The sequence below is a fragment of the Chenopodium album genome, chromosome 8 (assembly GCF_948465745.1).
Source record: "Chenopodium album chromosome 8, dcCheAlbu1.1, whole genome shotgun sequence".
In the NCBI taxonomy this organism is placed as follows: Eukaryota; Viridiplantae; Streptophyta; class Magnoliopsida; order Caryophyllales; family Amaranthaceae; genus Chenopodium; species Chenopodium album.
This window is the reverse complement of record NC_137841.1, coordinates 50,685,055-50,757,143: the sequence shown is the minus strand read 5'-3', so window position 1 is coordinate 50,757,143 and position 72,089 is coordinate 50,685,055. Positions and strand designations below refer to the sequence as shown.

The window sequence follows — 72,089 nt, the reverse complement described above, 5'->3', positions numbered from 1 at the left end:
TTTTGCATATTCTTGCTGACTTATTGGCCTTGGATTGATGCCCTAGATGTAATGGGTCGTGTAATATTACGGGCCCAACAATTGCCCCTAATTTTTATTTTCAAGTATTTGGAAGTGAAAATTACTTCAAAAGCCGTTGGAAGGATTTTGAATTTTTCAGAAATTACTTCAACGGTTAGCAAAATAGGAAACGTGATGGCAGTTTTAAGGCAACTTCCTCGATAACCGTTCGTGGCAGTTTATTTCTTTTTTGGTATTTATTGAGTGTGCAGGCTCTTGTCTAATCACTTCATTGCTTTGCCCCAATTTCGGTTTTCACCGGGTATTTTCTCTTCTTTCTCTGTTTCCCCTGTTTCTTTACTTCGTTGTTTTTCCTTTTGTTTTGCGATGGGTGGTCATGTGAAAGTGGTGTTTGCTGGGGTGGATGAGGGTGTAAAAAAGCCGTCTTTGGTGGAGCAGAACGTATTCCCTGCTAAGGATGTTTATCCTTCCACCATAACGAAAGAAGAAATTCATAACATCGCTGCTGTTGCGGGATTTCCTGATGGGGTTGTGGTGAAAATTCCATCTTCTAGGGAGAGGGCTGACTGGACTACTCCTGGTTGGGTGTGTTTCTTTGAGTATCCCTTTGTAATTGGGCATGTCTTCCCTTTTTCTCCTCTTGTTCGTCAATTTCTCTCTAGGGTTAGGGTTTCACCTTGTCAGTCATTGCCCCAAACTTGGAGGGTTTTTAGAATTTTGGATTTGCTGAGTGCGAAATTGGGTTTAGAACTTGATGTGAGGGATTTGTGTTATCCTTATACTATTAGGACCAGTGGTAAGGGTCGGGTTGGTCTTCGTTTGAAGGATGGTGTTGGTCCTTTGGTGACTTATTTGGAGAAGGCGTTTGACTAAAAGTGGTTTCACAAGTTCTTCTTTGTGAGGATTGACTCGTTGGGTGGTGATTGTGACTTTTTGATTGACACTGTTGAGGCTAAAGGTATTTTGTTTTCTCATTTTCTTGTGTTTTTCTCTCATTCTTTGTTGATTTGGGCTTATTTCCTTGATGGTTGCAGTGAGTAAATTGAAGCAGCGTTCTCACTCTCCATCCCTGATAGACAAGTTGTACGAGTTTAGTGTAGACGAGAGATCTTTCATCACGTTGACGCAATCAGAGGCGGTTATCCAGATCAAGTCTTTGGACGATTCTGATTCTAAGCAGAAAGTTGCCCCAACTATGTCTCAAGGTATGTTCTTCTTTTTTCCTAATGTGTTTGTGGTTTTTGTTGAGTTGTTCCCTGTGGATGTGTCCTGTTGCAAATTTGTTTTGCCTTTGTTAAAGATTTACTTAGCTCTTAATTTGTTTGTCCTTTCTGAGGTGGTTATATATTTTGCTGAGTATGTTTGTTGTGTTCCTTGTTGTATGTGTTTGTCATGTTCTCTGTTACATCCCCTTTTAAATTCTGCCATGTTCCTTGTAGATACTTCGAGGTCACTAAGGTCTCATGACCTTCTTAGCTCATCTTCCCTTCTGGGCCGCCTTAAACATCGTTCTTCTCCTCAAACTACTGAGGCTGTTCCTCTCAACACGGTGGCACCAAAGAGCGGTGCTCCTCCGCCTCCACCTCGTATTGGCCTTAAGAGGAAGCTGGGGGTGCCTATTGATGTTGATGCTGCTGATTTCTCTTTTGATTCCTTGGCTCCGCATGTGGACACCTTACTGTTTCCGTCCTTCAAGGATCGCCAATCCTCGTAGACTTTTGCTGATCTTTCTCAAGAGGCTGTTGTGCAGTCTTTCCAGGTATGGTATACTCCAAAAAAAAAAACAGAAATTTAATAAACATGGTTAAAATCGGATTGCGCATTCCTTACTTGATTCCGTGTTCTGTAGAGCCTGCAGTCTTGCTTGGGCGTACTGGGAAAAGTGTCTGAGTTTACTTGAGCGTATGAGGCTATGAAGAAGGAGCGTGATGCTCTTTCTGATAAGTACAAGGCTGCTACTAAGGCTCTGAAGGCTTAACGTGCTAGGCACAGGGACTGCATTGCTGAACGTGATGGGCTGAAGAGGACCTTGAAGGAGGCTGGGAACGAGGTTGTTGATGCTGCAGCGTATTACTTTGGGAAAGCTCGTCTTGAAATGATGGAGGAATTTCAGCAAGTAAAACATGAAGCCTGGGATTATGAGGCTGACAAGGCTGCTTTTGAGGTTGCATTTCCTGCAGGAACTGCTGCTCCTGGCACATTGTTGCTGAGCTATGCTGATGAGGAAGTGAATTCTCCTCACAACACCGAGATCAGGAATGTCCCAGAGAGTACGAAGCCTGTTGCTCAGGAAGTGGTCCCTGCTGACAACATGAATGAGAATTAGCTTCAATGGTGCTGTGTCACCTTTAAAAATTTGTTAACTTTGAAGGGTGTTTGTTTTTACTTCCTTGGTGCAGTTGGATAATCTTTAACTTGTTTTTGTGCTACACTTTTGTAGCTGGATAATTTGTCTATTTTGTTGCTTTGCAACTAAGTAACTCTGCCTTTTTTTGCTATGTTGATCTGTATTTATGTTTCTTATTGTATCATTGTTGTTTTATAATCGTATTGCAGTCGTATTGCAGTTGTATTACAGTTGTATTACAGTTGTATTATGAATGTAGTGTTGCTTACATGTGTTTGCTTGCTCTGCGAGGATAGTTGGTTTGTTCCTTGCAAGGATGATTAACCTTTGCTCTGTGATGGTCTGTTGTGCTCTTGCCTAGTAGTGCAGGTAATGTTCCTTGCAAAACAGAATAAGGTGAGGGGTGGCAGTGGGTTTCCCGAACGGCCCTCCGATGCCAAAGTCAGTACTCGTAAAGATCATAAATTGAATTGACAAAGTGTGAGTAAAGAGGAGTACCTTTCGTGCTGATTTTGGTTGTTCGAGATTTTTGTGTTTTTGTGTTTTTCTTCTTTTTTTTTTTTTTTTTTTGTTTTTGGTAAAAAAAGACAAAATTGAAATAATAACTACATACCTTCGCTTCTTCAGAAATGATATAGCTTTAAGTGTGTTGCATTCCAGCTTCGTTGTACTTCTTTTCCTTCTGCATTTCTGAGTCTGTAAGCTCCATTACCTACTACCTTAGTGATCTCGTAGGGTCCTTCCCAGTTGGGTGTTAGCTTCCCTGCGCTTACTTCCCTGGTGTTTTCGTATACCTTTCTGAGAACCCAATCTCCTAGTTTGAAGATTTTTGTTCTGACATTCTTATTAAAAGACCTTGCTACTTCTTGCTGGTATGCTGCCATCCTCATTTGTGCATCTTCTCTAAGTTCTTCCACTGTATCTAGGTTGTGAAATAATTCTGCTTGGTTCCTTTCTTCTGTCATTAACCCATACCTTGCTGTGGGGACTTCTACCTCTGTTGGGATCACTGCTTCACATCTGTACACCAATGAGAATGGAGTGTGGCCTGTAGCGCCTTTTGGAGTTAAACTATCTGCCCAAAGTATGTTGGGTAGTTCGTCTGCCCATTTCCCTTTGGCTCCTTCTAGTCTTTTCTTCATGTTGCCTATAAGGACTTTGTTGCTTGATTCTGCCTGTCCATTTGCCTGTGGGTACCTAGGTGTAGATGTGATGAGGGAGATGTTCCATTCCTTATAGAATTTGGTTGTCTTATTGCTGATGAACTGGGATTCATTGTCTGTAATGATCTCTGCTGGTACTCCGAATCTACTTAGAATGTTTCTTTTTATAAACGAGATGACATTCTTATCCTTGATTTCCTTGTATGCTTCTGCTTCGATCCATTTCGAAAAGTAGTCTGTCATTGCTAAGAAGTATACTCTCTGTCCTGATGATGGAGGTAGCTTTACTATATCCATTCCCCACTTCATGAATGGCCAAGGTGTCAATGTTGGATGTAGCTCTTCTGATGGTCTGTGTGTCAAGGGTACGTGCTTTTGGCATGCTAGGCATTTCTTGGCGAACTCTGCTGCATCCTTTCTCATGTTGGGCCAGTAGTATCCCATTCTGAGTGCTCTGTTGGCTAGGTTCATTCCTCCGGAATGATTTCCACATTCTCCGCTGTGTAAGGATTGTAAGACCTGCAAAGCTTCTTTTTCTTCTAGGCATCGTAAGAAAGGTCCTGCTGCAGATTTCTTGAAGAGTACATTGCTGATCAGACAGTACTTGGAGGCTTTCTGAACAAACGCTTGAGCTGCTACCTTCCCTGTTGGTTTTGTCTTGCCCAAGAGGTATTCTTTCAATGGTGTTGTCCAGCTGTTGTCTTCCTCTTCTGTAAGGTTTGTTTGAACTTCGTAGACACTCATTATTGATTCTTTCTCTATGGCTGGAGAGAGTACGTGCACTAGAGGGATAGTTCCGAATTCCTCTGGGTTGATGTTTGATCCAAAGTTTGCCAGGGCGTCTGCTTCAGTGTTCAAGTTTCTGGGTACTTGTTCTATTTTGAATTCCTTGAACTCTTTAATGAGCTTCTTTGCGACTTCCAGGTAGGCTATCATTCTGGCGTCCTTTGCTGCATACTCTCCGTTGATTTGGTTTACCATGAGCAAGGAGTCTGAAATTACCTGTAGATGTTGTATCTTCATGTCCTTTACAACGGTTAATCCTGTGATTAGTGCTTCATATTCAGCTTCATTATTGGTAGCCTTGAAATTGCACCTTATTGCCTGTGATATCTTGTCTCCTTGGGGTGATGTCAGTACTACTCCCAAGCCTACTCCACGTATGTTTGCTGCGCCATCTGTATGGAGTATCCATTTCTGTGTAGCTTTTGGTTCATGTAGCGCTAGTACTTCCTTCTGTGCTTCTTCTTCAAGGGTAGGGCTGAAGTCTGCTACGAAGTCTGCCAAGGCTTGTGATTTGACTGCCGTCCTGGGTTCGTACTGTATATCGTATCTGCTCAAATGTAAGGCCCATTTCTCCATCCTTCCTGACATCTCTGGCTTTCTCATGATAGCTCTGATGGGATAGTTGGTACGTACTCGTATGGAGTGGCTTTCAAAGTATGGGCCTAACTTTACTTAAGCAATGAATAAGGCTAAAATGATTTTCTCTAATGATGCATACCTCGTTTCTGCACTGAGTAGGGTTTTGCTTACGTAGTAGATTGGGAACTGCTCTTTGTCCTCCTCTCTTGTGAGAACTGCGCTGACTGTCCCTTCAGACACTGCGAGGTACAACTGGAGTGGCTCCCCTTCTTTGGGTTTGGGGAGAATCAACGGGTTGGCTAAATATTCTTTCAGCTTCTGGAATGCTTCGTCGTGCTCTTGTTCCCACTTGAATTCCTTATTCTTCTTCAGTACTTCGTAAAAGGCTCTGTTCTTGTCTGAAGATTTTGAGATGAACCTGTTCAATGCTGCAATTTTCCCTGTTAAGCTTTGTACATCCTTCTTGGATTTTGGTCGCTCTAGGTCTAGGATGGCTTTGACTTGGTCTTGGCTGGCTTCTATTCCTCTTTGTGTGACCATGTATCCTAGGAACTTTCCTGATTGTACTCCAAATGTGCATTTTGTGGGGTTTAACTTCATGTCGTACTGCTTTAAGATGGCAAATGCTTCTCTAAGGTCTTTGACGTGATCTTCTGCCTTTTTGGACTTAACTACCATGTCATCTATGTAGACTTTCATTGTGTGCCCAATCTGTTCTTCAAACATCTTGTTCACCAACCTCTGGTATGTTGCTCCTGCGTTCTTCAATCCAAAAGGCATTACCTTATAGCAGTATGTTCCTTGACTGGTAATGAAAGCGGTTTTCTCCTGGTCGTCCTTGTGCATGTGGATCTAGTTGTAACCACTGTAGGCGTCCATGAAGGATAGCAGCTCGTGCCCTGCTGTGGCGTCTACCATGGCATCAATATGAGGTAAAGGGAACGGATCTTTTGGGCACGCCTTGTTGATGTCTGTAAAGTCTATGCAGATTCGCCATTTTCCGTTCTTCTTCCTAACTACCACTACATTGGCGAGCCATTCTGGGTACTTTACCTCTCTGATCTTCCCAGTCTTCAGTAGGTTTTGAATTTTCTCATTAATAATCTTGTTCCTTTCTGGCGCAAATTTCCTTCTCTTCTGTTTTACTGGCGTATTCATTGGATCCACGTTCAACTTGTGAGTAATTACGTCTGGAGAGATGTCTTTCATGTCTTCATTGGTCCAAGCGAATACATCTTTCTCTTCGTCTAGAAAGTCGTAAACTTGTTGTCTGAGTTCTGCCTTCAACTCTGATCCTATTCTGACTTTTTGATCTGGATGTTTGGGGTTCAACTGGACTTCTGTAGCTTCTTGTTATTCTGCTGTGCTCAACTTTTCTTTGCCCAGCTGACCCTCTGATTGCTATGGTGAACTCTTTTCTGCCGACGTTGCTTTCAGTGCTATCTTGTAACACTCTTTAGCTTCCCTAGGATCTCCTTTGATTTCTTGAATACCCCACCTAGTAGGCAACTTAATGACTTGATGGTATGTAGAAGGGATGGCTTTCATCTCATGTATCCAAGGTCTGCCTCGAATCATATTGTACGAAGATAGAGTATCAATCACTAGGAACTTGACCTGTAGGTTGATCCCTTTTGCGTATGTTGCCAATGTAATCTCTCCACTTGTCTTTTTGGTTTCCCCACTGAATCCCACTAACATTGTTGACTTGTTGACGATGTTCTTCTCATCTATGTTCATATGTTTCAGGGTGTCAAGCATGATGATGTTTGCAGAGCTTCCATTGTCAACTAGGATTCGTTTGATCATACAGTTTCCCACTGGGAGTGAAATCACTAGACCGTCATGATGGCCTTCTACTGCATCGCTTTCTTCAAACATGACGGGGATGTCTATCTTGGATTTCTCCCTCTTGTCTGGTTGATCCTTGTTACTTTCCTTTGCATGTCGATTTGCTGCTGAATATGTTAAACCGCATACTTCTGACCCTCCTGATATGAAACAGATGGTTTTTACAATTGGAGGCGGAGGAGGAGGACCTCCTTGCTTAGACTCTCTCTCCTTCCCTGAAGCTTTAGATCTATCTGACAGGAGCTCTTTGAGGTAGCCTTTCTTCAGCAAGTATGCGACTTCCTTTCTGAGCGCGACACATTCATCAGTAGTGTGACCGATATCTGAATGAAAATCACACCATCTGGATGGATCTTTCTTCTCTCCAGGCCTATCACTCCTTCTGGGCCATTGCACAGTATCTCCCATCTTATTCAGGGTCCTTATTACTCCTGCAGGATTAACATTGAAGCAGTACTCATGTAGCTTAGGTGGGAGTTCATGATCTTCCCTCCAATCAGAAAATTCTCCTTCGACAGCATTGACTTATCCCTCATCAAAGCGTGAACGCTGATACGGCTTGAATCGATGATCACTTCTAGGAAAATTGTTGCTCCTTCTTGGTTGACGGTCTTCATCCTTTCTGAGCACTGGAGTCTTTCTTGCATACGCGTCTTCCTCAAATCTGACTTGAGCCATAGCCTTAGCTTGCACATCTTCAAAGGTTGTACATGGATACTTGGTCAATTCCTTGTAGAGCTCACTATGGTCTAGCAACCCTCTTCTGAATGCTTCAATTGTTGTGGGAGCATCACACTTGTGTATCCCAATCTTTTCCCTGTTGAACCTGTTGAGATAATCCCTCAAGGATTCACCGTGTCTCTGCACAACACCGTATAGATTTGAAGACTGCTTCTCTATTTTCCTGCTGCTGGCGAACTGGATCTTGAATAGGTTCACCATTCCTGCAAAAGATCGGATTGTCCCATTATCTAAATTAATGAACCAAGTTAGAGTTGGACCTGATAATGTGGCTCTAAAGCCTTTGCACATTATAGCCTCTCTGATGTCTCTAGGGATTGATCTTGTAATCATCTTCTGCTTGTAGAGGGACACGTGCTCATCTGGGTCTGTTGTTCCATCATACATAGCCATGTTGGGTGTGCTGAACCTCTTTGGCACTTCCCCCATGGCGATCTCTTCTGAGAAAGGAGACTCTATATAGCCATCCGACGCCTCTTCCTCCATGGGCTTTGGCATTCCAGGAATCTTGGCGATCTTGGCCTCAATTGCTTTGAGGTACTCTTTGACCACCTTCTCTATCTTTCCTTCCTCGGTTCCTTCCTGGTTGCTCTTCCTGTGAATTCCTGCATCCAAAGAGTCTTAGATCCAGGGCTGTTTCCCTAGTGTTAGATCCTTTTTCCCCGTTAGGGGTATGAAAAGTTCCTGACATATCAAGCTGCATGGCTATACTTTCAGTGTTCTTTCTAGTGTTAACGGTTTTAGAAGCAACCGATTGTATTTGGCTACGGGGGGCTTCGTTTTGTTTGGTGAGACTGGTGAGTTTGGCTTCGGTTTGAATCTTTTGGGCCAACAGTGTTTCAATCTGGCTTTTTTGCTGGTCTAGGGTTTGACGGAATGCATTCATTCCCTCATTGATTTCGGCCATGGTAAAGGGTACTTGGTGTCCAGTCATGGTGTTTGTCTTGGTTTTTGGCGGATTGGTAGGTTAATAGATTATCAGCCCCACGGTGGGCGCCAAATTGTTTAGGCAAATCTCAATAAGGACATTTAAGAATTTGCTAGGTTTGAGGGGTAATAACAATCATTCTACCAATAGCATATGAAATAACTAAGAACGATAATAAATCAACAAGTAATCAATAAGTAAGCAGTAAATATTCGATTATATAAAGAAGATGAGTTTAGAGATACAATACTGAGTAAGGATAGGCCTCCTTGTTCAGTAGAGACGCAGTTCTGTGGATAAAAGTAGAGTAATTTTATTATATTTAAGTGCATGTGTGTGTACATGAATGCTAAAATGTCTAATTATGGTTATTTATACCTAGGGATCTCTAGGGTTTACAAATATCTTCAGAATATATTTGAAATGGGGAAGATCTTCTTGAGTTATCTTCTTCCCTGTTCTGTAGGTGTATCTTGGGCAAGTATCTCCTTGATTGATATATGATGCTGCTTTCCTTGTTTACTTCAATCAAGCCGCTTTGCATATCCTTGCCGAATTATTGGACTTGGATTGATGCCCTAGATGTAACGGGTCGTGTGATAATACGGGCCCAACAGACAGTGGTGATTGTAGGTGGTTAATTGCAGCAACTAGGTGTATTGTCGGGTTAATTGGTGAAGGGTAAAGCAGGGGGTGTGAAATGGTGGTGTTGTGAGGTGAAGGGTGCTGCTAGCCGTGGTGTATTGGTGTTGTGGGGGTTGAGTTGACTTGGAAAATTGGCTTGGACCTCAAACGCGAACTTACACACAAACACCAAACAAAACCGAGGGTTAAACCGAGACAAATAAAATAAAATAAAAATTAAATTAGAAATAAATTAAATAAAGTATAAAATAATATATAAATAGAACTAAAACTAGCGAAATTAAATAAAACACAAACAAATAAAACTATGAAATAGACTCAAAACTAATTAAAATAAATAAAAGTAAATTAGAATACTTTTAAGGAAAATAAAGAATAAAATAAAACAAAACCAAACCAAATAAGATACAAGAATAAAAATAAAATAATGAAATTAAACAAAGACACTCCAAAATACAATAATAAAAAGAACGTTTGTTAAATAGAAAATAAGAGAATAAATGGGAAAAATAAGATAAAATAACCACAAAAAAAGAACTAAAACAAGTATAAATTAAAGTAAAATAAAATATTAAAACTAAATGAAATAATAAAATCAAATGAAATTAAATAAAATAAAGAAAACAAACATGAAAATAAAAGGAAATAAAAGGAGGAAAACGGGAAGAAAAATATTAACAAGAACCTAGACTAAGAACATTATAAATTAAGAACTATAAAATAAATTACGAAAATAAACTAAAAACTATTAAAAACTACAAAAATAGTCAAAATAAAGATTAAAGACGAGAATAAGCAAATAATAGAAATAAAGGATAAAATGGGCTAAATTATTGGAAAATAAGCCGGAAAACCACTCAATAAACGCCCCTAAAAGTGACATAAAAGTCACTTATCAGATACTAATCATCCAAAACCGATTTAAAACATCGGCCTAATGTACCAAATTCATAATTTTAGCAAAAGAAACACAAGTATCCATTAATTACAAACTAAAATAAATTGTTCCTAAAAGCAAATAAAATTAGAGTTCATCAAAATAAAGGCAGCATGGTAAGATAAGTTCATGAAGTAATGCTCTGGTCATCATCAACAGCAAGATCCTCCAGCTTCTTGCTAATTTGAGACATAATGTCCTTGACAGTGGAATGTCTCCCCTTTTCAGTGCTTGTGACCAGCTTCTTCACATCAAAATCAAGAGTGCTCAAACTCTTCTTCAAATCCTTCATCTCTACCGGAGACTTCTCTTGTTCCTTGAGCACTTTCTGGAGAAGTTCCTTTACCTCCTTCAAGCTCTCCTCAGCTGTAAAACCTGCAGATGCATGCCTAATAGAAGTAGGAGTACTAGGGAGCTTCTGCAAATCCTCCTGGGCGCCAGAAAGATCAATGCACACTAGAGATGGATTCCCCTTCTTCTTCAACAACCTCAAGCTTTTCTCTTTTTCCTTCCCCTTGTTTCCAGCACCTCCCCTACATCTTTATTTTCCTCTTCCTCCTGCTACCCCTCATCCTGAATATCTTGGACAACCTTCTCAATGACCCTAGCCTTCTTATCATTTTCTTCCTCCTCAACTACGTCACTCACCTCCTTTCGTCTCTTATCTTTTTCTTCTAGCACCACTTCAAAACATCCATTCACAACTTTCAATTTATGGTTTCCATGAAATATGGGCTGTATGAATTCAGTGGTTTTGAGAGGTAGGGGATCTTTCTTGGCAAAAGAAATGCCAAAGGTTTCAAAGACAAAGGTGAGTAAGTTTCCATATCCAACCTTCTATCCTTTTGGAACACAGTGGGTAAGGTGTTGGATCATGATTGAGGGAAAATTGATAGGTATTTTTCGGGCTAGGCAGTAAATTAGGATAGAGTAAAGCTTGTTGGCACTGTCTCTCTTTTGAGAACGAGGGATTATGTTGTTAAACAAAAATTTCAGCGGGATTTTGTCAAGAGGGGTTTGGTCATTGTGGTTTATTTAGGGTTCCTCAGGGACACCTCCAAGATGCTCAACAATTTCATCAATATTAGCATCTGGAAGGGGGTTTCTGATGACATTTTTTTGAAATACAAATCATATCTAGCATTCGGCACTTCAAACAACTCGGCCAAATATGCAGCATCAAATTAATTTTCCTTCCCGTACACCATGCTACGAACAGTACCCTTAGTGTACTTAAAGTTTTTTGCAAAAATCTTTCATATCATCAACATACATACTCCGATTATAACATTTGTTTTAAGGGGTTTTTGTCCCTCGGGAGAGTTACGTCACAAAGTCTGGTCCGGCTGAGTTGCACCTGCAAAACAACGGAGACTCCGGGTGGTTGGAGCTCCGCCTCCAAGATCAAGTTAGTAAATTGAAGGGAAATAAAGAGTACGGAAATTTAGGTGGGGATCTGCTTGGATTCCAAGCTCAGGTGTTTCTCTGATGAGAGAGAATGTAGGTGTAATAAATGATTGAATGTGTCCCCAGAATGGGGAAATATCTCCCTATTTATAGGGTCCTTGGAGAACGTGCCCCTATCTAGGTCACTTGACCTACTTTCAATGGGCTGCGCCGTAAAACGGTGCTTCTAGGGATTTAGGCCCTTGAAGGCCGCAATTTCAGAGGTATATCTGAGGGCGCTAAGTGTCAAGAGGATATTAGGCCACGTGGGCCATCCTGAGCTAGACACGTGCCTTCCTCTCATTGGTCCACGTGTCGAGGGTATTTTTACGCTAAACATTTGCCCCTTACAGGTTACACGTGCATATCACGTGGGGCCTGTAACACATGTCCACCTTTCATGGGTGAACAGTAACGGGTAAAATTTTTGAATTTCAAATCAAAAATTTCCCCCCACTTTCACTTTCTATAAATAGAAAGTTACCCCCCCCCCCTTTTTCACACCTTACGTTCACATTTGACTTTTTAGTGAGAGAAAGAGAGAGATTCTAGAGAGAAGTGCTCTGCTTCCGTCTGCGTCACAGTACGTTCAAGCTTCCAAGTGCTAGCAGTTCAACACCCGATTTACCTGCTGTAGCGGTTTTCATATTTATCCAGAGAAAAAGCGAGGTAACCGCCTGTACCATTTTAGCTTTCCTCCCTTTCAATTTGTATACCATTTTTTCTCCGCCTGTATACCTAGCTTTTTAGAGAATATAAATGAGTACCCAATCCACTCACTCGGCAATGCCTAGGACACTCGGCCGATCCCCCGGAACGGCTGAGTCTTGAAACAGGGGGTGCCTCTTCTGGACTGTCGGAACCAATATGCTCATCTCCGAATTCCTCCCTCTCTGTGTCTGTGCAGGACACAATGGCCAGAACGAAACAGACGGCCAAACGGTCTAAGAGCCGGCGCACTATGAGAGTGCCAGCCGATGAGGTTTTCTCGGACGGGGAACCGAGGGATTGGGAGGAGAGCGGATCTGACGAAGAGGCTCCCTCTACTTCCAGGAGCTCTAGGGTACGAGAGGTAGACGGCGAGGGAGCCGCCTCCTCTAATGAAGACGGCGATGCTGAGGCCGCCTCCTCCAGCTCTGACTAAGACAATTTTACGGCTGACTATCAGCAGCCGCCTGACAAGGAAATAAACGCGTCGTCAATTGTCTATCCCTAGATCAAATACAATTTATACAACCTAAACAAACCTAATACGAGTATAAGGCAAGCATAGGGGTCGAACCACAGAGAACGGATAAACACCACCAAATGTTATCGACAATTAAGCTAGTCCGGAATAGGGGATAAATAAACTAAAGTCTAAAGATGCTAAAACAAGAAATAAAACATTAAGGAAAATGGTTTAGGTATAGCATTCACTTGAACATAAACAAAGGCATAGAAATTGAATTAATTATGAACTAAACATGCTCGAATATCGAAGTAAAGGATCCAATCTAGCCGCCTTCCGGGGTCAATTGGCTTCTCCTAACATAGCCTCTATGTTTCCACATTAGAACCATATACTAAGAGGTACTATTAAATAACAATCGATAGTAATGAACCTTAACTAAGTCAACTTCCATTTCTTGTTAGCAAAGATTCACCTTTAATCAACCAACAATGTGCACTTGCAAGAAGATTAAAGAATATCAAGCATATAAAGACTTTAACCACAAATAAATCAATTCTAAACCCTAGAACATGATCAAGGTCCAACTACACCACAACCATTCCCTTAATGGGGAAATTACTCACTAATCATGCTAATAACAAGATTAATTAACAAACAATCAAGAATAAACATGATTAACAAGCAATACCAACAACTAAAATAATAATCAAAATAAAACAAATAAAAATATAGGAGAGAGAGTAAGAGATTGCTCATTAATTGAAGATGAAGGTCTATAGAGGATTGAACAAGCTCCTTCTTCAAAATCCAAGTTCATTAATGAAGAAAACCCCACTTTCTCTCTCTACCAATGAAGACTAATCCTAACCTAAAACTAAAACTAATTAGAGAGTAGAATAGATAGTTATTCAATATATGTCCTAATTACCCCCAAAATTGGGTATTTATACTAACTTAATAAAACTAGGAGAAATAGAAAAAGAGAAGGAAAGAAAATAAATTAAATTAAGAAGGAAAAGTAAAAATAAGAAACTAAAATAAAAATAAAAATAAAAGAAAGAAAATAAGAAAAGAGAAAAGAAAACAAAGAAATAAAAATAAAAGAAAAAGAAAATGAAATAATAAACCCACAAATCCTAATTCTCACCAAAACCAACAGACCCCCCAGCTTCTTCTTCGACCTTAATGGATGCTCTGATTTTTTTTATCATCATACCACCATCATGAACCATTATCATTAAATCACCACCGTCAATCATCATCTCTTATCATTGAGCATCAATCAAGGTCATTCGATCTTCATTAAACATCATATGCGAGTCTCGTGAAATGGTTCGATCGAACCAATGGTTCGTTCGACCGAACTACGGGGTTGGTTCGGTCGAACCATGGGTATGTTCGACCACTCCTCTTCGAATAACAAAACCCCCAAAGTCTCTGACTCGACGTTCGGCCGAACTCTTATTGGTTTGCTCGAACTTGATTAATCTGTGATTTGCTCTGATTTTTGGGTCGATTGGGAGGCCGAATTGCTTAATTGTTGCTGGTTGTTGATGGTGGTGTTGCTGTTACGGGGAGTTGGTGAGGGGCTGTTGTGGTCAGGTGCTGTGAGTGGAAGGAGGAGGTTAATTGGTGGCTGAAATTGAGTGGCTGCTGTGGTTGATTGTGGTGGCGGAGCAGGGGAAATGGAGGTGAGTGGTGGTTGCGGTTGCTTGTTTGTGTGGTGAAGGTTGCGCGGAGTTGAGTGAGGGAGCAGCGGATTGGTGACTGGTGGCTGCTCTGGTTGTAGGTGGTGCTGGTGGTTGATGGTGATTTAGGTGCGTGGCTGGGTGCGTAAGGTTGTTGTGGTTGTGTATTGGGTTGCAGCGTTGGTGTGAGAACAAGGGGTAGTGGTGGCTGTGATGCGTGGTAGAGCTGTGGGTTTTCGTGGCTGCGCGGATTGGTGGTGGAAAGTACTGTGGTTGCTGTTGTTGGTGGTTGTGAGGTTGTGCGTTAGTGTTGCAATTGCGGGGTGTTGAAGGTGGCATAGCTGGTGAGTGGATGTTGAGTGGCTGATGAGGCTGCTGGTTTGTGTTGTGAAGGGGGCAGCAGTGGTGGTCATTGGTGGACGGTGGTGCAGGGAGCAAGGGAACTGGTGTGGTGGTGGTTAAGAAGGTGGGGTGATGGATAAGAGGTGGGCAGCAGCCATCAAAGTAAAGAATTGCACACTTTCACTCGTCCCCGAACTCCGAACTCACTTGACATGAAACCCGGGACCCTAAACACAAAACCGAGGAGAAATCAACACAAATAAAAATGAAATAAATAAATTAGGAATAAAATAAAGTAAAATAGAAAAAGAGAAATAACACTAAACTAATAAAAATTAAATAAAAAATATACAAGTAAATAAAATCAAATAAATAACAAATCAAAAGCAAATAAAATACGAAAATAAACTAATTCTAATAAAAACTACGAAAAGAACTAAAACACGACAAAATTACCAAATAAACAAGAAATGTTATTAAGAGAAAACAAGAGAAAGAAAGGGAAAATAAGATAAAATAAACGTGAAAATAACTCTAAAAATACTTCCTAAGAGACACATAAATGTCACTCATCAAATTCCCCCAAGCTAAACCTTTTCTCGTCCTCGAGCAAAGCTAAGGCAAAAGAGAACAAGATGGAATTATTGAAAGCAAAAGAAACAAAATAGAAACAAAGAGAAAGAATGTACACTAACTCACTGTCGTAGGAATCACGGATGCATTTAGCGTATGCATCAAGCCCTTTAAACCCCTATGTCGCCAAAGAGGACGAGTAAGCTCTCGTGAGGGTTTCCTAAGAGGTTTAACCCACAACTCTTGGCAACACATAACATTCAAGGCAAAGGTGAAATCAAGAAAACTCGAGTTTTGATATTTCAAACCAAACACAAACAATGGGCTAAATGCACAAGAATACAATCCTTTCTAGACATTAAAGGTAGCCAAGCAAAAGAATAGCTAAGGTTGGTACACACATAAAGCATGCAAAGGGTAGATAACTTAGAGGGACTTACACTCCTCCTTATCTCCAACCAAACTTCCGCATCCTCACTAGTTTTGCATCCACTTTTAAGGTGATATCTCGAGATTCCTCGAAGGAATCGGAAGAAATAATCAATGAAAAATATTTAGGCTAGCCGACATCTTGGCATTGATAGGTCGCTCAATAGGCTTGGCTTGATTACCCTCCATCGGTAGTAACTAAACCTACTAAGGTCAAAAGGTCTTAAAAGGGTTGAAACGTTTAGGCTAGGGTAAAGGGTGTGGAAATAAATTTGGAAATTGGTGGTAAACTTAGAAGTGAAGCAAGGTTGATCATTCCTCAATTCAAACTCAATAAACTACCAACTTTCAAATCAAAAATTCTAGCAACTCCTCCCCCAAGCTTATTCTTTTTCAACCAAACAACAAATATATTTGTATTTTCTCAATATTTTCTTCTTTCTCTTTTTTTCATTTCTTTTTATTCTTTGCTCTCGCCTCTTTTAACTTTGAGCGGCTTTTTTTCTTTCATTTCCTTTATTTTCTTCTCATTTACTCAAACTATTCAACATAACAAATATAATAACAAGTACAAAAATTTGAGTTTTTCACTTCTTTTTCATTCTTTTTCTCACATTCATTAACCAAAAATACAAATCAAGTCCCGAGAATGCTTTACAAAAACTAATAAAGGTGAAAATAAAGCAAAGGTCCATTGGTTTGTAATGTGGTTATGCCAAAGAAGGGAAAATGGCTCAAATTGGGTTACTAAATGAGCAAATGCAAAAGAAAAATAAAAGAATAGAAAAAAATAAAACAAAACAAAAATCCTAATTGCCTTCGTCTTCCCCTAGGTTGGTTCGGTCTCGATCTTGGGTAGATTAAGCCAAATTCTCGATATAAGCTAGCAATGCCAAGGATCCAAATGCTACACGTGCAAGAAATGTAGAAGGATAGAAAAAAATAGACACATCCTCACAAAAATGACGGTATTGGAGTAGCAAAAACCACCTTTAAAGCTTCAACTAGCTAGAGAGCGACAACCATCTTACCACAAACCAAGTGAACTAAGGTCTCAAAGCCCGTAAGTTCTACTACCTTGGCAATGTTATATGTGTGAACCAACCTTGACATTCAAGTGCATGAAAACCTCTAACAACTAGCAAAGAGGGTATTCTAGGTGCTAAAGCCCAATTATGTCCAAGTTTAAAACAAAACATTTTGAAACTTGCCTTGAATGCCATGGAAAGACACTATACACACAAATATTCATAAAACAAACAATAATCAAGAATGCATATACAATTGTGCAAGATGAAAGCATGATCAATCAAAGCTACAAATACCAAAATTCAACTCAATAAGGCACTCATGGCCATCCAAACATAGAAAACCAATCTCAATAATAGACTTTGGAAAGTATGAGAGAAATAAATCAAGCAATCATGAGACTATGGATTAAGAAACCACCAAGAGATATAGATAACCCCCCAAGCTAGCGAATAGCTACTCCCCCAAGCTAGAATGGAGCATTGTCCTCAATGCTCGAAATAAAGGCACAAAGGGTGGGTGGGAGGGGAAGAAAGAAAACACATTCACACAACAATTCATAATTCATTCAATCCAAATTCAAATAAGAAAGCAAATCCAAGATGAGGGAAGAAGGAAAGAGTAAACCAAATGTGAGGTGGGTGTTGAAACCCGCAATTGAGCACATTGTCCACAATTTCATCTAATTCCTCGTCTTTGTTGCTTTTCCAAATGCAAGCAATCATTGGTGTGCTTCTTCTCAGGGAGCTCAATCCAAAATCCTTGCACATGAGTATATGCATCGAGTACCTATACACATAGACAAGAGAGTAAACAAAAATTAGAAACACAAAAGAAAGAAAAAGAAAGCAATAAAACACGGGTTACTTCCCGCAAAGGCTTGCTTAACGTCCAAGCATGACCAATCTAGTAAACAACCCGACAAAGAACGCAAAAGCTTGTCATATGCACCGGCAAACATATCAAGAAATAGAGCATACGCGATGCTCATTTGACAAGCAAACATAAAGTACAAGGAGACTTTATGCTTGAGAGAAGGGAGAAAATAAAAAGTAAAAGAATCAAAAGAAAAATCAAGAAAATAAGAAGAAAAAGAAAAATCCTCACAAAAATCTTTTTGGTTGGCATTATAACTCTTTTCCTCATCAACAATGAAAGAGTTGGGGGCTTCGGAAGCATGAATAGGAAGAGGATCCCTAAGAGGTTCTTTGAGAAAAGAAGGGAGGAACATAGGATAGTAGGAGATATGGTTAAACCTTTGGGAAAAAGGTGTATGAGAAAGGGAAAAAGGGGTAGTTAATCCCTCATCACAAGATCTCACATCACTAATGAGGGAATGAAAATCAATCAAGGAATCCTCAAATGAAGAACCCTCATGTTCTACATCTCCCTCAAGCTCAAAAACTCCAAGGTATTCAACCTTATCCTCCTTTTCACCACAATAAACAACCTTTCCTTCTACTATCTCAAAATCAAGAGTGAATGGGGGCAAGTTTCTCTCAAACTCATCTCTTTCTAATGAAGCCTTATCAATGAACTCACTCATAAGGTTATGGGCTACCGTTTGAAACTCAAGAAATATTTGGGGCATAATCTCAAATGAGTCCAAATCATCATGGATAGACGAGTCAAAAGCTTGCTCATTGGAATAATCTAGGGGACTATGGGGCACACCTTTAGAATTCATGCAAAAATCGGACGCAATATGAGAAAGAATATGCACTTCATCATCATTAGAATGTACCTCATTACATTGAGCTATAGAGGGAGGGGAGTTGAAATCATGCATTACATGGTCACTATGGGGAGCATCAAGCACATCATGGGAATTCATATTAGACAAATCATGAAAATTAGCATCAATATTAAAAGCATGAGAATCCCGAACATAAGTCTCATGATTGGCCCTCTCCCAATCATAATTATCCCTAGCTAACCATGAATAGAAATCCCAAGCTTCATCCGAAGACATGTCTTGAAATTTACCATTTAACATATTATCAACTACTCCTCTAAAATTCTCATTTAATCCCAAATTGATGATTTCACAATAATCACCCTTGGTTAAACCTTTAACACCCTCTAGGAAATCCTCAAGTCTATTGAAATACACCCAAAACGGTTCATTATCAAATTGAGGAATGGAAATATAAGCCATTATTTTTCAAAAAAAGCAACACAAATAAAAACCAACAAATCAAAAGAAAATTATAAACAATGGACTAGTCTCAATAAGATAACACAATGGTAATGGAAGCCATTCCCCGGCAACGGCGCCAATTTGACAAGGGAATAAACGCGTCGTCAATTGTCTATCCCTAGATCAAATACAATTTATACAACCTAAACAAACCAAATACGAGTATAAGGCAAGCATAGGGGTCGAACCACAGAGAACGGATAAACACCACCAAATGTTATCGACAATTAAGCTAGTCCGGAATAGGGGATAAATAAACTAAAGTCTAAAGATGCTAAAACAAGAAATAAAACATTAAGGAAAATGGTTTAGGTATAGCATTCACTTGAACATAAACAAAGGCATAGAAATTGAATTAATTATGAACTAAACATGCTCGAATATTGAAATAAAGGATCCAATCTAGGCGCCTTCCGGGGTCAATTGGCTTCTCCTAACATAGCCTCTATGTTTCCACATTAGAACCATATACTAGGAGGTACTGTTAAATAACAATCGATAGTAATGAACCTTAACTAAGTCAACTTCCGTTTCTTGTTAGCAAAGATTCACCTTTAATCAACCAACAATGTGCACTTGCAAGAAGATTAAAGAATATCAAGCATATAAAGACTTTAATCACAAATAAATCAATTCTAAACCCTAGAACATGCTCAAGGTCCAACTACACCACAACCATTCCCTTAATGGGGAAATTACTCACTAATCATGCTAATAACAAGATTAATTAACAAACAATCAAGAATAAACATGATTAACAAGCAATACCAACAACTTAAGATGACTCCTGCTGATCTTAGTGTCCTCCAACAAACCCTTATCTTAAGATGACTCCTGCTGATCTTGGTGAGAATTTGATGCCTAAGTCGTTTGACTTGGATGTCGAGGCGTGTTTGGTGAGTTTGATTCAGGCTCTTGAGAAGGCGAAGGAGGATGAGAAGCTGAAAGAAGAGCGAGAAGAAAAGGAGAAGGCTAAACTAAAAGAAGCAGAGGAAGAAAAATAGTTGACAGAAAAATCTGAAGTACTAGAGAAAGTGGAAAAAGATGAAAATTCAGAGAAAAAACTGTCATCTGATGAGAAGAGTACTGTTTTTTATTAATTGGGAGTTTAGACCCATTAGACATTAATTAGTGACTCTTTGAACAAGTTAATCTTGATCTTGCCATACCTTTTCGAAAGTATGTACTGCTAGGAGATTTCTATGTTAATTTTCTGAAAACTGTATTTTCGAATCTAGGAATAAAGTCCATCTTCTTGTTCAAGCTATATTTTTATCTAATTAGGCGAATGGTATAGTTACCATTTTGTACTGTAAAACAATCAGTCAGAGTAAGGGTTGAGCGCGAACACTATACTGGTTCTACACTTCTATCTATTGTTATTAGGCGAATTGTGTAGTACCATTTTGTACTGTAAAAAATAATCAGATCAGTTGGAATAAGGGTTGAGCATAGACTAAATGAAGGAGTTGGTGAGGGGTTGATGTGGTCAGGTGGTGTGAGTGGAAGGAGAAGGTTAATTTGTGGCTGCTGTGGTTGATTGTGGTGGCGGAGCAGGGGAAATGGAGGTGAGTGGTGGTTGCGGTTGCTTGTTTGTGTGGTGAAGGTTGCGCGGAGTTGAGTGAGGGAGCAGCGGATTGGCGACTGGTGGTTGCTCTGGTTGTAGGTGGTGCTGGTGGTTGATGGTGGTTTAGGTGCGTGGCTGGGTGCGTAAGGTTGTTGTGGTTGTGTATTGGGTTGCAGCGTTGGTGTGAGAACAAGGGGTAGTGGTGGCTGTGATGCGTGGTAGAGCTGTGGGTTTTCGTGGCTGCAAGGATTGGTGGTGGAAAGTACTGTGGTTGTTGTTGTTGTTGGTTGTGGGGTTGTGCGTTAGTGTTGCAATTGCGGGGTGTTGAAGGTGGCATGGCTGGTGAGTGGATGTTGAGTGGCTGATGAGGCTGCTGGTTTGTGTTGTGAAGGGGGCAGCAGTGGTGGTCATTGGTGGACGGTGGTGCAGGGAGCAAGGGAACTGGTGTGGTGGTGGTTAAGAAGGTGGGGTGATGGATAAAAGGTGGGCAGCAGCCATCAAAGTAAAGAATTGCACACTTTCACTCGTCCCCGAACTCCGAACTCACTTGACATGAAACCCGGGACCCTAAACACAAAACCGAGGAGAAATCAAGACAAATAAAAATGAAATAAATAAATTAGGAATAAAATAAAGTAAAATAGAAAAAGAGAAATAACACTAAACTAATAAAAATTAAATAAAACTATACAAGTAAATAAAATCAAATAAATAACAAAATAAACTTAAAACTAATAAAAACTATACAAGCAAAGAAAGTGAAATAAAATAGACTCAAAACTAATTAAAATAAATAAAAGTAAATTAGAATACTTCAAGGAAAAATAAAGAACGAAATATAACAAATCAAAAGCAAATAAAATACGAAAATAAACTAATTCTAATAAAAACTACGAAAAGAACTAAAACACGACAAAATTACCAAATAAACAAGAAATGTTATTAAGAGAAAACAAGAGAAAGAAAGGGAAAATAAGATAAAATAAACGCGAAAATGACTCTAAAAATACTTCCTAAGAGTGACATAAATGTCACTCATCACCGCCTAAGGTCGCCGACAACCCCAACCCTAAAAGGACCCGGATGCTGCCGGGTAACATCGCCCTCCTTAATAGCGGATTCAGGGCCTTCAAGGAAAAGCACCCCCTTGGAAGGGGTTGGGAGATTATCGTCCCTCCGGCTGACGCTGTAATGGCTTGAAGCGATGATATTGAGCACGCACATGACTACTTCATCTGCTACGAGGCGGTTATCGAAGCCGGCCTCCGGTTCCCCCTCCACCCCGGGATTAGGAAAATCCTTAAGGGGTACAATCTAGGGGTTTGGCAGCTCACCCCCAATTCGTGGGTGAATATTCTAAGTTATATCGCCGCCTGCGAGTTTCAAAACTTGAACCCCAGCTTCTCTGCCTTCGCTCATATGCACTACTTGAGCAAGGCTCCAGGCGGCCATGGGGCATGGTATACTCTGACCACCTTGCCCCAATACTTGATGACTTTGGACAAAGTGTCTAAATGGTCCGAGTGGAAGGACAAGTTTTATTTGGTTTCCTCCCCCACCCTAAGACACAACCGGACACTGCGCCGGTATAATACTGAGCCGGCTCTTCTTGGACGTAAATGCCCTCTCCCGGCACTATCTACTAAGGCCCAGGAGCAAATAATGGAGCCGGGATTCTTTAAAACAACAACTGAGCCCATGGGGGATGGGACTCACATTATTGTACCCAAAAACTGGATTCCCCATCCGGACTTCTTCAAGGACGAGTGCTTCTTGTCCGCCTGCGGGCTAAGTACCACGTTTCCCAGGGGTAGAATACTTCTCATCCGGAATGATTGTTATTTTACTTTGGTTGCAAACTTGCCATAATTTCTTCTAACCATAAATTCTTGCTCTTTCAGACGAAGCCTTGACTAGTCTCAATAAGATAACACAATGGTAATGGAAGCCATTCCCCGGCAACGGCGCCAATTTGACAAGGGAATAAACGCGTCGTCAATTGTCTATCCCTAGATCAAATACAATTTATACAACCTAAACAAACCAAATACGAGTATAAGGCAAGCATAGGGGTCGAACCACAGAGAACGGATAAACACCACCAAATGTTATCGACAATTAAGCTAGTCCGGAATAGGGGATAAATAAACTAAAGTCTAAAGATGCTAAAACAAGAAATAAAACATTAAGGAAAATGGTTTAGGTATAGCATTCACTTGAACATAAACAAAGGCATAGAAATTGAATTAATTATGAACTAAACATGCTCGAATATTGAAATAAAGGATCCAATCTAGGCGCCTTCCGGGGTCAATTGGCTTCTCCTAACATAGCCTCTATGTTTCCACATTAGAACCATATACTAGGAGGTACTGTTAAATAACAATCGATAGTAATGAACCTTAACTAAGTCAACTTCCGTTTCTTGTTAGCAAAGATTCACCTTTAATCAACCAACAATGTGCACTTGCAAGAAGATTAAAGAATATCAAGCATATAAAGACTTTAATCACAAATAAATCAATTCTAAACCCTAGAACATGCTCAAGGTCCAACTACACCACAACCATTCCCTTAATGGGGAAATTACTCACTAATCATGCTAATAACAAGATTAATTAACAAACAATCAAGAATAAACATGATTAACAAGCAATACCAACAACTTAAGATGACTCCTGCTGATCTTAGTGTCCTCCAACAAACCCTTATCTTAAGATGACTCCTGCTGATCTTGGTGAGAATTTGATGCCTAAGTCGTTTGACTTGGATGTCGAGGCGTGTTTGGTGAGTTTGATTCAGGCTCTTGAGAAGGCGAAGGAGGATGAGAAGCTGAAAGAAGAGCGAGAAGAAAAGGAGAAGGCTAAACTAAAAGAAGCAGAGGAAGAAAAGTAGTTGACAGAAAAATCTGAAGTACTAGAGAAAGTGGAAAAAGATGAAAATTCAGAGAAAAAACTGTCATCTGATGAGAAGAGTACTGTTTTTTATTAATTGGGAGTTTAGACCCATTAGACATTAATTAGTGACTCTTTGAACAAGTTAATCTTGATCTTGCCATACCTTTTCGAAAGTATGTACTGCTAGGAGATTTCTATGTTAATTTTCTGAAAACTGTATTTTCGAATCTAGGAATAAAGTCCATCTTCTTGTTCAAGCTATATTTTTATCTAATTAGGCGAATGGTATAGTTACCATTTTGTACTGTAAAACAATCAGTCAGAGTAAGGGTTGAGCGCGAACACTATACTGGTTCTACACTTCTATCTATTGTTATTAGGCGAATTGTGTAGTACCATTTTGTACTGTAAAAAATAATCAGATCAGTTGGAATAAGGGTTGAGCATAGACTAAATGAAGGAGTTGGTGAGGGGTTGATGTGGTCAGGTGGTGTGAGTGGAAGGAGAAGGTTAATTTGTGGCTGCTGTGGTTGATTGTGGTGGCGGAGCAGGGGAAATGGAGGTGAGTGGTGGTTGCGGTTGCTTGTTTGTGTGGTGAAGGTTGCGCGGAGTTGAGTGAGGGAGCAGCGGATTGGCGACTGGTGGTTGCTCTGGTTGTAGGTGGTGCTGGTGGTTGATGGTGGTTTAGGTGCGTGGCTGGGTGCGTAAGGTTGTTGTGGTTGTGTATTGGGTTGCAGCGTTGGTGTGAGAACAAGGGGTAGTGGTGGCTGTGATGCGTGGTAGAGCTGTGGGTTTTCGTGGCTGCAAGGATTGGTGGTGGAAAGTACTGTGGTTGTTGTTGTTGTTGGTTGTGGGGTTGTGCGTTAGTGTTGCAATTGCGGGGTGTTGAAGGTGGCATGGCTGGTGAGTGGATGTTGAGTGGCTGATGAGGCTGCTGGTTTGTGTTGTGAAGGGGGCAGCAGTGGTGGTCATTGGTGGACGGTGGTGCAGGGAGCAAGGGAACTGGTGTGGTGGTGGTTAAGAAGGTGGGGTGATGGATAAAAGGTGGGCAGCAGCCATCAAAGTAAAGAATTGCACACTTTCACTCGTCCCCGAACTCCGAACTCACTTGACATGAAACCCGGGACCCTAAACACAAAACCGAGGAGAAATCAAGACAAATAAAAATGAAATAAATAAATTAGGAATAAAATAAAGTAAAATAGAAAAAGAGAAATAACACTAAACTAATAAAAATTAAATAAAACTATACAAGTAAATAAAATCAAATAAATAACAAAATAAACTTAAAACTAATAAAAACTATACAAGCAAAGAAAGTGAAATAAAATAGACTCAAAACTAATTAAAATAAATAAAAGTAAATTAGAATACTTCAAGGAAAAATAAAGAACGAAATATAACAAATCAAAAGCAAATAAAATACGAAAATAAACTAATTCTAATAAAAACTACGAAAAGAACTAAAACACGACAAAATTACCAAATAAACAAGAAATGTTATTAAGAGAAAACAAGAGAAAGAAAGGGAAAATAAGATAAAATAAACGCGAAAATGACTCTAAAAATACTTCCTAAGAGTGACATAAATGTCACTCATCACCGCCTAAGGTCGCCGACAACCCCAACCCTAAAAGGACCCGGATGCTGCCGGGTAACATCGCCCTCCTTAATAGCGGATTCAGGGCCTTCAAGGAAAAGCACCCCCTTGGAAGGGGTTGGGAGATTATCGTCCCTCCGGCTGACGCTGTAATGGCTTGAAGCGATGATATTGAGCACGCACATGACTACTTCATCTGCTACGAGGCGGTTATCGAAGCCGGCCTCCGGTTCCCCCTCCACCCCGGGATTAGGAAAATCCTTAAGGGGTACAATCTAGGGGTTTGGCAGCTCACCCCCAATTCGTGGGTGAATATTCTAAGTTATATCGCCGCCTGCGAGTTTCAAAACTTGAACCCCAGCTTCTCTGCCTTCGCTCATATGCACTACTTGAGCAAGGCTCCAGGCGGCCATGGGGCATGGTATACTCTGACCACCTTGCCCCAATACTTGATGACTTTGGACAAAGTGTCTAAATGGTCCGAGTGGAAGGACAAGTTTTATTTGGTTTCCTCCCCCACCCTAAGACACAACCGGACACTGCGCCGGTATAATACTGAGCCGGCTCTTCTTGGACGTAAATGCCCTCTCCCGGCACTATCTACTAAGGCCCAGGAGCAAATAATGGAGCCGGGATTCTTTAAAACAACAACTGAGCCCATGGGGGATGGGACTCACATTATTGTACCCAAAAACTGGATTCCCCATCCGGACTTCTTCAAGGACGAGTGCTTCTTGTCCGCCTGCGGGCTAAGTACCACGTTTCCCAGGGGTAGAATACTTCTCATCCGGAATGATTGTTATTTTACTTTGGTTGCAAACTTGCCATAATTTCTTCTAACCATAAATTCTTGCTCTTTCAGACGAAGCCTTGAAAATGGTAGACTAGGCGAAGACACCGGCTAAGTCCGCGGCGCTGCTGCGCAAAGAGGTGGCACTTGCGAAGAAGGCAGCCGTCGAGGCTAAAGATTCCGAGAAAGGCGGGGTAAGACTGCCTGACTTTATGTGTTTGCATTTTTTTTTACCGGTTGGGTATACTTATCCTTTGTTTATTTCTCAGGAGTCCGTCAAGAAGATTCCACAATCCTTCTCCAAGCTGCTCAAAAGGCAAGGAGATGATCTGGAGAAGACTCCGGCTGCGAAAGCCGCCAAGAAGGACCCTCCTCCACCCCAGAAACAAACATCTGCCCAATCCGGTCGTCCAACGACTAGGGGCAAATCCCCTGCTGTGTTGAGAAAACTGAGCGAAAGCTCAGAACGCTCGCAGTAGAAAGCGCCGGATGCCTCTACGGCATCGAAGGGTGGTGATCCACCCAATGTTGCAAGCGGTGCGGCAACGCCTGGGGAGGAGCAGAAGCCGGACACCCATCCAGAATCCCAAGGTAAGGGACGGATTGAAATACCTTGGCCACTTGATTTTATGAGAATCAAGACCAAGGTCGATCCCTCTAAGGGGTCGGTCAGCAGCCGGCAAAAGATGAATGCCGACTACGCTGCCTCTATCTCACAGAGTACTACTTTTGATACAGATCTGACTTCTGACGAGCCGGATCTTGCGAGCTTTGCAAAACGGATGGTGAGGACCCTCACCCGGTCAGAGAAGAATTCCATACCTGATCTGCAGGTTGTGGACTTTGACCGGATAATGGGCCAACTGGCTGAGGTAATGAATCCCACAACCCTGATATTTTTATCTTTAATTCTACTAAGTAACTCATAAGCCGGTTGTTATTGTCTCAGGTGATGCTGAGAGTGGACGGCCTCCGGGGCCCCTTCAGGCAAAAACAGGAAGAGGTAAATGACGCCAAACGGAGGGCCCTTGAAAACCTCAACTCTGTTGAATATTCTGATTATATGTGTAATTTAAAGATTAAAGCAGTAGAGTTGAAACAGGAGGAGCTGATCCGGAGTTTGACGGCTGCAAACGACGAAGCTAACAGCCGGACTGATGACCTTGACAAGCAACTGAAGGATGCCAAATCAGATCTCAAGGCATTAGAGGATGCTGACAAGGAAAATGCCCAACTCCGAGCAGACGTTAACCGCCTGGGTGTTGAGCTTGTCAATCTGCGAAACAAGCAGTCGGACGAGCTTGCCCATGAACAAAAACGGCTGACAGTGGAGAAAGAGCAGGACAACTTAGCCCGGCTGAAGATCACCTGGAGCCTCCTTTACCCAGAAATAGACTTTGAGGTCTATAAGCTGAGGTATGATTACGCCTCTGAGGTGTATGATGCCCAGTTACTAGGTGATGCTCCCCCGCCTCGCTTCAAGGATTGGGCTGCTGAGCAGGGATATGAAGTCTCTCATACTGAGGAGCCGGCGGATGAGCATAACGAGGGCCAGACCAGCCAAACTCAGCCAGAGCAGCCACCTCAGCCTTAGGCGGGCCTCCCCCCAAACTTCTGCGGCAATATGCCATTCTTGTTTCTTCACCGGCTTGTATGCCGTGTTATGTTGTATTTTTACCAACCATGGGGTCGGATTAACATTTTATTTCTTTTCTTTCTTCACCGGAAGTGTCCGGTTAACACTTGATCTGGCCTTTGTGCCATTTTGAATATTAATGAAGTATTCCGACCCAGTCGGTATTTATATATGTTTGCGTTATGAGTTTTTTTAATTTGAAATTTTTTGCGTATGCTTGCACTTCTCTAATTTTTTGCCTAACTTAAAAAAGCATGCGGCAATTTGCAATCTGGGTGCTCTTGCCCCTGGGCGGCTGTGTGGTTGGTTTTATTTCACATCGATTGATTGGCTTGAAAACACTTGATACTAGAAGAAGTATGGAGTGATTTTAGGCCAATCAATCATAATGGTGATTGCCCCAAACCAAGTGCACAGCCGGCCATTAAAACGGGTTCTTTGAGCTTCTTGTCCAGGCGGTTGTATTCCGTCTGGGGTTACGTATAGCCGTTACACATAATCTTTTTCCCCAATAGGGGGAGTGAGTGAAACTTTGGAATAAATAACTTGAGTAAGAACTTCAGCCGATGACCGACTGATGCCTCAGAGCATCCAGTTTTCGGTAACTTAATCGTTCTTTAGATTATTCTGGTCAAATGGCTATGAGCTGACCAATTTGGTTGTTCGATTTTTACCATCTACGTTGGTACATAGAACCAACGAATAGTCTATTCTCTACGACGATTGCACCCGGAGGGGTGTCGCCGGACGCCTTTGTCCATATTGGGACAGGCGGTTTTTGTAAAGTAAGCAACCATCCGGCCATATTGGCCTTTGGTCTTGTTTGAGACAGGTTGTATAGCCACTAAGCGTTTTTGTGCCTAGTTTTTACGCGAACTTAGTTGGTTGAACAAATAATCCGTCTGAGTTTTACCCAGACGGACAAGCATTTGATAATTTACACAAGTATCGAACGTAATTAAATAATCAAAGGGTCCGTCTGAGCCTTACCCAGGCGGACTAGCAATTATTAGATTACACTAAGTATCAAACTTAGTTATTCAAACGGAGAGTCCGTCTGAGCTTTACCCAGGCGGACAAGCAGTTATAATATTCAACTAAACTAAGTATCAAAATTAGTAAGTTTAACACAAGGTCCGCCTGGGTATTGCCCAGGCGGACGAACAATTAAAATGGCAAGATAAATCTGCAAACAAAGTCTGGATTTTCATTGATTGACTTACTATTTACAAAAATTATACATTCTCAGAAGTAGTACTTTTTTAGATTGTCTACATTCCAAGTTCTAGGCAGGCGGCGACCGTCTGGAGTTTCCAGACGATAAGTGTCGTTCCTGACTTCTTCATAGATCCGGTAGGGGCCTTCCCAATTAGGGGTTAGCTTCCCAGCCTCATTGGCCCTGCCGGTTGCCTCCATTTTTCGTAACACAAAGTCATCCACCTTCAGAGGACGTTTGTGCACTTTTTTGTTATAAGCTCTGGTCATTCTCAGACGGTATATCTCATGTCGCAGGGCAGCGTTGCCCCTGCGTTCCGGGAGGGAGTCCAATGCCAGCCGCATGGCCTCCCAATTTGCCTCTTCATCATAGAGCATAACTTTGAGAGTCGGCTCATAGTGCTCAATGGGCAAGACGGCTTCAGCACCGTATACCATAAGAAATGGGGTTTCTCCGGTTGCCCCTTTAGTAGTGGTCCGGATGGCCCACGGGACATGAATTAATTCTTCTGCCCATAAACCACCGGCCCTTTCAATTTTCTTTTTTATGCCGTCTGAGATGAGTTTGTTGAAGGCTTTAACTTGGTCGTTTGCTTGGGGTCGGCCGACTGATGCAAAACAATGTGAGATACCCTGATCTCCCAACCAAGTCTTGAGCTGGGGGGTCTCAAACTAAGGGCCATTATCAAACACCATAGACATAGGTACCCTAAACCGGGTGATGATGTTCTTCCAGATGAAAGAGATGACATCCTTTGTCTTGATGTTCTTAACCGGCTCAGCTTCTACCCATTTAGTGAAATAATCCACACCCACCAAAATGTAGCGCTTTTCGCCTGGAGCAGGCGTATAAGGACACAAGATATCCATGCCCCATTGAGCGAATGGGACTGGGCTATGGATTGCCGTCAGATCAGTAATTGGGCGGCGAATCAGTGGGCCAAACCTTTGGCACATATCGCATCTTTTAACTAACTCTTTGGCGTCTACTTCAAGAGTAGGCCAGAAGTAATGCCGCCTGGCTCTAACGGCTAGGGACTTGCCGCCTATATGAGAGGCGCAGTACCCAGCATGCAATTCTTCGAGAATTTCTTTCCCCTTCTCTGGGGTAACACACTTCAATAAAGGTTTGAGGAAACCCGCCTTGAAGAGATCTCCGTTTCTCAACTCGAAGTTTGTTGCTCGCTTTTTCATGACGGCTGCCTCCTGTGGTGAATCAGGAAGCTTGTCGTCTACTAAATATGCCCGGATGCCATCCATCCAGGTAGAGCTTCGGTCCAAGATTCCAATGGGTTCTTCATGTATGCTTCTTTTTTCAAGAACTTCCCAAAAGACCGACCGAGGAGTATCGCAGTAGGCGGATGAAGCCAATTTGGACAACGCATCCGCCTGGTTGTTATCTGACCTAGGCACTTGATTCAGACGGAATTCCTCAAGTGCCTCAGCCTCTTCTTTGACTGCCTGAAGATATTTGATCATAGCCGGATGAGTTGCCTCATATGTTCCCTCATACTGGCTGACAACCAACTGAGAATCAGAATAGGCGTCAATTTTAGTTGCCCCTGCTGCCTTACACATGCGGATTCCGGCTAGCAGGACTTCATACTCCGCCTCGTTGTTTGAGGTTTGAAACTTAAACCGCAGTGCATATTCAAATTTGTCCCCCTCATGGGACTCGTATATAATTCCTGCACCGCAGCCGTTCTTCGTTGAGCTTCCGTCTACATACACTTTCCTAAACTGGTTAATGTTATCCGGTTGCACCGGTTGAGTCATTTCAACAGTGAAGTCAGCAAACGCCTGACCTTTCACTGCCTTTCTAGGTTAAAAAGTGATTTCAAGACTTTGCATTTCAATAGCCCATTTCAACATTCTGCCGGATGACTCCAAAGTAGACATTGGCCGCTTGAGGGGCTGTTCGGTGTAGATTACAACCGGATGAGCCAAAAAATAAGGTTTTAATTTCTTGAAAGCCATATATAGGTCAAGGCCAAATTTTTCTACCATGGGGTACTGGAGCTCAGCATTTTTTAGAACAACTAATGAAATAGACCGGAAGCTGAACACCGTCTCTCTCAGCAAGGAGAACGGCACTAAGGGCATGATATGAGACGGCTAGGTACATATATAACACCTCTCTAGGCAGTGGACTGACAAGCCTTAGCAAAGAGTGCAGGTGTTCCTTCAACCGTTGAAAGGCCGCCTCAGCCTCATCTCCCCATTCAAATCTGGTCTTCTTCCTGATTGCTTGGAAGAAGAAAAGGCATTTGTCACCTGACCGGCTGAGGAATCTCCCCAAGGCCGCCAGGCAACCAGTTAGTCTCTGTGCTTCCTTGACAGTGCGGGGTGACTTCATGTCAATCACCGCCTGTATCTTTTCAGGGTTAGCCTCTATCCCCCTTTGATCAATCAGGATTCCGAGAAACTTCCCAGACTCAACACCAAAGATGCATTTCTTAGGATTTAACATAACCTTATGCCGCCTAAGTGTGGTGAAGGTTTCTCGGAGATCAGCGAGGTGATCCGCCTGCTGTTTGGATTTGACTATCATGTCATCAATGTATGCCTCTACATTCCTCCCAATTTGATTAATAAAGACCGTATTAATCATCCGTTGGAACGTAGCCGGCGCATTTTTCAAGCCAAACGGCATCACCGTGTAACAGAATATCCCCTGATCAGTGACGAAGGCCGTCTTTTCTTGATCTTTTTTCCACAGGGGTATCTGATGGAAGCCGGAGTAGGCATCCATAAAACTCATCAAGGCATGCCCGGCTGTTAAATCGACCAGACTGTCGATCTTAGGAAGCGGATAACTGTCCTTGGGACATGCCTTGTTGAGATCTGTGTAATCAACACACATACGTCAGGTACCATTCGGCTTCTTTACAAGTACAACATTCGCCACCTAGTCGGGGAAATTACATGGTCGAATGAACCCAGCATCCAACAGCTTTTTTACTTCGGCAGCTGCCGCCTGACTTCTTTCCTCGCCATGATTTCTTTTCTTTTGCCGGATGGGCTTCTTTTTAGGATCCACGGCGAGTTTGTGGACAGCAAGATTCGGGCTGACGCTTGGCATCTCTTCCACTTCAAATGCAAAAATGTCTTTGAATTCTTTCAGTAGAAGGTGCAAGTCTGCACCTAACTTAGGAAAGGCAACCGTCCCAACCTTCACGGTACGCTCCGGACGGTTGTCGTCCAGAGGTATGTCAATATGCTCACCAGCCGGTTGGGGACGGAGCTCATCTGACCGTTCACCGGTCAGTGATTGCTATTTTTTCTCCTTCTTCACCTCCACCAGCATAGGTGCCTTTCTTTTCTTTCCGGCTGCTGGTGGGGCTGGTACTGGATCGGCCTCCTTGACATTGTCAAGGTCTATTGGCTCCTGGCCGCCTGGGGCCACGGTATCTTTGACGGCTGAGAGATAGCACTCCCGGGCCGTCTTCTGATCCCCATTCAAGGAACCAACAGAGCCGTCATCCCTCTCATACTTGATGAGCATGAGGGAAGGGATGATTACCGCTTTGGATTCGTTGAGGGTTGGCCGGCGCAAGATGATGTTGTAGGCGGTCAGCTCCTCAACAACCAAAAACTTGACGACCAGGTGTCGCCCTTTTCCTTTATCACCCAGCCGGATGGGTAGATCGACCCTTCCGACTGGGTAAACCATCCCCCCCCCCCCCCTAAAGCCAACCAAGGGGTGGGTGACCGGATGCAAGCTGCTGTCATTGTATTTCAGCTTCTGCAACCACCGGAGGCTGATGATGTCTGATGAACTGTCGGTATCAATAAGGATCTGTCCAACCAACTGGTTGGCAACCTTACATTCAATGACGACCGGGTCATCATGTGGGCGGCGAACACTACCCCTATCCTTCTTAGTTATCAGAACATCCAGGAAGGAGGAGCTTGCAGACGCCTGCCCATCATCATCTTTGTCCATCTTTCGAAGATGGCTCTTGGTGCCCCGGATGGTAGGGCCACCACATGAGAACCCGCCTGCTATTGTATAGACCGGCTCCTTCTCGGTATCCAAGCTACTAGCAGGCTGGGGGGTAGTCTTAGAGGACTAACCCTTATTATTCTTCTTTGCCCCGGTTGGGGACTTAGAAATATAGGACTTCAGCATTCCCTTGTCAGCCAGACGGTCCAACGCCCGTTGAAGGATGAAGCAGTCGTTGGTGTCATGGCCAACTTCCTCATGGTATTGGCAAAATTTATTTTTGTTCCTTAATTCAATGGAACTTTTCATTAGATTCGGCTTCTCTATGGACAGCCGGTCCTTAATTTCCATGAGGATAGAGTTTCAGTCCTTGTTAAACTCGTACTTTGGGACGTACGGTTTAAATTCTTTCTTCTTCTTCTTCTGGGACGGCTGGTCAGAATCACTAATCGCCCAGATTTCATTTCTCTTTTTGCTCTCTTCTTTCTTTTTGGCCGGCTGAGCAGGTCGGCTGTCTTTCTGTTTGTCGAACTTCTTAGAGTCCGACTGGCTACCAGGGGAGCAGAGGTCGGTAGCTTGAATGTAGCTTTCCGCCTCCCTCAGGGCCGCCTGTAGGGTGAAAGCCCCTTTTCTGACTAGGTCGAACTTAAAGGTAGACCCGTCTCTCAGACCCTTGAAAAAGTCTGTAAAAGCTACCTCATCAGACAGTCCTTGAATCTTAATTCTTATCAGATTGAACCGCCTGACATATGAGCGCAGCCCTTCTCTCTCTCTCTTCTTAACAGTGCTCAAGTCAAGGCTTGTTTTCTTAGCAGGGATGTTCATTGAGAAGTTGGAAGCAAACAGGAAGGCAAGCTTCCTGAAATTGTCAATGGACCCGGCTGGCAAGTTACCAAACCATTGTTGGGCAATGCCCTTCAATGTAGCCGGGAAACATCGACACCAAGTGGCATCATCCAACCCTGTAAGTACATGAGGTTGGTGTATGCCATAAGGTGATCTTCCGGGTTGGTAGTACCATCATAGGTACCCACCAACACATTCTTAAACTTGGCCGGCTGTGCCGCTTCAGTTATCTCCCGGGTGAATGCAGAAGGCTGTTCACCCAGGCGTAGCAGACGGAGCTGTCAGTCCAATGGCTGGACATTTTGATATGCCGCCTGACCTCCAAAGAGAGTCGGCTGCATGAAGTGAGGGGGATACTGTCCGTAAACCTGAGTAGGCACGTACGGTACAGCTCCAATCATCTGAGGGCCAGAATGGACGGTATTACCGCTTGTCTGGCTCTCATGCAGGGAGGGTGCATTCCCTGCAAAAGTGTTGTTGAAGCTGTCTGGAAAGTTCGACGTTAAAGCCGACTCAGACAGCGATTGGTTTCTCTTCTGGTTGATGATCTCCCGGGCATCGAGAATTGATTTTTTGCTTCCCACCGGCTGCTGAGTCCGGCGGGTGTTGTTGTTGTTCCTCTTTGGAAGGATAATTTTTTACCAATCAATGGTCCCGACTGCCTTCTCCTTTGGATGAGGAGTGGGCTGTCGTTCTCTGACTGACTTCCCCCTCTCCAGAGGAGTCTTCTTGGCCGATTGACCTTTACTTGGGCTAGCCCGGCTTTGGGTGATCAGCTCTTTAATTTCACCCTTGAAACTTGTCATGAATCTCATGAGTTCGTCTCGGGTGACAGGGGCTGATCCAGCGGCCGTTTGGGTTTCCCCTTCCGGCTGCCCTGGAGGGTCGGCTTGTACCCGCCTGGGAGGCACCCCGCTCCAGAGTGTCTCTGGGCCGGATGCGCTTGGTTCTGAGTGAGCCGTCATCGGCTGTAAAGGTTTCGACCTGAAGATCTTCATCCTCATGATCTTTAAAGACTTATGGGTCATCTCTTAGACGGTTAGGGGGTGGTACAGACTCTTGAACCATCTTCGAGGTACTCTCCCCACAGACGGCGCCAAATGTTTTTGGGGGTTTTTGTCCCTCGGGAGAGTTACGTCACGAAGTCTGGTCCGGCTGAGTTGCACCTGCAAAATAACGGAGACTCCGGGTGGTTGGAGCTCCGCCTCCGAAGATCAAGTTAGTAACTTGAAGGGAAATAAAGAGTACGGAAATTTAGGTGGGGATCTGCTTGGATTCCAAGCTCAGGTGTTTCTCTGATGAGAGAGAATGTAGGTGTAATAAATGATTGAATGTGTCCCCAGAATAGGGAAATATATCCCTATTTATAGGGTCCTTGGAGAACGTGCCCCTATCTAGGTCACTTGACCTACTTTCAGTGGGCTGCACCGTAAAACGGCGCTTCTAGGGATTTGGGCCCTTGAAGGCCGCAATTTCAGAGGTATATCTCAGGGCGCCAAGTGTCAAGAGGATGTTAGGCCACGTGGGCCATCCTGAGCTAGACACGTGGCTTCCTCTCATTGGTCCACATGTCTAGGGTATTTTTACCCTAAACAACATTCACTCAACAAATTTACCCAATTTTAAAACTCAAGCAAATCAAGCGATTCATACAATTTTACAGATGTACACCAAGGTAATTGAGTGCCAAACCTTTCACAAAATGCTCGGCTATCTTCTCTTGCCCTTTCATGGCAGCAAGTTTGTCTTGATAATTCACACCCAGTTCTGAAAAACTTTCCTCTTCCTCTTGCATATCATCGGCTTTCCTTTTGTGAGAGGACTGAGATTCGTTGGTTGATTCATTCTTTGGAGGTTCAAAGATCTCTTTGGTTGAGTTTTCTGGAAAGTTTTGTATGGTGGTGTCTTGAATGGGGTTTGAAATTGCTTCGGTTTTGGCTTGGGTTTTTGGTGAAATATCCATGGGAGAGAAGTTTTGATCTGAGTTAGGACTGAGAAGGTAATTTTTGAGTGGCGTAAATTTTGGTGAGGCTGAAATCCTTTCTATGTTGGAGAAAACTTGGTGAGGTTAATTTGTGAGGTGTCGTTTGGATGGTGAAGTGAATTAAGATGATTTAACCATCCATTTATTTCTTAGGGAAACACAAACCGTGTTTTATGAGATAAGTGCATGTGGGTAACTTTTTTAACCAAAGATAGAGATAAATAGTAGATGCATTCATCAGAAATTGTGTTTAGAGAGAAAAATTAGGAACTTCAAAAGACAGTTAAACACAAGAATATTATCTTTTGATTTTTCAATAAGGAACACTTGTAAATGCAACTTGGTACACGAAACAATTCAACAAGGTTCATGCAATCAATTAAGGACTTTCATAATCTATGCATTTCAAGTTAACATGCTTTAAGAAATATTGTTCCTGCTCACAAACTTGTCTCAACTATGTAATTTAACATATAACACTGATCAAGGGTTAGATAGGTCGTTAAGCTACTACCCTAATCAAATTAATCATTTATAATACCTAAACCTACATTAAACTAGTTAGTGGCAAGTAAAGGGTCGAACCACTAGGGAAGCACACTAATTCAACATTCAATAATCACTAATGCAAGAGTGAAAAGGGGATTGTTTTTGTTGGTTTTGTTGAGTAAGAACACTAAAACTACAAATAAGCAAGAAAATGATGATTAAAATCAAGAGAAAATGACGCTAGGGATACGGGGATGTCTAATATGATTAGAAAGAGGGGAATAATGGTGATTATCATGAAACACATGCCAAAGAACACAAGATCTACCCAAACAATTCATTCTCATGCAATAGTCTAGGCAAATCAATGAAATAGGTCTACACTAATAAGGATCATTCTCATGCATCCTATTAGTTATAATCAAATCAAAGAGAATTAAGAAGCACAATCCATAAAAACTCCACTTTAATAACTCATTCTCATGCAATCATTAAAATAGAGAAGATCTTAATCTAGTTCAAATCACTTTCATGCATTTAAACTAGAAAACATCAAATAGAGTGCAACAATAATCTCAAGCTAATAAAAATCATGTCTTTCATCAATATATGGCATAAGTTCAATCCAACCATCATCATTCATCCAATATCAACTCATGTCTTCCACCCCCTTCCCCTAGCTAAAAGTTTAGCCTAGAGAAGGGAGATTAAACATAATATCAAAACTAGAAATAAACTCAAGAAAGTCAAAACAAAACATGATTAAAATCAATGAAATCAATAACAACTAGATAAACTAATAAGATTAACAAGAATAAGTAACAATAAAACAAATAAATAATACTAAAGGAAAGGAGAAGAGATTACTAAAGAATGGATTAATGAAAGATGAAAACTTGGATTCTTGCTTGATTGATTGAATATTAAAACTTGAGCAAAGTTGAATACAATAAAGGATGCTTAAATAACAATCTATTTTCTCTCTCTAGATTAGGCTAATATTCTATGGAATTAGTACTAAGTGTCCTCTATTACAAAGAGTCTCGTCTATATATATGTGGCTCCCCCAAAAGAAAGAAACTTGGGCAACAAGGCGCAAAGAAATCAGAAACCCAGCGGTGCGCGCCCGCACACGACATATGCGCGCTCGCGCAGTAGAGGTGTGTGCCCTCTCATCATAGTGCGCGGCCGCAACTTTGAGGGTACGGGGAAATCATGCACGCCGACACAGTAAACCTGCGCGCCCGCACAGAAGCCGCACAATAGGTCGCGCAAACTCTCTGGTTTGGCTCTGTTTCTTCAGCCTGGCTGCGCGGGTTTTGACAGGGCTGCGTGCCCGCGCAATAGCCGCACAGCATCCCGCGCAAAAAAGTTTGATTGGCTCCTTGAAATCCTCTTCCTTTCGGCACAAAATACCCACAAAACAAAAGCATGTAAATCAAAATAAAAAGAAGGCGAGAAGACTAAGAAAAGGGAAGATAAAGGAGAAACAAAAATAGGAAACAAAACTAGGTAAAAATGCTTAGAAAAGGGACAAACAAGTGCAAATGAGGGGAGAATCCTTAGAGAAAAAGGATAAAAGAGTGGCATAAATGCCACTCATCAAACACTTGTGCAAAGTATACAATGTTTAAGCACGTCAGTTTGAGTTTCATACATGGGGGAACTTGATGCATTTTTCTTTATTTAACTTAATTCTCCCAAGTTCCATTCTCATCTTCTCATGTCTTTCTCTATTCAAGGGTTTTGTTAAAATATCTGGAATTTGGTTGTTGGTTTGGCAGAATTCTAAACCCCATTTCAACATTATCCTTAAGGAAATGATGTCTTATATGAAAATATGCTTGACTCTTAAATGATGGAGTGGATCTTTAGATATGAAAATTGCACTAGTGTTATCACAAGGATAGTAATGCAATTAAATTCAATAACAAAGTCACGCAACTGTTTCTTTATCTAAAAGAATTGAGAGCAACAAGCAGCTGCTGCTACTTACTCAGCCTCTGCAGTATACAATGCAACAGTATTTTGTTTCTTGGAACCCTAAGAAACTAGACAAGATCCAAGGAACTGAACCATACCTGAGGTGCTTTTCTTGTTGACTAAGTCACCAACATAGTCAGCATCTGTAAATACTCTAAGCATAAAGTCATCACTTCTAGGATAGAGAAGACACAGGTCATCTATTCCTTTGAGGTATCTCAAAATTCTCTTGACAGTCGTTAGATGTGATTCTTTAGGATTAAACTAAATCTAGCACACAATCCAACACTAAAGGAAACGTTAGGCCTACTAGCTATTAGATATAATAATGAACCAATCATACCTCTATAAGTGGTTTGATCCACACTTGTTCCTTGTGGATCCTCATCAAGTCTTGTTGTTGTTCCTATAGATGTGTAATTTGTCATGGCATTCTCCATATTGTACTTCTTTAGAAGTTCCTTGACATACTTTTATTGGTGAATCATGATTCCTTCTGCAGTTTGCTTTATTTGTAGCTTAAGGAAGAAATTTAATTCACCCATCATGCTCATTTCAAATTCACCACCCATTAGCTCAATAAAGTACTTGCATAAACCATTGTTAGTAGCACCAAATAAAATATCATCTACATAGATTTGTACAACTAACAAATCAGTTCCTCGAGATTTAAGAAAAAGAGTTTTATCTACTTTTCCTCTTTTGAAATCATTTTTCTGTAGGAACTTTTAAAGTCTTACATTCTAGGCTGTTGCAGCTTGCTTAATCCTATAGAGATCTTTATCAAGCTTAAATACATGATTTGGAAATTTTGGATTATCGAAACCTGGAGGTTGTTCAACAAAAACCTCCTAAACCATTAAGAAAAGCACATTTCACATCCATTTGATAGCGTTTGAAACCCATAAAATAGGCAAAAGCTACTAGGATTTTAATAACTTCTAATCTAACTACAGGAGCAAAGGTTTCATTAAAATCATACCTTCCTATTTGTTGTAGCCCTTCACAACCAATCTGGCCTTGTTCATAACTATAGTCCCATGCTTATCAAGCTTGTTATGAACACCCATTTGAGCCCAATTACTTTCTTATCCTTAGTCTTTGGCTCAAGGTGCCAAACTTTGTTTCTTTCAAACTCATTTAGCTCTTGTTCCATGGCCACTATCCAGTCAGGATTCTTGATGATTTTGAGGCTCTTGGATGGATAAAAATGCATGGAACGCACAGAAGCTCCTCATTTGCGATCTTGTTTGAGTTCCTTTTCCTATGTCAATGATTATGAGATTAGTTGGATAGGAACCTTGATACTTGAACGGCCTAGATTGAAATTCCCTTGCTGGAACTCCAATTTGAGGAGCTTCTTGTTTAGTTCCTTATGCTTCTTCTTCTTCTTCTGTTGGTTCCTCATTCACCTGTTCATCTGGTTGAGGAACTTCTTCATTCTCTTAAGGATTTTCTTCGACAGCAAGCGTCTTTTCCTTGGTTTGCTTCCGAATCTCTTCTTTATCCCTGTCTCTTCTCAATACAATTTCAAAATCATTATCTTCTTCTTGTTCCTGCACACTCACAAACTGGTTAACTTCATCAAATATTATGTGAATACTTTCCTCAACACACATTGAACTCTTATTGTAAACTCTATAAGCTTTGCTATCAGAGGCATATCAAAGAAATATAGCCTCTTCGCTTCTTTCATCAAATTTGCCTAGGTTTTTCTTACCATTGTTATGTATAAAGTACTTACAACAAAAGGTTTTAAGATGGGATATGTTTGGCTTCCTTTCCCTAAACAGTTCATAGGGAGTTTTGTTGATGATCGTTCTAATTGTTACTCTATTAAGGTTGTAACATGTTGTATTCACGGCTTCAGCCCAGAAGTTCCTTGGAAATCCACTTGCAATCAACATCGTTCTAGCCCTTTCCTCAAGGGTTCGATTCTTCCTTTATACAACTCCATTCTACTGGGGAGTCCTTGGAGCTGAGCAGTTATTATTCATGCCATTTTCTTTGAAAAAATCATCGAATCTTGAGTTCTCGAATTTAGTTTCGTGATCTGATCTGAGATGGACTAAGGAATGACCACTGATTTTCTATATTTTCTTGGCAAAAGCAACAAACTCGTTAAAAGTTTCATCTTTACTAGCAAGAAAAATAATCCAAGTGAATCTGGAATAATCATCAACTATAACCAAAACAAATATCTTACCACTCCTGCTTTGAATTCTCATGGACCACACAAATCCAAATGGATTAATTCTAAAAGCTTTGTGGTGCTCACCATTTTCTTCAATTTAAAAGATGAGCGAACATGCTTGCCTTTCATACATGCATCACAAACTTTGTTCTGTAGGAACAACCAAGTTCCTTGACCTTAGTTTGTCCAGTAATAAAAGGCTAGCATGTCCAAAACTTTATGTCATAGCAGGGGATAATCTTCAACAACACTCAGACATGTAAGGTTGTTCCTTGGGATTAAGTTGAGGTCAACAGTATATATATTCCCTCTTCTAGTTCCCTCTAGAACAACCTTTCCTGACTTGTTGTTAATGATGTTGCAAGAGTCAGAAGTAAAACTTGTAGAGTTTCCTTTATCACAATACTGTGATATATTGAGAAAATTGTGCATTAAGCCATCGACTAGGAACACATTATCAATGGAATGAGATTTTGATCTTCCAATTTTTCCTTTCCCAATGATCTTGCCCTTCTTATTGTCCCCAAAGGTTACTAATCCTCCAGGGTAGTCTTCTAGTGAGAGGAATTTTGATTTATCACCTGTTATATGCTTTGAACACCCACTGTCGAGATACCACGAGTTGTTTCCCCTCACTAGGACCTGCATGAAAACTAAGAATTAGGATAAGGAACCCAGGTGTCCTTGGGTTCCTTAGCCGTGGATGCAATATCAGTTTTCTTGACCCACACTTGTTTCACATTTCTTTTATTAGCTTATTCTCTTATTCTACATTGACCATAAATATGTCCAAACTTACCACAAAAAGTGCATACTTTCATGCTAGGAAGCTCAACATATTTCTTTTTCTTACTCTTTCTCTTGGTCATATAACCAAGTCCTTCAGTTCGTTTTCCTTCAGCTTCAGCTATCCACTTAGGTATGACTTTTGGGTCAATACTTCTATCCTTCCTAGCATTTAGTTCCATTTCAAGTTGATCTTTTTGAGTTTTTAAGGTTGAAAGTTCATTTTTCATATTTTCAAAGTCAACATTGAATTTAAGCAATTGATCGCTTAAGGAACTGCTATTAGAATTCATGAGCTTATACTGAGTTAATTCAACATTCAGAAGAATACTTTCATTCTTGATTCTATCAGCTATCTATGTTATGTGTTTATATTTAAAGTTAAGCTCTCTTAATTTGCTTTTAGACTTGGCATAGGATGTTTCCAACCAAGCACCATGTTCTTTGCATACCTTAAGAGCTTTTTCACACTTATTCGGTTTCACACAAGTATCTTTAAAGAATTCTTCTTCTTCTAGACATATATCTATAAGGACATATTTAGAGAGAGTTTTAAGTTGTTTAGGATCAAGAAATACCTCGTTCTAAAGTTCCTCAAGGTAAGCTTTTTCATCATCTGATTTAGCCATCAGACAAAGATTAATCGTCTCCTCATCCGGTTAATCATCCTCTTCTTCTTCATTGTCTGAATATCCCTAGGTTGCTATCATAGCTTTCTTCATGTCTGACTTGTGGTAGTTTTCTTTGCTGATTTTTTATTTTCCTTGCTCCTTAGGACTTTCTTTTCTTTTATTATTTTCCCAGAGGGGACAGTCTCTGATAAAGTGATCTGAGATCCACACTTGTGGCAGCTGTAGTTAGGTTTTGGATTTGAGGTCTTTTTTCCGAAGTTCCTTGAGGTACGGCCTTTCTTAAACATCTTTTTTAATCTTCGCACAATCAGTGCAGCCTCATCCTCTTCCACTTCCGAGTCTTCTTCCTCTTCAACTTTAAGAGCCAACCCCTTGTTCCTCATGGATTCATTGTTGACTCCAAGGTGCAGCTCATGAGTCATGAGTGAACCTGCTAGTTGCTCGATATTGAACCTTGTGAAGTCCTTAGTTTCCTTAAGGGCTGTCACTTTAGCTCTCCATCTCACATCCTGTGGAAGACTTCTAAGAACCTTCCTAACCTGCTTATCTGTAGGAATCTTTCTACCAAGGGAATCCATCTCATTTATGATGTTAGTAAAACGGGGTAGTATCTCTTGGGTAGTTTCCTTTGGTTGCATCTCAAATCTTTCATACTTAGACATAAGCAGATCGATTTTTGAGCGTTTAACCTCATTAGTTCCTTCATAAGTAATATGCAGCAAATCTCAGATTTTGTTACCGTTCTTGCACCCCATAACACGATTGTGTTCGTGAGGTCCAAGTCCATAGCGAAGCAATTTTACAGCCATAGCATTGATTTACATTTTATCAAAATCCTCTTTCTCAAATTAAGACATAGGCTTAGGGATTACCTCATTTTGAGCGTTTGTTTTGGTAACTTCAAAATCACCAACTTCGATGACCCTCAAGATTTGGTAGTTCTCTGCCTTGATAAAGATCTCCATTCGATTCTTCCAATATGTATAGAACTTACCATTGAACATAGGAGGCCTTTGCGTTGGTATCCTTCCTTGAGCTTTTCGTGAGTATTCATCCTTTCCAAGACCTTTCTTCTTCAGGGTTTCCTGATTCTTCGAGAAGTTAGGCTCTGATACTAATTGTTGTTTCAATGAATACTACAAGAAAAGGGGGTTGAATTGTAGTATAAAAGTTTAGTCAAACTTTTTGTAGAATTAAACCTAAGTAAGCTGGAGGAACAGAAAGATAGCTAAAGGAACTTAAAGTGCAAGAGAGATTTTTACGTGGAAAACTCCTTGGCCCTAAACAAGGAGAAAAATCACGACCCCTTGGGATTTTAGGAAAAGAATCTTCACTAGAATAGGGAAAATGGACCTATTACAAACTAAAGACTCTAACTTCAAGTTCCTCAACGAACTCAAAGCCCTGAGGAACAATTCACCCAACTTGTCACTGTTCTCTTCTTCTTTTCTCTATCTCTCTTCTCTTTATAACTTCTCTTTCTCACAAACAAAAGTTCACCAAAACTTCCCAATTCCCCAAAACACAACTCAAAAGAAATAACTCTAATATAAGAACATAAGAACACTTTATCTCACTAATGTGGAATTGGACTCTTAACTCGATTAAAGAAAGCAAAAGCTAAAATTTATTTGAGCAAAGGTGAGTTTTTCCATCTTAAATCAAATACTATTTATAAAGCAATAAACTCTTTGGAAAAATCTATTTGTGCAGCAACTCCATTATGCCACTACTCAAACCCACTGAGAAAAACATGTCCTAAGATCAAGGACATGAACTCCTCAATGTGTCTGGCCATGATTTGAAGAAGATCATGGGGAGTAGGCCGCAAGTTTAGGAAAACTTAAAATCAGATTTTATTTAATGAAAGATATTTTCAAATTCAGAATAAAAATAAAATCCTTTTTAGTTAAGAAAAGATAAACGTTAAAAACCAACTACTTTCCTAAAAACATGCTCGCACAATTTTATCTTCTAAGACCAATTCCACACAACTATTTCGAATGTAACTTAATTTTTATACTTTCATAAATCCTTAAATATAAAAATATACTTAGTATTCATGTTCTCTGATGAAGCTTCTACTCCGAGGCTTATGTTCCTCAAGGAAACTTCTCTTCTCTGGTAAAGCTTCTGCTCTGAAGCTTTTGTTCCCTAAGGGGAACCTTCTCTTCTCAAGACTTAATTTCTGAAGCACTAGTTCCTGCAAAGGAACTCTTATTTTTGGATAACTTTATTTCTAGCTTTCCTGTTCCTCATGGTATCTTCACAAGACACTTAGTTCTCCTAGTCATTGCAACTAATCACACACTTAAATAATCAAGCTCTTATTAGATTGTAAGTAAGTGAAATTATGTCATCATCAAAATCATTAAGTCCAACACCTTATACCTTACCCATGCCTCATATAAGCTCTCATTGCCCTTTTGCTTGAAGCTTTGAATGAGCGTCCTAGCTTCGGCCGTCTTCTTTTGTGGATAGAAACGAGATAGAAATTCCTTTGTCACTTCATCCCATGCCCTCGAAGAGTTTGGCTTCACCTCTTTGTCCAACCACTCTAGAGCACGCCCAAATAAGAGAAAAAGGGAAAAGTTTAAGTCGAATGAACTCTTGAGTAACCCTTGTAGATATCTACTTTTAGCCTTTTGTCCCAACAAGAAGTGCTATGACGATAAGTAAAACCATCTTTGTGTTGGATCAACGTGAAGAATGCTTATGGGCAACTAATTGAGCCAAAAAATGCTAAACATCTAGCCTAACCCAAAACAGAATGAATTAAAATCCAAATTAACTAAGCCTGATCATAATTAGGGTTAAGCCCGAGCTTAAAACCTAGTTTTGGCGGATTTAGGAACGCCTAGATTATAAATTAAAGCTGCCACAGAAAAATCCGCGGGCATCTCAATGAGTCGCGCTGGTCTGGCGAGCGCGCAACTCACAAGGTTGCGCGTGACACCCAGTGCAACCTCTAGTGATGCGCTTGCGGAAGATTCAGAATTTCATAAAAATATAAAATCGAATCTTACCATAATATCGCGCACAAGAAACCCAGTTGCGCTGCCCTTAGCAGCGCACCTAAATCACTTGCGCTGGGCTGTCTGATGACTAGAGTCGTTTTTCGTATTTATTTTCCTCTAGTTTCCCTTTTATTCTCTTATTTCTCTTTAATAACGCTTCTTGTTTATTTAATATTTTTGCGTATTTTTGTTTATTAGGTTTATTTATTAGTTTTTATGTTTATTCTGCTAATTTATTTGATTTTATTTACTTGTATAGTTTTATTTAATTTTTATTAGTTTAGTTTTATTTCTCTTATTTTTTATTTTATTTTATGTCTCAATCCTCTCCTCGGTTTTCTTTGTGTGTGTAGGCTTGCATTTGGATTGAGGTTCGAGTTTCAAGTTATTCATATTCAAGGTCAAAGCTCAAGTGTTGCATAGCTGTTTTGTGCTGGCCACCTTAACCTTCACCCCACCATCTCCTATCCTCCACCACATCAAAATAGCCTCCCCTGCTCAAACTCCCCTGCTCCCTCACGCACAAAGCAGCCTCACGCACAAAGCAGCCTCACGCAACTCCAGCCACCCAAACGCACCACATTCAACCTCCAACCGCAACAGCCACCAGCTCCTACCACGCAACATCCAACTCCCACACAACTCCCCTGCTCCTAATCCACAATTAACCGCATCTCTACCTTCCTCCACAAGACCACAACCCACAATCAGCCACAAACCGCACCCACTCTCTTAATTGCAGCAAACTACAATTCGCCACAACAGCGGATCCAACTGCCGCGCAACCACCGCCGCCGCTGCCGCCATCACCAGCAACAACTTGCAACAATTAAGCAACTCATCGCACCCCTTCAGCCGCAATTCAAACATCGAATTCCAGCCAAGAATTCCGGCCACCATTCTTCACCATTTCGCAAGCAATCAAACCTCAATAAAGCCCCAATTTGATTGGAGTTTTTCGCGGGCGCGCATCCCTGTCAGAAGGCGCACAAATGGAGTCCAAAATTAGAGTCGAGACAGTAAGCATTACGCGATGTCTTCGCGGGCGCGCAAGACTGGGTATAGTTCGAACCACATCACGAGCTTCACACATGAATTTAATGAAAATCGAACGGTCTTGATTAGATGCTCAATGATAGACGATGAGGATGAACGGTGATGATAATGGTTGATGATGATTGATGAAGACGATCAAGCAGTGGTGATGATGATTCAAGAGCAGCCGAATTATCGAAGAAGAGGAGACGGGTCTGATGCGATTTAGTGGATTTGGTTTTAATGTTTTTATTTCATTTTCTTTATTTTTAACTTCATTTCTTTTTTTCCTTTTATTTTCTTTTTTCTTTTTTTCGTTTTATTTTCTTTTTTATTTCTTTCTTTTCTTTCTTTTTATATTTACAAGCTACGAGACACACGCTACGAGTGCACATTATAGGAAATTTATTAATTTACTCATAATATTGTTATTGTGGATTTTTTCGAAGATCAATACTTACATAAACTTTAAATTTAAGAATGAAATTTTTTTTTTGTCAATAGGACATCTACTCCACTTCGTGTACCTCAGTTAACCTTAAAAATATTGTTGATCGTTGAGTTTTATATTAAAGATTGAAAACTATAGAGTAAACATCTACGGTAATAGTACGTATATAGAGTAGATTGATGTAATTTTCTCCTTTTATTTTTTCTAATAAATTTTAAGTTTTTTTTTTTTCTTTTGTAACGTAGATTTTTTTGAGGGAACTATATTGGTATTAATTTTCCTTTTTTTTTTTTAATAAAATCATGATATAGTTATCTTTTAACAAAGTTAACATGGTTTTTTTCAATTAAAAAAAATGTAAATGTGGTTTGTGGTTAGTTACATTCTTTTTTATTTATGAAAAGTAGATAATTTATGTTTGTTTTTAGTGATAATTCCGGTTGGGTGTTGTTATTTGTCGCTCCCATTTTACCGGGTAACGCTCCCTTTTTGTCTTGAAATTCCAATTTTACCCCTAATATATAAATACGGTTTTTTCCTTCCCGACCAACATTTCTCACTTTCTTACTTCTCTCTCTAACTCTCTTACTCTTCAACTCTCTTACTCTCTAACTCTCTAAAACACTCTATTTAAAAAAAAAAAATTCAAAAATTTTTCTTCATTTTTTAAAAAAACAAAAATCATCATAAACACAAGAAAAAATGGGTGATTCGAGGCGGATTAGGCTGAGATTCGGAGGGAGGAGCTTCGGCGGCGCTGGTGGCAGCGGCGGAGGCGGCGGCGGCGATGGTGGCGAAGAGGTAATTTTTTTTTTTTTTTAATTTCGGATCCCAGGGACTTCCGCCCAAAAATTTCGGATGTTCCATGGAGGATCCGGAAATTCCAGGCGAATCCTCCATGGAACTTCCGGAATTTTTGGGCGGAAGTTCCAATTTTTTTTTTTTTTTTTTTTTTTTTTTTTTTTTTGCCCGTTAATAAAATTGTTAATTTAAAATTTTTTTTTTTTGGATTTTTGTTTTTTTTTTTTTTTTTTGTTATTTAGAAGTGTTATGGTGATTATTGTTATTATTATTGTTGATATTATTATTGTTGTTGTTGTTATTATTATGGTTAGTATATTTTGTAATGTAATTATTTTTAAAAATATGATCATTTTTATTATTTTGTTGATATTAGGTTTTTATTATTAATTTTAAGGTTATTGTTGTTGTTGTTAATTTGTTTTTTTTTTTTTTTGGATTTTGTTATTTTTGTTGTTATTTTGAAGTGTTATGGTTAGTATTATTATTATTATTGTTATTATTATTGTTATTATTATTGTTGATATTATTATTATTATTATTATTATTATTATTATTATTATTATTATTATTATTATTATTATTATTATTATTATTATTATTATTATTGTTGTTGTTATTATTATTATTATTATTATTATTATTATTATTATTATTATTATTATTATTGTTATTATTATTATTATTATTATTATTATTATTATTATTATTATTATTATTATTATTATTATTATTATTATTATTATTATTATTATTATTATTATTAGTGTTATTATTTTTAAAAATATGATTAGTATTATTATTAAACTAATTTGATATTAGGGTTTTTATGGTTATTGTTGTTGTTTAATTTTTTTTTTTTTTTGTTGTTGTTGTTATAATAATATTATTATTATTGTTATTAGTAGTACTATTATTAATATTTTTAATTATGATTGGTATTATAGTTGTTGATATTAGTGTTATTATTATTGTTATTATGGTTATTGTTGTTGTTGTTAATTTGTATTTGTTGTTGTTGTTGTTGTTGTTGTTGTTGTTAGTTATTGTTGTTGTTAAGTTTATTTGTTGTTGTTAATTTGTATTTGTTGTTGTTGTTGTTGTTGTTGTTGTTGTTGTTGTTGTTGTTGTTATTATTGTTATTATGGTTATTGTTGTTGTTGTTAAGTTTATTTGTTGTTATTGTTTTTATTATTATTATTATTATTATTATTATTATTATTATTATTATTATTATTATTATTATTATTATTATTATTATTATTATTATTATTATTATTATTATTATTAGTGTTATTATTATTATTGTTATTATTATTATTATTATTACTAAAATCGGATAATTTTTTTATTTTATGTAGATCGAGGGTTCTGGTGCTCGACATGCAATATCACGACGTCTGAATGCGTCTGTTAGGAGACAGACATCTCGATCTTCACCGCTTCAGCCCGAGCAGCAGCAATACGGGTCTACTAGTGGTTGGTCGAGAGACCAACAGTCTGGTAGTAGTCGGCCCTTGTACTCTGCAAGTGGAGCACCCATATCTGACGAGGAAGACGAATGTTCGGCTAGTCATGCTGGTGAACGGGATGAAGAACAGGACCCTCAAGATTTCCATATGGTATATAGGGGTCAGTCTGGGAGATTTGTTGGTAGTGGATCGAGTCAACCTACTTCCAGCTCTGCAGAGGCATGGTTAGTGCAGGAACCGATGACGGGTGGGCCTGAGGATGGGTCAGTTATCCCTAGTTTTGGCGGTCACGTGGCACGGTATATCTGGATGGAGCAGGAGCGTAGTGTTTTGCGTTGTTTGAGTAGGACAAAATTATGTTCTGACTTGTTCACTTGGCGAGGTCGTCAATCTGTGGAGGACCTTGCGGCGATTGATGCTAGTTGGTTGTCTCACTTGCCCGACCTGATGTTTAAGAGACTTGATTGGCCGTTGATTTCTGCTTTTGTTGAGAGGTGGCAGCCAGATACGAACACCTTTCACATGCCATTTGGGGAGATTACGATCTTGTTGCACGACGTGTACAACATACTTGGGTTACGGGTTGCAGGCAATATGGTGACCACTACTCCTAGCACGGACGTGTTACGGGACGCGTGCTCAGTCACCATGGATATGACTCTAGATGATCTGTCTGAGGTTTACGGCACAAAGACCATTTGGCAGGGTAGTGGGGTGTTGACTGATAAGATTTTTGAGTCGACATTGGCGGTTGACCGGGATTTTAGTGAGCAGCTTGATGCATACTTGTGGTTAGTGCTTGGAGGTACACTGTTTGTAGACAAGAGTGGTAACCGTACGCATCCTTCCTTCCTCCACGAGATATGTCACACGGATGTCCCTATTAACGAGTATGCTTGGGGAACAGCTACACTGGCCTACTTGTATCGGCAACCGGGCACGGCATCACGGAAAGGTGCTGATTCGATTGCTGGTTGTCTCACGCTTCTGCAAGCGTGGATTTACGAGTACTTTCCGTGCTTTCGGCCACAGCAGGGTACCTTGACCCGGGACCTTCAAATGCCTCGTGCGTCTGCTTGGGATGTTGGAGCGGGATGTCCTAGCAAGAACCTGGAGCGCCTGTTAGCTTTTCGTACTAAGATTGATGCGCTTACTGACCGTAAGGTGAACTGGCTACCGTACGGAGCTGATCCTGCATTACGAGTGCCCCCCACTTTCTTCATTGGCTGCATCCAATACCGTAACATCATTGAGTCGTACATGCCTGATAGAGTGGTGCGCCAGCTTGGTTTCGTGCAAGGCATTCCCCGCGAGATCATCAGGCCAGAGAAGGCCAAGAGGCCGACTAACTTGAAGATGTATCGGGTAGACTTCCCGACTGAGATGACAGCTGTGATTTGGAACAGGTTTGTCCCTGGGGTATCTCACAGTGTTGTTTTAGGTGCCCTACCCAGGCTTAGTGCTGCAGCTCCTTCGGTTGCGCCTGGTTACATGCAGTGGCTGTACAGGTTTTCTCACCCGCGGGTATCTCCAGGTGCAGGAGTTACAAGCAACCTGCCTGAGCGGACTAACACTGATTACGTAAGTATTTATGCTTATTATTATATTAACAATGACTTCTATGAATTTTTGTGTTTATAATATGTTATTGTTTGATTTGTAGTGGATGGGTCGGTCCATGGAGATTCACCAAAGAGCACTAGCTGAGTATCCTGAAATGTCGAGTGAGACTCGAACAATGACTGAGCAGCTTGTATTTGATTGGAAGTCAAAAATGGGACTTTAGATTATTTTGATTAGATGTTCTGTTAGTGGTTTTAATACATTTAAAATTAATTTCATAATTCAAATTTTCTTACAAATGTTCAAAGTTAGTGAATGTACATTACAAACTACCTAACTAATGCATCCCACATGTCCCTTCTCAATTGATATGCTTGATCCCATCCATTGACACTATCCTCGTGGTGTTCCGTCCACCAACCGGCGATCGGCGGGAGTGGTGAATCAGGTACAAGGTCAAGACGGATAAAATGTGATCCACCAACTGTAGCAATCACAAACTCTCGAGTCGGTGACTGAACCCCGTTGTGTGCCCTAAGCGGTAAGACTGTGATGCATGGGTAGTAGCAAGTTGGTACTAGGCCTACTCCGAGACAAATCACCCTTACGTTGAACCACGTAGCAATAGGAAATAAATCTTGAATTGTAACCATCCAATGCCGCTCCCCGACAGCCCCACCATCCCATCGAATATGCTCCACGTTCATCCAAAGTCGCCCAAGCCCGTAAATCCGTTCGTACAAATCAGGATGACCAGCGATCTCGTTCGCTATTGTTTCCCGAGCGTCAAACCACTTATTTTTGATCGCCAAAGAAGAAGTCGGCGACACAACGAAACCCACAGTTCCCATCACCGATGACATCCTTACAAGACGTAATGTACGACAACATTGGGGCTGGAAGCAAGTTCAAATACCTGCATTGACTAATGTCACTTGGATCTACAACACAAAATTAAAAGATAAATTATTAGTAAAGCTACAAGTATTAAGTTTACATATTTTTATATTAAATATAGAATTTTAGTATTACCTGGTTCTGGGTCACCACCACGTTGAGTGTGTTGACGGTTCACATGCTCGAAATAGCTACGATCACGCCTAGTGTTATTTCTCTTCGGTCGACCACGAGTGTTAAGGTTGATATGTGGTTCTTCAAGGTGTGAATGATCTGGATGTAGCTCCTCTTCAATGATTCGTGTTACATTTCGACGTACGGCCGGGTCACTTTCCATGACTTCGTCGATTAGGGACCGAAAATGTGCAGCCTCCTCGGTCGAATCATTTACCACTTCAGGAATGTTAACACCATCACCAATAACCAGTATCTTCCAGAAAGAATGAATTTGGCTGCTATACAATCCTGTCTGTGCAACTATCGAATCATGTATCTGGCAAGCACATGGAAGACCATGGGTCACACGCATAGCACATCCGCACCGTTCATGGACCTGGTAACTCAAATCCCGCATCCTTTTCGTCTCCTTATCCAGAACTTTCAAGCAATGTTGAGACACTTTGCCATTTATACGTGACAGTGGCAAATGTCTGTACATCTGACCAATTTTAGACCTTGATGCCTCCAAGTCATTACGAATTTGTATGATGCGATTACCGATATGACAATGGACTCGGGCCCATACGGTATCCAAAGCACCTGCCAATGATTCTAATTAGTAAATTCAAATACAATTACAATTACGTAACAACGAGAACCACTAATAAAATAATACAACTAACCTGTGGATGATTCAAACCAAGTTTTCACTGCTGAATGTTGGCTCTCAACTCTGCAGTTGGTGGTGTTACCAAAATGAAGAATCTGGTTCGTCCAAAATTTCACAAATTTCTCCTTATGACAAAGTCATGTTCTCTGAACATACTGAATCACTTCCGGATATTTTCCCCACCTCACTTGCATGGCAGTTAGAGCACGATCATACTCCGCCTGTGTTGTTGCATTCACGATTTTGAACCATCTCCCAGCTCTAAAACTGACACCAACCGTCTTGTTTCCAAACATCTTCGTCACCTTAGCCTCCACATCTCTGTTGATGTGCCATAGACAGAGTAAATGTGACGTCCCTGGAAAGACTTCTCTCAAAGCCGCACATAGCCCAAGATCACGGTCTGAAATAAATACAGATGGCTCTATATCAAACCATATCAACTCCCTTAATCTCTGCAACACCCACCGATAGCTAGCCGTGCACTCGTCGCGCATGAAAACATATCCAACTAGAAAATTCTGGTTTGTCGGTGTCACGCCTACTATCTCAAAGAAAGGCATGTTATATCGATTGGTCTTGTAAGTAGAATCCATACCAATGACATGTGGGTATGTGCGGAGTATGTTGACCATGATCGGGTGCACCATAAATGCATTTTGCAAAACGTTGTGATCATCGTTCGTGACCCAGTAAATGTATTTACTCTCTCTCGCCAGATGAAGAAATTGCTGAACAACTCCTCTTCCTTCGGACATCTCCATCCTGAAGTCATTTCGGCAATTGTAAATGTGTCGGATGTTTGGATGATCATCAGGAAATTGCTCGGCGATAGTGGACATGATGTTATGGGGAGCAACCTTGGACTTTGTCATGTCCCGCACAACCTGTTTTGCACCCGGACTCAATCCGCTCACTTTACGGTGACCCTCTGGGTACACAATCATTGGGTGGTTATGTGTCCCGGTGTGATCATTTTTCGCAATGATCTTCCAACTTTCGGTGCTCACATCATAATATATCTTGATGTAGAATGGACAACCATTAGCTTTGGTTTTGGTGTCCTTCTGTATCGCGTTCTCCAAATCTCTCGGCTTGCTCCTTCGTGACCGATCACATCGCAAATACCGATATGGCCGACCATCTCTGGTTTTGTTATAAGACGATTTCACCAATATAAATCCCAATTTTATGGAAACACCATCAGCCCATGTAACTGCATCGTCAAATGTAGGAAAAAACGTATCGGTGACAAAATTCCCACTATAATTCACACCGTCACCGCCTTCCTCAGATTCCATATCCTATACAAATTAAACAAAACATGCTTTATGTCAAAATAACAATAATAAAAACAATAATAATAATAATAATAATAATAATAATAATAATAATAATAATAATAATTATTATTATTATTATTATTATTATTATTATAATTATAATAATAATAATAATAATAATAATAATAAAAACAATACTAATAATAATAATAATAATAATAATAATAATAATAATAATAACAATACTAATAACAATACTAATAATAATAACAACAAATACAAAACAATAAAAATATTAATGATAATAAAAAATTATAATAACAACTACAAAACAATTTATAAGACCATAACATTAATTAATTAATAAATAACAATAATAATAATAATAAAAGTAATAATAATAATAATAATAATAATAATAATAATAATAATAATAATAATAATAATAATAATAATAATAATAATAATAATAATAATAATATTAAAATTATATTTCTACTAATTAATAATAACAATATCAACAACAACAACAATAAAAATAATAGCAACAACAACAATAATAATATCAACTACAACAACAACAACAATAATATCAACAACAACAATAATATCAACAACAACAACAACAACTACGATAATAATAATAATAATAATAATAATAATAATAATAATAATAATAATAATAATAATAATAATAATAATAATAATAATAATAATAACAATAATAATAATAATAATAATAATAATAATAATATAAATAATAATAATAATAATGAAACAAAAAATAAACATATTACTAATAATCATATTAATACAACAAAATTACATTAATTATCAAATACTAAATCACAACAATAATCACAAGACCACGAAAAAAAAATACATAAAAAAAAAACTTAATAAACATAAAAAAAATTAAATAAACGTACTTAACATTTAAAAAAAAATATGAATAGGGACATCCGCCTAAAATTTCCGGATGTCCCTTAGTACATCCGCCTAAAATTTCCGGATGTACCGTGGAACATCCGGATTTTTTAGGCGGATCCCATCTTCCGCTTGAAATTTCCGGATGTTCCATGGTACATCCGGAAATTTTAGGCGGATGTACCTAGGACATCCGGAAATTTTGGGCGGATGTCCTAATTGCCGAAAATAAATAAAACAAAAAAACTTACAGAATGATCCGACGCATTCTCCGGCGTACGTATGTTCCACTCGCCGTCCATGATCCAAGACCCGTCGGAAAATTTCACGATTTTTAAAAATAGAAAATTTAGGTGGTCGTGGGGACCGATTTGGTTGCAAGGCCATGGGGACCGATTTTGGGAGGCTCGGGACAGCAATGTCGTGAAGTGAGGGGACCGTTTCATGTATTGTGTCCAAATGGGGCACAAGGTCCTTTTTATAACACAAATTGCATAAAGGGCATAGTGGTCCATTCAAGTAAAAAAGGGAGCGTTACCTGGTAAATTGGGAGCGACAAATAGCAGTTGAGTTCCGGTTAGTGGGTAATTAGTTTTTAGTTTGTTTTTTTTATTTGAAAGAATAGATATATATTTTTTTTTGAAGTAGTTATGAATGAATTTTTTTCTTTTTTTTTAAAAAAAATATTAATTAATGAATAAGTAATTTTTTTAAATTGAGAAGGGCATTTTGGGGAAAGACAAATTTATCATTCAAAATGCCCTTTCTCTTTATATAGTAGTATAGATTTCTTTCTTTATTATTTTGCTTATTTTATTTATATTATTTTTATTAGCTTTGTATAACTACCCATTTTTGGGCTAATTAGAAAAAAACGATTATTTAATTTTCTCTTAGTTTTAGGAGAGTTTCTCTCTCTAATTTTAGGGTTTATGGAGGATTAACCTCCATAGTTAGGGTTTTAGAGAGAGAAAGTGAGAGATCTTCAATGGTAGTGGTATATGGAGCTTGAAGAACCAAATTGTGACAATTGTTTTGGAGATCTCCTTATTAAATCAATGAGAATTTCTAACTTCCTCTCCTTTATTTTATTTGTTTTTCTTTGATTATTGTTTTAGTTGTTAGTATCGCTTGTTAATCATGTTTAGCTTGGTTATTTATTAATTAAACTTGTTGCTAACATGATTAGTGAGTAATTTCCCTATTAAGGGGATGGTTGTGGTTTTGTTAAATCTTTAGCATGTTTTAAGGTTTGGTGTTAATTTGTTTGTGATTAAAGTTTTTATATGCTTGATATTCTTCGATCTTCTTGCAAAGTGCACGTTGTTAGTTGATTGAAGGTGAATCTTTGATACATGAAACGGAAGTTAACTTAGCTAAGTTCATTTGTATTAATTGTTACTTGATTTTACCTCCCAATATATGGTTCTAATGTGGAAGCATAGAAGCTATGTTAGGAGAAGCCAATTAACCCCCGGAAGGTGGCTAGATTGGACCCCTTATATCTATATTCATGCATGTTTAGTTCATGATTAATTCAACTTCTACGCCTTTGTTTATGTTCGAGTGAATGTTACACCTAAACCGTTTCCCTTATTGTTTTATTTCTTGTTTTAGCATCTGTAGACTTTAGTTTATTTATCTCCTATCTGGACTAGCTTAGTTGTTGATAACATTTGGTGGTGTTTATTCGTTCCCTGTGGTTTGACCCCTATGCTTGCCTTATACTCGTATTAGGTTTGTTTAGGTTGTATAGATTGTATTTGATCTAAGGATAGGCATTTGACGCATTTATTCCCTTTGTCACTGTTGAGCGCAACCCATTCAGATGCACGCGACACCTTCTGCGGTAGAATACTCGAAACCCTAAATGCATCCATTCCTTATAAATATAGCCTTATTACGAGGCTTAAACGAACAGATTTTAACCCAAAACTTTGGTAGAAACTTTATGAACTTGTGTACTCTTAGCCCTCTTGTCCTAAACACTTACCCCTTTATTACTTGTTGCTACGGTTGAGGTTCCCAAACAAGAAGGAGTCTATAAGTGTTCTAAACGAAGATCTAGAAAGGAGAAGTGGTAAATTCCCAAGCACTTAGATCAATCATCTTTTCCTTCTGTTTAAACAAACCTTAATTGATTAATTAGTGTTGTTTGACTAGTTTAAGCAAACTTTTAATTAATTAATTTCACATAGTATCTTGCGTTAAAAAAAGAATAGAATTGAATAATTAATTGTGGTTTGATCCCTTAAGACAAGGCGATTAATTAATTTAACATAGTATCTTGTTCTTTTTCACGAATATTGATTAAATAAGAATAAAGACTTTTGCAATGTAATTCCTATGTGATTAATGCTTGTAAATAAAATCAACTAACTTAGTTTTTAGGTGTCACGTTGCATATATTGTTTGGTGATGAAATTGTGAAAAAAGGAAGAGCTAGTAGAGGCCGCACTAGGGCCAGGATAATGATTCCCCCCCCCCTCCTTAAAGGGAACGTTATCTTGGTACCCTCGCACCCGAACTCATTTCTGGTACACATAGACCAATTTGGGCATTGGTAAACTTAAGATTCGTGCTAAATATCCCTTGAACTCTACTTGGGAGAAAGACATTAACGAGGTTAATGAGTTTCCCTAAAACTCATTAGCGACTCCTTACTCATTTCTTACAAAAAAGCGTAATGATAAGATCAACTCTAATTCAAGGTCCCCCAAACAGTCAGGAATTCAAATCCTAATACACCCTAACAAGTGTAAAGTCCTAGGCTTTTAAAAAGTCATGGGCATATAAGGAGAAGGATCTCCTACGATGGGTAGACCCTCCTTACAACCCCATTCACCTTGATGGTATTAAAATACTTCTCAAATTCCTTGAGATGGTTGAGGGGACTCTCATGTTTGGATCCACTAAATGGACGCCTCTCTATCAATGTAATCATCATCGGTCTAATCTCAAAGTCATTTGCCGGTGTCATGGGAAGAGCAATTTCGCTTTCAAACCTATAGGCTCCCGGAGTTCCCAACTCCTTCAATGCTACTCTCGAATTAGCACCCATGCTTTCTCGTTCTTCTTCATCTTGAGGGTCTTCCTCTCTTGAGGGCCTTGAGCTTAAGGAACGATTAGAAACCCTTATCTTTGTTATGATCTTCTCAATTTTCAGATAAAATGACACTAAAATTCGATCTTGTGCCCTACGCATACATATCTCAAAAGAAAATAATATTAATAGCACGGATACAAATTTAGCCTAAAAGAAGAAAAATATTTTTGTATTTTTCATATAAGATGGAATAGACTCAATCAACTATAGAAAATAACCATGCCATTCCCTGGTAATGGTGCCATTTTGACAGGAGGAAAAGATCTTTAAGTTCTAAAACTCCCCCCGATCAAACCAAATTTATAAACAAACCTAATCCTAGTATAAGGGTAAGTACGGGTCAAACCCAAGAGAATGGAGGTATATGTTATGGCCTATAGTAAAGCTATTCCGAAGTCTTAAGCAAGCAGTATGGCCTAAAGCAAGCAAATCAACACAACAAATAATAACAATAGAATTCAATATCAAGGTACTAGGGATTTAGGATCCACATGCATTTACGATAAACATGCTAATTTGACAAGAAGTTGATCAATCGAATAATGTGAGGGAAAATGGTATTTACAATCAAAATCACTTGCAAATTTATTCCTAGGGTCAAACTAGTGGTTTCTACGAATGACTACTAAAGGAAAATCACGAGACAAGATCAATCGATAATAGTAGCTTCCAAATCAATGTCTCGTATTAATGAAAACTACAATGCAATATAGTTTGACAATCAAGGTTAGCTACTCCTCATCAAATCATACACATGCACAAATTCCATCAACCAATTTAATCACAATATCAAATCAATCAAAATCCCTAAATTAGCGATAGTTTATCATTTATACATGCTTCACCACATCCTTAGCAAAGGATCTACTCACTACACATTGTAGAATTGAAAAGCATAACTAAACTAATCATCACTTTCATCATCAACATTGTAATTAATATATCAACAATCAATTCAAACAATCAACTAGAAATTCAACAATATATCAAAGATCAAATACTAAAAATGCATTAAAGAGAAATGAATTCTTACAAAACTTTTATCAATATAAAAAAGAATGAAAATCAAAATGTAGCAATCATCAAATACCAAGTTTTTCTCTCTAAAATCTACAAACAAAGTTTCCCAAAATCTTCAACTTCTCTCTCTAAAATCTAATCTAAATCAAAACCTTTTTCCAATTCTAGTCTCCCTCTCTCTCTAATAGGAAGAAAATCTATATATAGTAAAACTGACAAAGGAGAACTTAGTTAGACGTCCAAAAAGAACCCTAATAGGCGCCTCCTTTCCTCAATATGCACATCCGTGGAGAAATGGGTACGGAACGGGGAAAGCAAAGCTGTGTGGTCGCATATCGCACGTGCGCGGCCGAGCCCCTACTCTTTGTGCTCGAGCCACCTTCGTGCGCGCCCGCTCTCGGGAACAGGGCAGCTCCTCTCATTCTTCCGTTGATGCCTCTGTGCACTCCACTTGATGAACATTGGGGGTGGAAGTTTCCAAGGGCCTGGACGGTGGGTTCAACACCATTTTTGATGCCCACGCAGCTTGAGAGCGCGGCCTAGAAGACTTGGACTTTGCACCCTTTTACAATTGAGCTTCAAAGGGAAAGATCGGCTTGCATCTTGAGCCTTATAAATCCTGAGAAAAATGCCATTGAGCTCCTTGAACATCACCAATCTCCTGAAATCAATGAAAAGTAAACAAATAAAAGAGAAAACGCGAAATATACTAAGAAATGCAAGAAAACGGGAGAAAAACTAAGGAAAACACAAACTAGAGAAATAACAAGTAAAACTAAAGAAAAAGAGATAATAGAGCTAAAAAAGCGATAAAAATTCTATCTAAAAGAGGCCAAATGAGTGCCATAAATGACACTCATCAGTAGCCAAATTTTAACAAATGATTTTAAGCTAAGTAATAAAACTTAACAAGGTCAATGGCCGGATAATATTAGTACTTACCAATTTGCTCGATGGCTGACTGTCAGCTTAGTTTGGGTATTAAGAATTTCTAAGTCAATCAATTCACTCTTGAAACCAAACGCACATCTGGCCAGGTTCAAAGGCATCCGGTACAATAACAATCGCATAGTATACAGGCAAGTTAAATACGTAGCTTAAATATAGTATACCAAATATATTCGAAGGCTTTAAAAATAAAGCAAAGAAACTCAATATGATAAAAATTGGTCTCATAGCCGGATGATTCATTAATAAAACAGCCGACCCTATGGTCGACTACAAAAGGTTAACCGATATAACTGGTGATAAATGTTGAATTACCAAACCCCCTAGTCGGTAAAGAAACATAATTACTCGGCACGTAGGCTTGAAAAGCATGATGAAAGGCCATTTAGCCGCAGAAATAATAGCATGAAAGCTTAAGTATTAGGAGACATGTTTTCAGTATTGGCAGTTGCATCATCCTTATTGCCTTTGGGCGTCTATTCCTCAGTTTCCTTTTCCTCTTCCTCCTCCTGATCGGATCCCCCCAGAAGATTAGTACCCAGTGGAATCGGACGACTCAACCTTGGCCTCTACCTTCTTTTTGGCTCGCTTCAGAAGCTGTGCGTTGAACTCGTCGGAGGCCGAGTTGAATTTGCTCTTCCAACAATTGTAGTTGGAACCAGGGGAGAGGGAGTCCCATGTAGTCCGCATGAAGGAATTATAATCCTCTACCATGTGCTTGACCTAGGCCTCCTTCTCTTCCTCGGTCCTTAACTTGAATTTCCTTCCGAGCTAGGCCTCTTGGTTCTCTAGCCTCCTCTTAAGCTTGCCGACTCTCTTTCTTAACGCCTCAGCCGCCTTGTCAGCCTCCTGAAGGGGCTCAAGCTTAGAATTGAGGCCCTTGAATTGGCTCTCCAGCTTAGAGATCCGCCTCTTCGCCACCTCCAGATCGGTCTTGACTTACTATTTGTGTATTCTTTGTCGACAAGCAATCCTTGTCTATGTTTATGCAAATTTATATGGGTTGTGGGGTTAAACGAAGAATTTCTTCGCTGATGTAGTTCTCTACAAGTCTATAGTCTACCTGATACGAGCACAAAATCAGCTATCCTGTCTCATGGAGATTTATTTGCTTCTTAAAGTTTTGCTCTCCAGAACATAGAAAAATCATGTGTTATAAGATTTTCGCTTACGTCTTTTATTACCTTCTTTATCATTTGTTACCCCCGTTACTCTCACTTGCTCTATCAATATGAGAAGGTATTTTTTACTGCTATAACTAGTTCCTTGTGAAGAGTAAGTGTAAGTCAGTGGTCATTGCTTAGTACTGGTTTGAAATGGGTGATTAGCTTGGTAACTCAGGTAGTCATGTAGAGTTTAAGTCTGAGTTGGAGAGGGGAACAGAAGCGAAGAGAGCGGGTGTGGGAGTTTGAAACAATTATCCTTCTGATGATTTGTATTGTTCGGCTGTATGACTGACGTTGTGTTCAGCATACCGTTCCTTCTTAACGTTGATGTGCAATTTTGCTTTTGGCCGTGTTTGAGGAAAAGTTGAAAGCTGAAGCTGATTGTGTTAGTTGATTTGACTAACTTATTTTATTAGCTGATTGTATGAAAATGTTTGGCGAACAGCTGATTGGTTAAAGCTGAATGATAATGTTAAATGACCAAAAAGCTTATTGTGGGGTAGATAGTTCATATAGGATTTTAAATTAAATGGGGGTATAAGTGTCATTTCACTATAAGAATTGAATAAGCTAATTGAAAAAGCTCCTAAAAGGAGCTTTTGAAAAAGAGCTTATTTAGTGGAAGAATTGAATAAGCTAATTGAAAAAGCTCCTAAAAGGAGCTTTTGAAAAAGAACTTATTTAGTGGAATAAGCTCATTGAATAAGTTTCCCACCAAACATCTTGAATTAGCTTATTTAATAGTCAATAAGCTAATGTTGGTCAAATAAGCTAGTTACCAAACATAGCCTTCCTCCCTCTTAAAATTGAATGGATATTAGAGTTTCTTTGAGGATCTTGTGGCTACACATTTACTTGTCACCGACTGAACAAAAGATCTTAGAGGAAAGATTGTTTTGTCAGATATGTTTCTTGATGCTGTTGTATAGCCTATAGGTAGAGTCAAGAGCTTTATATGGAGCTGCACCTTGATTTGTGGACAAAAATATTTGTAATTCATTAAAGTGCGTCTGTGGCTGTGTGATGGATTTAGCTCTTGCCTATACTGCACGGGTGACATGGTAGGTTTGCTGATTGTATTTTCACTAATAAGAAAAAAGAGTTTCAAAAGCATGCCTAGGCACACGGTCTACGACACTTTGAGAGTCAGAGGTGTTGCCCCTTTTCAACTCAAGCCGCTCCCACTACAGTGAATTCTTGTTGGTGCAAGGCAGTACAGAACTACAAATAGAATCAGGCATTATGCAAGTGGTAAGTTTTTGACTTAATGAACACGATGAAATCTAGCTATAGGAGAGAGGGGAAAAAATGTTTAAAATACTGTAGAACCGCTAATATCTCTAAGTTAACTAGGTAATTCGTAATCTTGATTGGAGATGAGGAAGAAAGGGAGTTATATTTGATAGTCAAAGGACCTGAGAGTTCCTTTTTATTTTTTGTTTTCTTTTTATTTTTTTGAGAGTTCCTTCCTGACTCCATGTCTGCTTAAAAGTTTTATGCATGGTTATTTCACTTAGATTTTATTATATACTTTTTTCCGTTAGTTTTTACTTTACCATTTTGACTTTTACGCTATTCACACGTGCGCCTTTGACTTTTGTGATTTATACATTAGAAAAACAGTCATGTGAGATCTTGTTTGATTTTAAAAATTAAAGCTTGATTTTAAAAATTATAACTTCTTCGGGCTATAATCTTGTTGATCTTCCATCAATATGGTCTAATTTTTAACAAAAGATTCCAGTTAGATTTTATTATATACTTTTTTCCGTTCATTTTTACTTTACCATTTTGACTTTTACACTATTCACACATGCGCCTTTGACTTTTGTGTTTTATACAATAGAAAAACAGTCATGTGAGATCTTGTTTGAATCATCTCAAAATATCTTATCATGTTATCTGATTGTTTTAATTTTTACATATAATATAGAATTGAAGATATTGACAATTAAATTTATGCACTGGCAAGCGTCAAGTAAAAAAGAACGCATGAAGTGCAATACAATAACAATAGTAAGGCCCTGTTCTTTTGAGCTTCTGGGCAGAGCAGAACAAGGGCCAGCAGAGCAGATTAAATTTTAGCCGAGCAGAGTAGAGCAGAGCAGAGCAGATTTCTTTTGAGCAGAGCAGAGCAGAGCCGAGCCGAGCAGAGCAGAGCCGAGCCGAGTCGAGCAGATTTCAACATTATTATTAACATTATTATTAATACTATTATTAATGGTGTTATTATTAATACAATTATTAATTTTACTATTAATTTTATTATTATTATTATTATTACTACTACTACTATTGATAATGGTAATGTTATTATTATTATTATTATTATTATTATTATTATTATTATTATTATTATTATTATTATTATTATTATTATTATTATTATCATCAATGTTGATGTTGTTGTTGTTATTATTATTATTATAAATAAATGTGTATCATATTTAACATATGTTAATAGTAGAAAGATAAAACAGTACAACTTAACATTTTCAAATGACTACAACCACATATCAAAATAGGAATATAATTATATTAGCGTCTAACATCGTGCATAATTAACCATCCACTTCCATATGATTGGCATTCTCATAATCAAATAAATGTATATTTCCTACACTATAAAAAAACAATGGACAAATGATAAAATTAATGACATAGAGTGTTGAAGTATTTACCTATGATGGAGATTATAGACAAACAACCTATTGAAAAGATGAGGAGAAAAATAATGTAGGAACTTGATTTAGAGTGTGAAAATTATGACAGTAAGATATTGTTTTATATAGGAACATAGAGGTGTTACCCATAGTAGTTTGGAATATTGAAATATGAAATATGAAATGATAATTTTCATTTCAATTTAGCCAACCAATTTACGTTACCAAAAAATTTGTAAACTTCCCTATAACAAAGACAAGTCAAATCTCTTTTTTCTATATAACAAAAAACTATGATAATTGTAATATGTAATTTAGTTTTCTTAGGATCCCCATTTTAATACTTTCTTATAAACAAATTCATTTATGATGTGGGATATTATAAATAATAAAATTATAAAATATTACAAGTTCATTACCTTCTACTATATGATAATTTTAATACTTCTAGGTTTCTTTTAAAATATTTGTAGGGAATAATAATAATTTTCCCAACAACAACAACAACAATAATAATAATAATAATAATTAATAATTTATAATCAAAATAATTAATAATAATAACAAAAATTAATAATAATAATAATAATAATAATAATAATAATAATCATAATAATAATAATAAAACATTAATATTGATTGAAATTAAAAGTAGAATATTGAAATAATTATTATTATTGAATATTAATTATTATTAGTAATTATTATTTGAAAATAGAGCAGAGCAGAGCAGATTTCTTTTGAACAGAGCAGAGCAGAGTAGATTTGAGCAGAGCAGAGCAGGGCTCAGCAGAGCAGAGCAAAGCAGAGCAGAGCAGCTCTAAAGAACGGAGCCTAAATAATAGTAAATTAACATTTTGGGTTTACTCAAAGGTTTTTGACCTAAGCTTTGTTTTGCTCAACTCGTGAAAATTTTCAAGGTGAGCTTTAAAAGTTTTCGAACTTGTTAGGCTTATTAACACCCCTAGTTACAAGGACAAAAATTTAATAAGTTTGTATATGCAATTTAAAACCAATTTTAAGACTCGGGTGTCTTTTGTAAACTTCAACCATTATTGGGTAATTGATTATTATTCTAAAAGTTACATCAACAATTGATGCTGAATCTTTGGTTGATATCATGTGAACTGCAATAGATCAATATCAAGCATAAGGCCATTAGGTGATGTTGATTATCTAAATTCTTTGCCATCATGTGGAGAAAATTAAAATTTGTGATTTTCAAATATTTGGTGCAATGTTTCTACTTTCTAGTGACGGCTTGAGATTTTGAAAAGATACATTGAAGCTGCTGTATTTTTTTACTTGACATTTCCCCCATTTTCTATGTCCAGGCAATGAAACCAAGCTTGGAATGAGCCGGGGGATCCCTGAGCCCAAGTTAACTATTGTTGATGCTATGATTGACAAGTTGACTGGGGCAATACTTGTTTTCCAGATAGTGGTTGTGACTATTCTTGGTGTAGCTGGAAATGTCTGGAAGGATAGTGAAGCAAGAAAGGTGGTCTGCTTCTGCTTGCAAATGTTGTATAAGTTAATTAACTGTTTGTTTGTGTCTATATAAGTTGGAAAAATGTTGTAAAAATTAGTGCCTACCTAATATTTCTCCTTTCTTCTCCTTTCTCTGGCAGCAATGGTACGTTTTATATCCCAAGGAGAGCCCATGGTATGAACGGCTGATTATCCCTTTACAGTTTGAGCTGCTATGTTCCATAATGATTCCCATTTCAATAAAGGTAGGCAGCTTATTTTACCTCCCTGTAAGTTTGAACGAACTTGCTTTTGTGAGTTAGCATGTTTCTTTGATACCCTTTTCAATTGTCTGCGTGCGTCATTTTTTGTTTCGCTTACCCTTGTGACTTTTTCCCTTTATTTTTCAAACTTATCATCCCCTTCGTTTCTTTCCCGTGTCTCCTTATATGTATCATATTGGCGTGCTCTGTTCAGGGATTGCTTGGAGCTCTCTGCTCCTAATTTATCTTTCCTCTTTGTTTCCTTCTACATTGCTTCTCATAGTGATATTATAAACCATTTCATTCTTATTGCTGTTTTTCTGCCCTCTGCTGTTTGCATGTCATGGTTCCTTTCTTTGAAGTTTTTATGTAGCTGTTGTCAAGTATTAAGTTCTGAGTGACACTTGGCATTTTTTGCTTACTTAGATAAATGTTTTCACAATAGCTTGATTGAATGAGTCCTTCAATTTTTATCTTTCCTCTGTATATGGGTGACAATGTGAAATCCCGTTGGTGTCTGTCTAGTTTATTTTCTGTATCACAAAATAGGAATAAGCCTTTGCACAGACGCACTCAATATTCAAGTTTCATTTTAAGTGGCTGGGGGTTATTGCCTGGTTCACATTTTAAAAACTGACTGCCTTTTCAATTGAAAGTAATTTTTAATGGTTAGGTGGGTTCTTGATTATGTTCAAGTCTTAGAGTATGCAATTCTCTTCCTATTTACTGTTACTTTCAATAAGTGGGCATCAAGAAAAACTGGGCCATATAGAATGAGTATCTGGTACTGTTAACTGTCCTTTGGTTTATTTCAAAGTTTTAGATCTGTAACTGAAGTAGTGATGAGGATTATATGGAGATACTATGAGAAACCTGTTCATTGACAGGTATATCCGTAGAAAATGACATACTAATAACAGAAGTTTTGGTCGTGTAGATGTCTGTATCTGAAAACGTACAAAACTTTGATATGTACTCTAATTTGAGCTAGATGAGCATGTATTCTGGTTTTGGAGTTAGACGGACATGTATACTGGCTTTGAACTGATGATGTATACTAATGTTGAAACAATAATAATTAGTTATGTATAACTCTGCAGTGCGTCTTATATGTGAAGTTTGTATACTTTGATTTTGGCAGGTATCTCTTGATCTGGTAAAGAGTTTATATGATAAGTTTATTGACTGCGATCTTGAAATGTTTGACCAAGGAGCTGGTGTCCCTTCTCATGCAGCAAATTAAGATATGATTCTTTGCTTCTATAAGTCCAATAAAAATGTGGAAGGATATAATTGTATTTTTCTTTTGCAGTACAGCAATTAGTGAAGACTTGGGACAAGTTGAATATATTTTGACTGATAAAACTGGCACCTTAACCGAGAACAAAATGGTCTTCAAGAAATGCTGCATTGGTGGAGTTTTTGGTGGAGTTTTCTACGGGAGTGAGAATGGGGATGCCTTGAAAGGTTTGTTTTTGGCAAGGAAGTTGTGATGATGTTATCTGTAATTTGATGTTTCAGTTTCATTTGTATTGCATTAGGTTTTCAAATTTCGTAGTGGCATGCATTCACAGGTACTATATGGGTGTTGTCAAAATATATCTTTTCAGAGTATTCCTTTGTTAAAATCTGAAACTGGCTTTCCTGAGATAATCAATAAATAAATGACGAATGATTTGTTTGAGATTTTTTATTCTGACTTCTACAGTTGCTAGGTGGCCTAGGTCTGTTTACTTTCTTTATGTCTTATTAATGAAAAAAATCTCCTCTGACAATTACTTATCAACTTATAAAAAATTAGAAATTTTGAAATAGGAATTGAACTTTTTAAAACCTACCTAAAATAGAAACATTTCAACCAAAAAGAAAATTCCCAAAAAGGGATACATGTCAACTAATTTAGAACAACGGAAGTATATAGGTTTTTTAAGATGAATGACTCCAAGTAAGAGAATATGATTGTTTTTTTAGCAAGAGGCTTTTTGTGGGAAATGATGAGGCAATTTTATATCTTTGAAAAACTGAGTGAATTCACAGAATGTTATAAAACTCAGCGAGGTTGAGGATTCTTGTGTATGAGGATCACTTGAGGGCTAATTAAGCTCTTTAGTACTTGGTGTTGAGTCTAGGCTGCAGAATCCATGTGTTGTTAAGGTTGGTGGATTACCATAGACTGTTGTTTAACTGGTTATTGATTGCCTGATCGTCCTAGCAGTGTTTTAATTTTGTGCAAGTAAAGGATAAGGAATCTGGCCTAAGTTATAGCTGTTGAATTAGCGGAACAATTGCCACTTTTCCAATCAGAGGTTTAAAGAAATAGATTTTTGGTTTTCTAGGAAAAAGATCTTCCTGTCGTCCCTGCATTATTTGACTACAGTGTGGAAGAGGGGAAAGGGGTATAGCCTTATGTTTTGGTTTATTGTGTATTTAAATATAATTTATTTGGGTGCAGCTGTTATTTGAATTGTATTCTCACAACTGCCAATTCTGTAATATGTGAAGCAGCACATGTATGGCATGATAATAAAACACAATAGACTTACTGCTTATTCCTTGGATGTTTAAATATCAGACCTATTTTTACCTATAAATGTTTTTTCTATAATTCTGTGATTACACCAGTTGTCCTCATGGTAAATGCTCCTTCAATATTCCTTAACCCGTTAAACTACATGGGAAGCCTGGTTTGATCGTGTATAAATTTGTTTGGGGTTTGTGTGCTGGCTCTTAATTCTCTATATATATTTTACAGATGCTGCACTTCTCGATGCTGTTTCCAGTGGCTCTTCAGATATCATCAGATCTCTAATTGTTATGGCAATATGTAATACAGTTATACCAACAAAGAGGTGACCTTTATATTTGAATTGAATGTCACTTTAATTAGGCTCTTTCCTTTTGTATGATTTGTACTACTGAGGTTTGCGTTTGATCTTATGGTAAAGTTCTGTGTTGTCCATTTTTGTCTTTCTCAATCTTCAGTAAAAGGGGAGATGTTGTGTATAAGTCACAATCTCAGGATGAAGAGGCCTTAGTTCATGCTGCTGTTCAACTGCATATGGTTCTAATCAATAAGGCTGCAAATGTTTTTGGTATCATTATTCTGTTTCTGTCTTATCTATATAAGTACATGTTAGGTGTTTATATATCTGCCAGGCTCATAATTTGAATTTTTTTTTCCAGAGATCAATTGCAATGGGTCATTGATACAATATGAACTACTGGACGTACTGGAGTTCACCTCTGATAGGAAGAGAATGTCAGTTGTCGTGAGAGATTATCAGAATGGGAAGATTATGCTATTGCTTGTCGAAAGGGGCTGATGAAGCAATTTTCCCTTGTGCAAATACTGGAAAAAAACAGTCCTTGGTTTTCTTTTTGAATAGTAGGGGTAAGGCTGTTCCCATTTGGACCATCCAAGATCATGCCTCAGTGGGTTTAATAATAGGTCCTCTTCTTTTAATATATTTTATTTTTGAGTGGCAAAAACTAAAGGGGGGGGGGGGGGGGGGGAGGTCTTGATCTTTTTATTGGAAATCATGCTATAGAATCTCATGATCCTTTGAGAGGGACAATTAATTTAGCCTGTCAAAGTTGTAGAAATGGTTCACATAACACTTATATTAAAGATATGGTATCGAGTGATGTTTGGTGTGTTTGTGAATGCAGTGTTTTTTTTAATGGTTTTTGAGATGGTTGACATGGAAAATTGTGTGGAACATGGAGCATTATAGTAGGAGTTTACTAAAACGAGTTTGTTATATAAAGTTTTGACCTAGTCTTTTCAATTAGATTAAGTTGATAAACAGACCAAGAAAGGGAGTGATGAAAAGACGAGTACCTGGATTCTAATCTCTCTCTCAATATATATTCTCAAATATTTGAATAATGTTTTTTTCTTCTCAACTTCAGTATCTCTCATGTCTGCACACAAAATAATTGTTAATAATTTTTAGTGTGGTGTAATCGCCACCTGTTAAATTTTAAAATTTCCTTGGTGTTGAAGTGTGTTATTTTGTCTTAAAACCTCTCAAAATTCTTCTTCATAATGTCACCCAACTTAAATACCATTTTTTTTCTTTGACCTATTTTGATATGAAGTTTTTATTTCTGATGATGATGTGCATCATACTTGCTAGTGTGGGCCTTGGTTCTGTAGTCAAGAGATGTGCCTTCACAGGATTAACAAGGTAGTTTTTGCTGTTTTTATTATAGACATGATATTCCTTTTGCCACTTTATTGAGTGCTTGCTTTCTGAAACTAGGTCAACATATACGGACATTTACCGAAGCTGTTAAACATTATGCTCAACTGGGATTACGGACTTTATGTTTGGCATATCGTGAGCTTAAGGAGGATGAATATCGTGAATGGTCTTTAGGGAGGTAACTCTACATCTCACCATTATCTATATGATTATATAACAATATCTTGTTTTCCTTGAATATAATATACATTGATTTGCAGTGGCGGATAGCCGAAGTGTGCCAATTAATAGAACATGACCTTGAAATTCTTGCTGTGACTGCAATAGAAGACCGTTTACAAGTAAGTACCCTATTATGAAGACGTTAAGTTTTTTTTTTTTTTTTTTTTTTTTTTTTTTTTTTTTCTAATTTCGGCGTGGAAAAACTTGAGTTTTGCTTGCAAACTTATGGCATGTTTATTGCTGTTTGTTTTTACATTCATATAATTTTATTTTTTTTGCTTGGTTTTGTGCCCTTTCTGAGCAAGTACATATATTTTATACGTCTTCTGTTCATAAATAGTCATACCATCTCTGAATGGATAATATGTTAGGGAAATGGAGAGAGAATGTCAAAAATACAGTTCTTCCCTTGGTACTCAACACCAAGCACCCACTGTCATTTTGGGAAGCATGGCCATAGATATCATGACTATTACCACTGTTACATCACCCACCCGCCACCACCACCACCAATACCATACTACCACAATCACTTAAATTTCATTGCCCCAAAGCCACCACAATACCTCTAACATCCAACAATTTAAAGAGGGATTGGGAACCTACCACAATTGAATCCAACATCTAATTAAAAAATAATGTTAATAAAAACATGGCAAAGATTATAGTAGCATTTCAAACCAATTCTAAAATATAAAGCCACTCAAAATATATGAAAGAACAAGAACTACAAAGCAAAACCCATCAAATTAGCAACTAGATGAGATAACTTGACAAAATTTTGAATCAGTAGAGAAAATACAATCGATAAGAAATAATGAACTATGCTTGGTGGTTGAATTTGGGTATTGATCCGTAACCTCTTGTCAATTCCGACCTCCCAAGTACTTTATATTGCTGATTTACTCAAGCTATGTCATAAGCAAAGAAGCTTAGATTGGTTATACACGTGAATTTGGTTGTCGGAGCTGTGGGAAAGGATGAGTTTTCAGTTGATGACAATATAGGGTATGGGGTAGGAGTTGCTGATGTGGTACTGGTACGGCACGGTGGTAGGGTAGAATGGAGAAGATGAAGACTCAGAGGAGATGTAGGAGTAAAGATGGGAGTGGATAATGAAACATAGCTATAATTTGTTGGAGAGAACTTTTGTGATTATTTAATGGTGGAAGAATTCTTCATAAGACTAGTTCTATAATATGGTTGGCCAGATATGATATTAGCAATTTAGCATATGCTTTTTGCAACTGGGTTCTTTTTTATGTCAAGTAAATAAGGAGCTAGAACCATTATAGTTTCTTAGTCCTTATAATGTTATGATACTTTGATTCTGATGAACTGCTTGGGGCTGTTCAGAGTGCAGTCCAAACTACAAACCAAATAGTTTATTAGTGGTTTGAGAATTTTAGCCGATTATAGTTTTGTGGTTTTTATGCTGTTTCTAAAATTTTTTGGAGTTAAACTGCTCTGCAAACTGCAATTTAAGCTGGTGTTTGGTCCAAACCACACATCACATTAGATCATTAGTCTTTATCATTTTGTTTTGTCAAAATAAAAAGGAAAAAAAAAAAAAAAATTGAAGAAATAAGTCCAGGGGTATCTTTTGTGCAATTTTATATAGATGATGTGGATAAAATGCATCGGAACAAACAGTGTATGTTTTTGTCTTTTTTTTTTGGGTGCAGTTTTAGACAAAATAAGTTGAGCCAAAAATAGTTTTAATTGGGTAAATGTTGGATTTTATAGTGTTTTTTGTTAACTCATTTTTTCCCAATATCCATTATTAACTCATTTTTGTGGCGCACTTTTGTTGTGCTTCAGATAAAATAAGTTGAACCAAACATAGTGTTTATTGTTAACTTTTTTTTTTTTCACTGTCTTGGCAACAAGGTCATTGCTTTTGCATGTCTAGCACATATGCATGCTTAGTATTTTGAAGAGTGAAATAAGAAAAACAGCTACTATTTAGTTGGCGGACCTGGAGGCTTGCGGGTAAAATTACATTCCTTTCCATGGGTGGAGGAATAAGCAATCAAAAGAAGGTAATTCGTCCACTCAGGACAGTCAATGGTTTGTGCATCTGGTGGGGCATGGTTCTGACGGTTTGGTGAATCAAAGGGTTAAGTGCAAGTGCTGAACTGCCAATGATAGTGGGTATGATGATGGTCTGGGCGTTATCAATTTATCATTGAAGGTTACTGCGGTGATGGCCGTGATGTCTCTGTCAGAAATTGTATCATGATGAACAGTGGCGGATCCAGGATTTCCAAGCTTGTGAGTCACCCTAAACTCAAAGGTTTACATCGTGTCAAAAGGCTTCCAGGGATATGCTACTATTACCACCAAAAATACCATCATATGACTCCTAACATATAAGTTCCATAATCTAAAGCTCATAACATAGCAATAGTAAAGCTTGTTTAATTTTATAAAATTGATAAGTTAGCCAAACTAACATGCCCCATTACTTTTAATCTAGTTGTAATATAAGCTCTTCTGTTCTTGTAAAAAAAAAAAAAAAACAAAAACAAAAACAAAAACAAATCCCATTTATATACAAATATACTTTACAAATGCCAGTTGCAACAGATTCTATTACATTTTCCAAGTCTACAAACTAACACAAAAACAAGACCTTGCACAATAGGGATTACAAAAATACACCAAACTTTCTCACAATTAACTAAAAAACAGTTCAAAATTGATAATTCTACTGCAATGGGGACTTTTATAAAAAAGGTAAATATAAATCAGAACAGAGAAATTTGCTTTTAACACTGTACCTTGAAATATAAAACAGATAAATATAAATCCAGCAACTGCAATTGACAGAAGCATTTGAATAAAGCTGAACTATGAGCAATTTAAATTACAACTTAAAATTAAATTACCAAATAAAATCTTAAATTTCACAATTAGTAGCTCAAACGCATGATTAATCAACTAAAACAACAATTTCAGAAGGAAAAAAAAAAAAAAAACCAGAATCAAGAACACAACATAAACCCATAATAATAAAAAAAAAACATTGAATATAAAACAAGAAAAAACAATTGAGAATTGAACTGCATAAAATGGAAGTATTGCAAACTTGGAGAAAGCTCGTACCTTTCTAATTGTATTAAGAATAATAATTTCGAAACAAAAAGGGTGATAAAATTTGGAAATTAAAAATAGAAAGTCACAGGCTCATAGCATTCGATGGTCGACTGGTCGCTCCGGTCAATTAGTCGGTGGTCGCCGTAGATCCGAAGGCGGTGGCACCGTGGCCGCAGGCTTGAAGGCCTTGTTGTCTTGAAGGCTT

General features: G+C 38.8%; 3 protein-coding genes across 3 annotated transcripts; 1 reads left to right on the top strand and 2 right to left on the bottom strand.

Annotated features, from left to right (window-relative positions):
* Positions 1-2,991: 2,991 nt before the first annotated feature.
* On the bottom strand, positions 2,992-4,920 carry LOC145643024 (uncharacterized). The gene is made up of 3 exons (XM_081694187.1): positions 4,636-4,920; positions 4,136-4,533; positions 2,992-3,676 (listed from the first exon to the last, which is right to left on the bottom strand). The coding sequence occupies exons 1-3, from the start codon at positions 4,918-4,920 to the stop codon at positions 2,992-2,994; spliced, it is 1,368 nt and encodes a 455-aa protein (XP_081550313.1).
* Positions 4,921-6,297: 1,377 nt separating this feature from the next.
* LOC145643022 (uncharacterized) lies at positions 6,298-7,155 on the bottom strand. Its single transcript, XM_081694186.1, has one exon. It carries the CDS (start codon positions 7,153-7,155, stop codon positions 6,298-6,300), a length of 858 nt encoding a protein of 285 aa, XP_081550312.1.
* A 42,348-nt stretch (positions 7,156-49,503) lies between these two features.
* LOC145556111 (uncharacterized) lies at positions 49,504-50,036 on the top strand. Its single transcript, XM_081617783.1, has 2 exons — positions 49,504-49,801; positions 49,884-50,036. The coding sequence occupies exons 1-2, from the start codon at positions 49,577-49,579 to the stop codon at positions 50,004-50,006; spliced, it is 348 nt and encodes a 115-aa protein (XP_081473909.1). The 5' UTR covers positions 49,504-49,576; the 3' UTR covers positions 50,007-50,036.
* Positions 50,037-72,089: the final 22,053 nt, after the last annotated feature.

What these genes read in the sequence shown, in the direction of transcription:
- LOC145643022 (XM_081694186.1), bottom strand. Translation starts at nt 7,155, where the DNA reads ATGGGAGATACTGTGCAATGGCCCAGAAGGAGTGATAGGCCTGGAGAG.
- LOC145643024 (XM_081694187.1), bottom strand. Translation starts at nt 4,920, where the DNA reads ATGAGAAAGCCAGAGATGTCAGGAAGGATGGAGAAATGGGCCTTACAT. An exon ending in AAGGAGACAAGATATCACAG is followed by an intron (nt 4,534 to 4,635) that starts GCAATAAGGTGC and finishes CAACATCTACAG; the next exon opens with GTAATTTCAGACTCCTTGCT. An exon ending in TTTGTTCAGAAAGCCTCCAA is followed by an intron (nt 3,677 to 4,135) that starts GTACTGTCTGAT and finishes CATTCTAAGTAG; the next exon opens with ATTCGGAGTACCAGCAGAGA.
- LOC145556111 (XM_081617783.1), top strand. Translation starts at nt 49,577, where the DNA reads ATGTATCGGGTAGACTTCCCGACTGAGATGACAGCTGTGATTTGGAAC. An exon ending in AGCGGACTAACACTGATTAC is followed by an intron (nt 49,802 to 49,883) that starts GTAAGTATTTAT and finishes TTTGATTTGTAG; the next exon opens with TGGATGGGTCGGTCCATGGA.